The sequence below is a fragment of the Bidens hawaiensis genome, unplaced genomic scaffold, assembly GCF_021521415.1.
Source record: "Bidens hawaiensis isolate Kalapana, Puna unplaced genomic scaffold, B.hawaiensis_p1.1 tig00029286_1, whole genome shotgun sequence".
Taxonomy (NCBI): domain Eukaryota; kingdom Viridiplantae; phylum Streptophyta; class Magnoliopsida; order Asterales; family Asteraceae; genus Bidens; species Bidens hawaiensis.
In genome coordinates this window covers 42,965-115,053 of record NW_027494825.1, presented here as the reverse complement: position 1 = coordinate 115,053, position 72,089 = coordinate 42,965, and the positions used below count along the sequence as shown (strand labels likewise).

General features: G+C 35.1%; 3 protein-coding genes and 6 non-coding genes across 9 annotated transcripts; 7 read left to right on the top strand and 2 right to left on the bottom strand.

Annotated features, from left to right (window-relative positions):
• Window positions 1–16,330: 16,330 nt before the first annotated feature.
• LOC143578529 (U1 spliceosomal RNA) lies at window positions 16,331–16,487 on the top strand. The gene has a single exon (XR_013143288.1). It is a non-coding gene; the product is annotated as a U1 spliceosomal RNA (small nuclear RNA).
• Window positions 16,488–18,332: 1,845 nt separating this feature from the next.
• LOC143578533 (U1 spliceosomal RNA) lies at window positions 18,333–18,493 on the top strand. The gene has a single exon (XR_013143292.1). It is a non-coding gene; the product is annotated as a U1 spliceosomal RNA (small nuclear RNA).
• Window positions 18,494–23,337: 4,844 nt separating this feature from the next.
• Window positions 23,338–25,183, top strand: LOC143578521 (small RNA-binding protein 11, chloroplastic-like). Its single transcript, XM_077062083.1, has 4 exons — window positions 23,338–23,483; window positions 24,085–24,153; window positions 24,230–24,336; window positions 24,459–25,183. Exons 1-4 carry the CDS (start codon window positions 23,345–23,347, stop codon window positions 24,570–24,572), a joined length of 429 nt encoding a protein of 142 aa, XP_076918198.1. The 5' UTR covers window positions 23,338–23,344; the 3' UTR covers window positions 24,573–25,183.
• Window positions 25,184–26,149: 966 nt separating this feature from the next.
• Window positions 26,150–26,309, top strand: LOC143578530 (U1 spliceosomal RNA). The gene has a single exon (XR_013143289.1). It is a non-coding gene; the product is annotated as a U1 spliceosomal RNA (small nuclear RNA).
• A 1,370-nt stretch (window positions 26,310–27,679) lies between these two features.
• On the top strand, window positions 27,680–27,840 carry LOC143578532 (U1 spliceosomal RNA). The gene has a single exon (XR_013143291.1). It is a non-coding gene; the product is annotated as a U1 spliceosomal RNA (small nuclear RNA).
• A 1,473-nt stretch (window positions 27,841–29,313) lies between these two features.
• LOC143578531 (U1 spliceosomal RNA) lies at window positions 29,314–29,474 on the top strand. The gene has a single exon (XR_013143290.1). It is a non-coding gene; the product is annotated as a U1 spliceosomal RNA (small nuclear RNA).
• Window positions 29,475–31,050: 1,576 nt separating this feature from the next.
• Window positions 31,051–31,210, top strand: LOC143578527 (U1 spliceosomal RNA). Its single transcript, XR_013143287.1, has one exon. It is a non-coding gene; the product is annotated as a U1 spliceosomal RNA (small nuclear RNA).
• Window positions 31,211–31,900: 690 nt separating this feature from the next.
• LOC143578520 (protein trichome birefringence-like 8) lies at window positions 31,901–35,454 on the bottom strand. The gene is made up of 4 exons (XM_077062082.1): window positions 35,052–35,454; window positions 33,634–34,023; window positions 33,099–33,257; window positions 31,901–32,322 (listed from the first exon to the last, which is right to left on the bottom strand). Exons 1-4 carry the CDS (start codon window positions 35,414–35,416, stop codon window positions 31,995–31,997), a joined length of 1,242 nt encoding a protein of 413 aa, XP_076918197.1. The 5' UTR covers window positions 35,417–35,454; the 3' UTR covers window positions 31,901–31,994.
• A 21,282-nt stretch (window positions 35,455–56,736) lies between these two features.
• On the bottom strand, window positions 56,737–59,907 carry LOC143578525 (uncharacterized). The gene is made up of 7 exons (XM_077062087.1): window positions 59,751–59,907; window positions 59,511–59,657; window positions 59,274–59,404; window positions 58,598–58,824; window positions 58,194–58,405; window positions 57,652–58,127; window positions 56,737–57,552 (listed from the first exon to the last, which is right to left on the bottom strand). The coding sequence occupies exons 1-7, from the start codon at window positions 59,905–59,907 to the stop codon at window positions 56,737–56,739; spliced, it is 2,166 nt and encodes a 721-aa protein (XP_076918202.1).
• Between the last annotated feature and the right edge of the window lie 12,182 nt (window positions 59,908–72,089).

Genomic DNA, 72,089 nt, shown 5'->3' with positions numbered 1-72,089 from the left:
GTCGGGACGTAACGTATTGATTGGACAGTAGCTCAAAAGACACTAATTAAAACGACAATAATTATTTAATTTCATTAACATTAAACAAGTACACAAATTCAATAATAAACAACAATTACATCATAGTTTTGTATAATATCCTAAGGTCAAACTATTGTCTTCAATCTTGAATAATATCAACTACTTGTACCTGTAACATGTATGAAAATAGAGTTTGTCAACACGAATGTTGGTGAGAGTACATAAGTTTTAGTTGAGTTATATATATATAGATAAAAACCATAATTCGTATGTAAATTATGAGTATTACAATTCTTATGAAAATGTAAACAACTAAATAGATGTGGACCCGCTCTTATTGATACGAAATCAAAGTATTTGGGTAAATGTATGATCATGCTAGATGAGGATGATGTACCAACCACCAAACATAAAATAAACATTTAAGCACATAGAGCATAATCATAGAGCATGCAATAATCACACATAAACATATATTGAATTGTGCTTTGAATAGATGTAGAAATAAAATATAGTAAAATTGAATAAGGTATACATGCTACCCCAAAAATATAAAAGATAAAAAAAAGGGTATGTAAACTCACCTGAATAAAGGAAAGCGGTAACTAGAAGATGATAGTGATTAACGTGAACTAGCTAGTTCCACGAGGAGTCTTGACGGTAAGTCCTAATTTTTAAGGGTACGGCTACAAATGAACATCTAAAATGGAATAAACGGGAAAATAAAATAAAATAACATGGTGGGTTTATAGCGGATTTGGGATCGATTAAGCATTAAATGCATTTTATATTAACTTCATAAAGTTGAATTAAAACATAATCATTTTTATGTACTTTTACGAGTTTCTTTTTAAAGAAAAAAATGCTATTTAGGTATAATAAATAATTGTTTTGAAAGGTTGGCGGCAAACACTTCGTCAGTCTTTTAAATTAATATAAATTTATAAATATATAAAATTGTATATTTATTATATATACATGTAAGGAAAATTTAATTGATATTTTATTTTGGAAGTTTAAAAGGGTTGATTCATTAAATAGGTGAAAACTGGTATTAAATTTCGATATAGTGAAGGATTGTTAAAGGAATAATTTAAAAATAAGAAATACAAAATATTACAAAACCGGGCCTGGGGAGACTCGAACCCGCACACCAGGCCGGTTCAGACCCTTAGATCAAACACGCTTGCCACTAGAGCAGTCGACTAAACTTGTTAATAACACGAAAAACCCAAATAATTATACTATTACTAGAATTGATCCCCAAATTATATAAACCCTAAAAAATATGGTTCCTAAATTGCATGATTTAGCCTCTGTCAATTTAAATTGACAGAGGGCTAATGATCTGCATGCATAAACGATCAAGAACCCTAACATAATTACCTTGATTTGGTTCGTAGCGGGTGAGTACGAGAGATTAGGGTTTGCGGCTTTGAACACAGGTCTAACTCTACATTTAACGATGTTAACAGCGCAATTGAGCGAGGGTTAAGGCTCGGAATTGTGAGGGGATTGTGTGTGTCCATTTAATTGCGTTCTGGTGGTGAATTTATAGGGGAACAAGGCTTATTTCAACCCCGGTTTGTTAAGCTTTAAAAACGAGTCATTAGCTGTCAGTTGTTCATAGTTTACCAAGTTTAGGGTGTCGGTAGGATCGGATTAAGGTAAGGGATTGATTGGGCAAGATCAATTGCGCGTAAATCATTCCGAAATTGGAGGGGGGGGGGGATGTTGTCGGCGACGTGAGAGGGAGAAGAGGAGGGAAAGAAGGTTGAATAATATTTGCTATTTGGTCCTTGTTCTATGGTTGTGGGTTCAAAAGTATATTAAAGTTAGTTAAGGGGTATTATAGTATATTGGTCATAGTTTAATAAATAAATAAACGAAGTATATGTCCTTAAACGAGGGCGGGAATTAATTTAGTAACGACCGTTCGAATAATAAATGAGGCAAAAGAAAATAAACGGGTCGGGTTTCGGATTTGAAAAGTAACGAATATTACAGGTTTCACAACTTTTGGAAATTTCGTCCCGAAATTAAAGAAAAACATAACATAAAGAAAGAAGGTAATTGCTAAGAGATTTTTTTTAAATATAACACAGATCTTCAAGTGACCCAAATAATGCTACAAACGGAGGACATGATAAGGACACTTATATATAGGATGTACCAGCGGCGTATCCACCATGCCCTTATCACATCAATATTTTTACAGTTACCCAAAATCACCCTAGGTTCCTAGTTATGACACACAACCGTATTCACCATGAGTTCCATGCGAGGATTTCGATAATTATGCGTGCACTCATAATTATTTAGATCGTCGCATGATGCACATGGTTTGTCCCGTTGTGTGGGTTTGAAAACATAGGTAAAAGAAAACTTTTTGTTTTTTTATAATCGATATCATTTGATCAAGAGCAATGAATTAAAAATTGAATGAAAATTGATGAACATAATTAACTAGTAAAATAATTCAAAATAAATGACGAAATTGTTGAAGTTAACCATCGAGAGTAATAACCACAAAATGAAATAAATAGACAGGGGAAAATTTTGAAATTATATAAGTAACTTACACATATGATGTAGAGAAAATACTTGAAATGACGACAAAATTCACGTAATAATAAATAGGTTCACACAACAAACAAATCACATGACTTATAAGTATAATAATAGATAAGGTTTGAAACAAGATTATAAAATCGATGAGATGAGGTAAGAGTACCACGAGGATGAGGTGAGTTTGGAGAGTTTGGGTAGTCATGTATTAAAATATCGAAATAAAATTTGTACATGTGACTCCTATTAGATAACTATGTACAACACATGTTCATAGTCCCAATTTCCAAAACGTTTATAGGAAATCAGTCATAGGTAGTTTATGATACAAATATAGTACTATTAGATAACTATGCACATCGCCATGCACATAGTCCCGGTAAATAACCAGTCATAGACCACTTAAATCATTGTGTAACAATAAATAGTGCAATAAACGACAAGATAGGAATAATTTAGAGATTAAATGTCATTATAAATAATCAAAATTCCCATTCATAACAAAACTAGGGCTTTAATGAAGTCAATACATTAGATTTAAATGAAAAGAACTAATTAAAATAAACGTCTTTCGCGTAACATGTCTTCATAAAGGGTAGTCTTAGACTTAAAGTATTGATGAAATCGATAATTTTAGAAAATATTCATTCTTTAAAAAAATTTAAACAAAAATCTCATCGTTGATTTAAGAGTGTGATCGTCACATGACCACGTTTGATACAATGAGGGTAGCAGATTTGGGTATGTTTGGTGTGATATGCTTTGGCTTAATAAGTTCCACACTCTTACCGAACACTCCAGGAAGGCAACCAGGTCTCGCAGTTGGTTGAGATTTATGCGCATTGCACTTCCTTAGGCTCGCAAGCCTTGGTGTCAAGGGTTCGGTAAACAAGTGTGTCCCTCTTACAGTTACTAGATATCCGTCCCACGAATCATCCTCAAGGAGAGGGGAGCAAAAAGGTGAGATTTCTTAAGGAATTTCCCGATTAAAATCGTCCTAGAGTTTTGAAAACAATTTTGAGAGTGAGGCATAGCCTCGGATTAAGTATGTGCTTTTGTGTACAAGAATAATATTAAATCATTAAATAGTATTTAAGCTACTGCAATCAATAATATAATTCATGGTGCAAACACGTAAAGGCATAACACGTACAGGGACCCTAAGCATGCTACTAGGCCGTTAAATCTAACCACCTATCTTATAGCCTTCGGCTCTGATACCAATCTGTCACACCCCGACCAAAGGCGGAACATGTTGGGGCGTAACGTATTGATGGAACAGTAGCTCAAAAGACACTAATTAAAGCGACGATAATTATTTAATTTCATTAACATTAAACAAGTACACAAATTCAATAATAAACAACAATTACATCATAGTTTTGTATAATATCCTAAGGTCAAACTATTGTCTTCAATCTTGAATAATATCAACTACTTGTACCTGTAACATGTATGAAAATAGAGTTTGTCAACACGAATGCTGGTGAGAGTACATAAGTTTTAGTTGAGTTATATATATAGATAAAAACCATAATTCGTATGTAAATTATGAGTATTACAATTCTTATGAAAATGTAAACAACTAAATAGATGTGGACCCGCTCTTGTTGATACGAAATCAAAGTATTTGGGTAAATGTATGATCATGCTAGATGAGGATGATGTACCAACCACCAAACATAAAATAAACATTTAAGCACATAGAGCATAATCATAGAGCATGCAATAATCACACATAAACATATATTGAATTGTGCTTTGAATAGATGTAGAAATAAAATATAGTAAAATTGAATAAGGTATACATGCTACCCCAAAAATATAAAAGATAAAAAAAGGGTATGCAAACTCACCTGAATAAAGGAAATCGGTAACTAGAAGATGGTAGTGATTAACGTGAACTAGCAAGTTCCACGAGGAGTCTTGACGGTAAGTCCTAATTTTTAAGGGTACGGCTACAAATGAACATCTAAAATGGAATAAATGGGAAAATAAAATAAAATAACATGGTGGGTTTATAACGGATTTGGGATCTATTAAGCGTTAAATGCATTTTATATTAACTTCATAAAGTTGAATTAAAACATAATCATTTTTATGTACTTTTACGAGTTTCTTTTTAAAGAAAAAAATGCAATTTAGGTATAATAAATAATTGTTTTGAAAGGTCGGCGGCAAAAATTTCGTCAGTCTTTTAAATTAATATAAATTTATAAATATATAAAATTGTATATTTATTATATATACATGTATGGAAAAGCTAATTGATATTTTATTTTGGAAGTTTAAAAGGGTTTGGTTCGTTAAATAGGTGAAAACTGGTATGAAATTTCAATATAGTGAAAGATTGTTAAATGAATAATTTAAAAATAAGAAATAAACAATATTACAAAACCGGGCCTGGGGAGACTCGAACCCGCGCCCCAGGCCGGTTCAGTCCCTTAGATCAAACACGCTTGCCACTAGAGAAGTCGATTAAACTTGTTAATAACACGAAAAACCTAAATAATTATACTATTACTAGAATTGATCCCCAAATTATATAAACCCTAAAAAATATGGTTCCTAAATTGCATGATTTAGCCTCTGTCAATTTAAATTGACAGAGGGCTATGGTCTGCATGCATAAACGATCAACAACCCTAACATAATTACCTTGATTTGGTTCGTAGCGGGTGAGTACGAGAGATTAGGGTTTGCGGCTTTGAACACAGGACTTACTCTACATTTAACGATGTTAACAGCGCAATTGAGCGAGGGTTAAGGCTCAGAATTGTGAGGGGATTGTGTGTGTCCATTTAATTGCGTTCTGGTGGTGAATTTATAGGAGAACAAGGCTTGTTTCAACCGCGGTTTGTTAAGCTTTAAAAACGAGTCATTAGCTGTCAGTTGTTCATAGTTTACCAAGTTTAGGGTGTCGGTAGGATCGGATTAAGGTAAGGGATTGACTGGGCAAGATCCAGTGCACGTAAATCACTCCGAAATTGGAGGGGGGGGGATGTTGTCGGCGACGTGAGAGGGAGAAGATGAGGGAAAGAAGGTTGAATAATATTTGCTATTTGGTCCTTGTTCTATGGTTGTGGGTTCAAAAGTATATTAAAGTTAGTTAAGGGGTATTATAGTATATTGATCATAGTTTAATAAATAAATAACGAAGTATATATCCTTAAACGAGGGCGGGAATTTATTTAGTAACGACCGTTCGAATAATAAATGAGGCAAAAGAAAATAAACGGGTCGGGTTTCGGATTTGAAAAGTAACGAATGTTACAGGTTTTGTAACACCCTGGCAAACACAACATCGTCCCACTCTTAGGCTATCCTACATCGGCCGTGGACAAGAGAGATCCTTGGTTCATAAGTAATGTCCTGCCTCTTAACATCATCTACGCGTTTTGGGCTTAGTTGGCTGTGAAGCACATGAAAACTCCGCGGTTAAGCGCGCTTAGGTTGAAATAGTACTGGGATGGGTGACCACCTGGGAAATATCTACCTAGGCAACCAAAAACAAAGCCGTGAGTTCCCGGATGGGCAACCCATCGGGGGCAAATCGGACAATATTGGTGGTACAAGAGGCGGGGGTGTTACAGGTGGCACCAAAGCCACTCTTGTGCCGCTCGGGATGATGGGACATGCCTCATCGAGGACGATGAGCCAAAGAGGGGTTGCTTGTAACACCCTTGGCAAACACAACATCGTCCCACTCTTAGGATATCCCACATCGTCCGTGGACAAGTGAGATCCTTGGTACATAAGTAATGTCATGCCTCTTAACATCACCAACGCGTTTTGGGCTTAGTTAGCTGTGGAGCACATGAAAACTCCACTGTTAAGCGCGCTTAGGTGGAAGTAGTACTGGGATGGGTGACCACCTGGGAAGTCTCTACCTGGGCAACCAAAAACAAAGCCGTGAGTTCCCGGATGGGCAACCCATTGGGGGCAAAGCGGACAATATTGGTGGTACGAGAGGCCGGGGTGTTACAACCATAGCCAGTTGCTCCTCAATTAAACGCAAAGTTTCTTCTCCATGTTTCGTTTTCATTTTCATGGCCTTCTTGTGTTGTTCGCTCCTCGTTGATGTGTAGGAATCAAGTGTGCCAACATTACTTTGTTTGCTTGACGCCTCAGTTTTTCTCTTGAAGGAGCAGGATCATCATTTAGGTCCAGCGTATGAGCATTGAAATCTTCGTCGGGTGCGGAGCTCGGGGTCCAGTTGTCGGCTTCCGATGCTCGTCTTCTTTTGTCTGAGTGAATTTCGGACGATTCACCAACCGATGGGATTTGAAGCCATTTAGGATATTTTTTTTAACCTCCCATGCTTCTACATGTTTAAACCCGCCCTTATATTTTTTTCTTGAATTCCTTCATCACGTTTTGCATCACTTTAAGATCATTACACCCGCTCTTTCTCACACATTCCTTTATAGTTAAAAAAATTAAGAATTGATACAATAGTGATAAACATTTAACTAGTATACTAAAATAAAAAAAAAGTTCACTGATTGTTGCCATAACCCGTTAAACTGTTTAACCTTTGTAAGCATTGTAATCCACTTTGATTTGAGTTGATGAACGGTTTAATCACTTTCGCCTACGAGTTAGTTGAATGTTCACGAATTCTTCCCCAAAAACTATCGATTTTTTTGTTGGTTTTTGACCTTTTTGTCCTTGGAAATATGAACCCATCCTTTCGCTAATGCCACCTCTTCATCGGATGTCCATGATACACTCGCCATCCGACCTTGGAATTTTTGTTGGTCGGTTTGTTCCTCTTGCACTTTTGTTTCATCATCATCCTCCTCCTCTTCATCATGTTAAACATAATCACCTAAATTATATTTTTGAAATTAAGGTTGATTGTATATATGCGTTTCTGGGACTTCTTCATTATCCTCATTATCGTCATACAATGAGAGTGGTCGGCCTTTGGTGTCTTGAGGGACCTATAATCCAGGTTTCTAATTAAATTCGGATCAGACACCATTTGATCCTCCATAGAGTAGTGGTATTGCCCATGAGAAATTAGAATAGGGGGTCTCATGAATGTTACTGGTTGGCTAAAAAACATAGGGTGGTAGCCTTGTGATTGTTGACTAGACCCGACTCCTACCGAACTAAAACTGACACCTCTACGGCTCTACCTGCTCGTCTACCTCTAGAATTCTTCAGATCCATTGGCTAAAAATAGGGTAGAAAGGAAGTGGATAAAAATGGAGTGGAAAGTATTTTGTGTATGACAATTGGAAGAGATGGAGATTTAAACATGAAAGTAGGAAATAGAGGATAGATGGTATTTATTTAATGAAATTTATTGGAAAGAGAGGGGAGGGGGTTCAATACTCCTCAAACCTACCCGATGACTAGTTTTTGGATGGTGGCAGCGGCGTTTCCCATGGGGGTTAGTCCCCTTGGGGTATCCGTTGCCCCACACCGTCAACCCTCATGGCAATTAGGTAGCGTTTGGTTTGTATGAACGACAGGCGGAATGAAATGATGCGTTATGTGAGAATGAAAAAATGGTGTTTGGTTGATCAATGGAATGGAATCATCCATTACACATGGAATCCCACTCCATCAAAACCGTTCCTTTCCACTCCTCATTTTTTCTATCATTCTATTCATCCATCACCCTACTTTCTCAACACCACCACCACCACTACCATCGCCGCCACCATCACCTGACCAGCACTGTCTATGTCGCCACCACCTCCGCAACCATCACCACCGCCTAACCACCACCACCACCACCACCATTGTCGCTGCTTGATCGCCACCACTGTCGCTGCCATCCTACCATCGCCATCACTACCAATGCTACCACCGCCACCCTCACCGCGTGATCATACCACCACCATTTTCGTTGTTGGGGCTACCACCATGTCGCCATTCAATTTTTTTTAAGTATATATTGAGATAGGAACGCTTTTATTATCTCTATTACATTCTTAAAATGTTTTTGATACCAAACGACATTAAGTTATTATTCATTTCATTCCTACAAATTAACCAAACAATATAAAAGAATGATAATGATCTATTTCATTCCCTTGTCTCCTTTTCCATGCCCCCTTCATTTCATTACTTTCAAGCAAACATATCCTTGTTATTTAATAATCGAAAATTAAGCTTTTGTTAAATGTTGGTTAATGAGAGATGCCTATCTAATTTAATGTAGGGGTGTTCAAAACTATATCCGAATCCGTATCTGAATAATCCGACTATCCGTATCCGAACTATCCGAAAATTCGGATATCCGAATCCCGGATATCAGAAAATTCGGATTCGGATTCGGACAGTAGTTTTATTATTTTTCAGATATCCGAATTATCTGGTATTTTAATTTTAATATTTTTAATTTTATTTTATATTATATACAAACCCTAAATCACAATATCTTATCTCACATAACATTAACAAGCGCCTCTCTCACTTAAAAAGATATGCAGCACGCCCTCTCTCACTAAAACAAGATCTGCCGGCCACCGTCTCCGGCCATCAGTATCACGGCATCAAAGAACCACCGTCTCCCGTCGCCAACTCTCCATCCCGTCTCACAGCATGACAACACCACCGTCTCCGGCCATCAGTATCCATCCAGTCGCCATCCAACATCCATTCAGCCACCCTTCGTCGTCCGTCATCTTCCACTCAGCCATCATCTTCCACTCACAGCATCACAAACAAGTTTTTTTTATTTCTTTTTCGGATATTCGGATATCCGAAGTTTCGGATTCGGATTCGGATAGTGATTTTGACTATCCGAAAGGTTCGGGTATCCGGTTTTGAACAGCCCTAATTTAATGTACATCTACAAAAGTCAAATGCTATTAGTTTATAACTTTTAAATCACAAGAAATCATAAATTCGTTTCAACAATCCTTTTAAAACTCTAGGATAAGGTTAAAATACAAAGGGCTACAAAAATGAGAAGTGTGAGAAGTAATATAGTCTACTGATCTTATATTTGAATGATTGATGTACGTCTATTTATACATCTCGAATCCCATGTAAAGTTGTGTTTCCGTAATGTTTTAAGTTCGTTTAAGTTTGAGTTTTGTTTATCTTTTATTAATTTAGGTTTTGAGTCAAGTTTTATATATTTATCGTGTTTTAACTCTTTTGGTGTCTTGCATGTTTTACTTAATTCTTTCTATCTTTTCATGTGAAGTTTAAGTACGTTTTGCTCATTAATGATTACATGATTGTTCCACTTAGCGTTTCGATTTGTTTTCATGTAGATTGTGATTTGTAAGAAAAGAAGGTCTAGAAGGTTCTATACGTTACTTGGATTTCAAGAAAGGGATCTAACATGGTTAAATAATAAAGAAAAAGCAAAAAACGAAAATTCCCAAAAGAGGGTGCCGCGCCGCGCCTAGGCAAATGCCCAGGATGCCTTCGCGGGGCGCCTAGGGACTCCTGACCAGCCAAACTTTGTTAAACCAAGGCCCAGCTTGTTTATTATATAATGGATGCAAACCTAAACGAATTGAGAGCTTTTGGCAGGCGATTTTGAGAAGGATAACCAAGTGTTGAAGGTGATTCGAAGCTAGGAACCAAGGAGGATCGAGAGAGCTTTCATTCGGGTGTTCGAGGATCAATCGCAAAGGGTTTTATCGCTCTAACTTTCGTTCCTTGTTCATTATTCTTGATGTCTTTCCTATTTGTTTTTAAGACTTATTTAGGATTATTTTTAATAATGATGCTAGGCTAGACTTCATGTCTACCTAGGTTTGATGAACATGTTTAAGACTTGATTCTTGTTTTGGACTTATGCTTTGATTATGGTTTTGTTAATTTAATAGTAAAAGACTTGATTTTTCTTTCATAATGCATATGAGTGTTTATTATCTTGATTGATTGTTAATTATAGCTTCACATAGATCTTTAATCTTTTGATTGTGTTCTTTAGATTTAGGGTTTATTTTTAATCATTACCTGGTGTTTTGATTTTTGTGATTAAATGGGCCCATTAGATCATAGAAGTCTGTTGATTCTTGGTTAGGGTTTTGAATGTTTTGCTAAATTCTAATAGCTGTAAGGTGAGGAGTTGTTCATGTGTCTTGGTCAATTGCATGCTAGGATAGTTAGTGACAATAGTCTTGCTTATTGTGTTGATCCATGTTCATGATGTCATGTTAGCTTATCAAGTTATCTAGAGTTTAGTGTTTCATAAGATTGCTTGCTTTAGATACTATTAATTAACCCTAATTGATGACTTTGCGGAAATCAATAATACTGATTGCTTAATAATCTAATAATTGTTCTTTGGGATTTCATTTGATTCAGTCAAGGGTCCTTTAGGGTTTGTTAGATGAATACGTTTAGAAATTAGTTTCCATAATCATGTTATTTGTCCATTGCTTGATGATTGTTGATGCATGAGATTCTTACCTAGGTAGATTCTTTCTCTGATTGGTTTCGATCTTGTGTTTAGTTGCTTATTTCTCGTTTGCTTGCTTATTTATTTTCCTAGTTTAATATTAGTTTAAAAACCCCCCCTTAAAACATTAATAATAAATAGTTGTGTCGTAAGTCGAGTCTAATTAGTTAATTTACGTAATTTATAGAGTCTTGTGGGTTCGATATTCCAGACTTACTTAGCTTTAGTACAATTGATCGGTACACTTGCCGGTGTTTTGCTTAGTTGAGTCTTAAGTCTAGTTTTTTATTAATTGTTTAATTTAGTTAATATTTATTGACTGTTTTTAGCACATCAAGTTTTTTTGGCGTCGTTGCCGGGGACTCTTGGCGATTGCGTTATTAGTTTTGATTGGACTTATCTGCTACATCCGTGCTATTTGTTTTATTTTTGTTTGAGTCATAGGAGTCTAATTTAAGTTTTAGTTTATTTTTAGGTATTCGAGTCTACTTATTTGGTCTTTTGCGTTTTCAGGTTTATGTCACATCTTCGTTCGCACGGACCACCGCTGGATAATCTTGGATCTTCTCCGTTGAAGACCGAGGCTAGTTCGTCAGTAGAGAAACCGCCATCAGAACCCGCATCTACACCAAAGTCGTCACCGCACAGTTCACCACCAGAAAGTCCTAGAGTCCAACCACAAGTTCAAATGGCCAACAATAGGACAATTGCTGCTCAAGCCTTCGATGGCTTAACCGGAAACCAGTCATGCATCGTCGTTCCCGCGATCGAAAATCCCAACTCGTGGCAGATTCCGTCATACGTCATGAACAACATCGTCCAAACTAATCAATTTCATGGGAACGATGACGAGGATGCACCAGCTCACATTAACCGACTTTACCGCGTTTTGTAAACATTTAAATTACAAGGTGCTACTGAAGATGCTATTTTCTTACATCTGTTTCCGTTTTCACTTGCAGGTAAAGCAGCTACTTGGCTTGACACGTAGCCACCTGGCATGTTAGCTTATCAAGTTATCTAGAGTTTAGTGTTTCATAAGATTGCTTGCTTTAGATACTATTAATTAACCCTAATTGATGACTTTGCGGAAATCAATAATACTTATTGCTTAATAATCTAATAATTGTTCTTTGGGATTTCATTTGATTCAGTCAAAGGTCCTTAGGGTTTGTTAGATGAATACGTTTAGAAATCAGTTTCCATAATCATGTTATTTGTCTATTGCTTGATGATTGTTGATGCATGGGATTCTTACCTAGGTAGATTCCTTCTCTGATTGGTTTCGATCTTGTGTTTAGTTGCTTGTTTCTCGTTAACTTGTTTATTTACTTTCTTAGTTTAATCTTAGTTTAAAAATCCCCCTTAAAACATTAATAATAAATAGTCGTGTTGTAAGTCGAGTCTAATTAGTTAATTAACGTAATTTATAGAGTCCTGTGGGTTCGATATTCCGGACTTACTTAGCTTAGTACAATTGACTGGTTCACTTGCCGGTGTTTTGTTTAGTTGAGTTTTAGGTCTTGTTTTTATTACTTGTTTAATTTAGTTAATATTTATTGACTGTTTTTAGCACATCAATGATTGTGATTAATTTAAAAGGAAAAAATAATGAAAATGACATAAAAGTAATAACCTACATTTGTTGACCTTCTATCTTCACATGTAAAGCACATGTCAATTCTCCCATAACTTTTTCATACGACAACTTTTTTTAAAAAATTTCACCAATCTGTGGTATTAACAAGCGTTTTTTATCTTTAATGCGAATATCATATTGTTATATAATAATAAAAAAAATTAGTAGGTTTTATACATTGTGTTATTGGTTGATCATCGTGTTTTTTAATTGAGTTTTCTATGCATTGTGTTATAGGTTTTGGTCATTGTGTTTTTTCAGTTGGTACTCATATTAAAGATAAAAAATTAAAACAAAAATTACGTCATTGTGTCTTTTTGTTCTTCATTGTGTTTTTTTGCACACTAGTTTTTTGTTTGTCATTGTGTTTTTTTGTTCTTCATTGTGTTTTAGTCATTGTATATTACGTTCATTGCCTTTTGTTAAAGATTGACATGTGGATTCAATTAATTTGAGAAAGGAGTATTGCATTCATTGTGTATTGTGTAATATGTATTTTCCAATGTGTTTTACGTTTAAGGTAATTGTGTAATATATAATCACCATTGTGTTTTATGTTTCAAGTTATTGCGTAACATGTATTCATCATTGTGTTATATGTATTTGATAACTTCTTGTTATTTTAACATTATATTTACATATTAAGATTGCACAACGGTGTTATTAATATTAAAAAAAGACACAATGACATACAAAACAACACAATGACGGAAAAAGACACAATGACACGCAGAAAGACACAATAACGTAATTTTTGTTTTAATATTTATATAACAAAGTTATACTCATGTTAAAGATAAAAAAAGCTTGTTCTATGGTGAAACATTTTTAAAAAAAAATTATCATATGAAAGGTTATAGATGTATTAAAATAATTGATGAATTGACATAGCTTGCATGTGTAGAGATAAATATGTGTGATTACTTTTATGCCTTTATCAATTTGGTCCACACTTGACAGATGTTAATTAATTATGACTTTTCATATTTCTCAATTTTGTGAGCCTTTGTAGAATAAGGTTCTGCTTGTTTTTACTAAAAAATCTTGAATGAGCTAATGCCTGCGGGCGCACAAACTTAACCTTCTGAAGACAGTTTGTTTTTTTAAAGACATGAAAACTGCTTTTATGGTCTTAAAAAATAAGCTAATATCAAACTTCTTCAAATCCTACCAACACCCACTATCCAACGCCACCGCCGTTCACCACCACCACCACCCACCGTCCATTACCACCGCCCACTGTCTTCCACCACCACCCACCACCGCCGTCCATCACCACCACCCACCGTCCCCCACCACCACCGTTCACCGCCTACCACTAATCGTCCACCACCACCCACTTCCACAACACCACCACTAATTATTTTAGCAGTCTACAGACGTTAAAAAACAAACAGTCTTCTTCTTGCAGACTATAGAGGTTTTGGTCAACATCTTCTTCTACAGATATCTACAGATGTAATCCGCAGATTACCTACATTTTACATCTTCAAAAACAAGCAACACCTAACTCAACCCTAAAAATAAGGGTTTTTTGGTTCACAAAATGTTTTTAATGGAATTATAATCTATTAAAGGAATTGGAATTTGAAGGAATTGGAAATGACTCTTTTCATGCGTTTGGTTTGCCATTATACAATGGAATCCTTTGACATATCAAATTCCAATACTTTATTGATTGAAAAATACATTCTAATTCTATTATATCGAAAAACAAAACGGATCGGGTGTTCAAATATGGATTTTTTACGGATGTCACATTCATCAAAGTTGCTACCACTGACAAGCATCAAATATGGGAGCCATATCACTATGCACTCGTTTTGCTCCTACCTCATCCAAAAGAGTGCCTTGTTATCGTTTACAGAATAACTAAAAAGTTAACATAGGCCTAATATGTTCGATCATGACACCGTCAAACATGATACATTTGGGTAAAATTGGTCATATTAGATCAAACTTTGTCAGATTTAGCAAAACTTACTCGAAGAATGTACTTGTTATTGCTTAACTAGTCACTTGCCATGCATAGATTCAGTCATTCAACATTAACAAAGTAAAGAGAATCAGACCAACATATTGTTGCTAAAACCTTATTTGGTGCAAGTATAAGTGGTCTTCTTGCGAAAAAGGTGAAACCTTCGTGTGTGATCACTATCTATTAACGCAACTATCATGATCCCACATATTTCTTAAGTTTGTCGCTACAGGGCATTGGAAAATTAACATACATTAATATTTGTATTTGGTTGCATGTTGTATTCCATCAAGTATGATACATTTCATTAGGGTGTTTTATTATGTATCTTTTTTCTTCTGTCATAATAATGTGTTTTATATTATTTACAATATTTTCATTCCTTTCGTCATAATGCAGAGAAGATTTTAATGAATAAAACAAATTGCGAATAATGAATATGGATTACATCCTAATATCTCATATCTCATACTCCCTCTCCAATCTTCTCATTCTCAGAAGATACACATCACTACCATAAGGTCGGCCCTGCATATGGGTGAGCCTACATCATAATCTGTGGTAGTAGCAGGGATTGCTATGTGCAACCCAACATAATACCACCACTTCAGTTAATTGAATCATATTTTGTTTAAATCTTGTCTAAGACCCCTTGAACAAGTTAGCTTGGATCTACCGCTAACAGTTGGCTAAATTATTGGTTGGCTTAAAGAGCAAACGTTTTGAACATTAATTTCTTTACTAACAATACATATATGATCCCATTACTGGAAATAAATCTTATCTTACGCCCGCATCAGTTATGTTAGCATAAACTATGGCCCTAGCTCATAACGTTGTTGTCTGTAATATGATTCTTGGAAACTACTATCTAACTTGTTATTTTTTTCATTCACCGAATGGACAAAAAGAACATGAATCCTCTTCAAACCCGGGGATTCACAAGGACATCAATATCTTGTTGAGTATGAACTAATTTCACGAAACTGTAAAAAGTCCGAATTTTACAAAATGTCGCTTAATATCACAAATCAATTTGGGAATATTAACATTTGATATGGATAGAGAAATATTCAAAGAGCTACAGAAAGGATATCTGAAGTTTGGATGGTGGAATGAGCATTTTGAAGTCATCCCACATCGGTAGGCAAAGAAAAAAGAATTGGAGGAGAGCCTGAATAAAAGATGGAAGATGGAATAGGATTAATCACTTACTTGAATGGAGTCAATAGGCGATCAAGAAGGTAGATGGCCTAGGTTAGTGACCTCCATTGCACATAGGAGGGGTCCTACCCTAAGATCGGTCCAAGTGATTGCGTCTACATTTGTAAAAACAAATTTTTTGGTCCAGTTTTGGTTACATAATTCAATATGTCATTTTAAAGCCATCCCACATTGATAAATACTTAAATAGAAAAAAGGTAAAGGAGGGGAGGCTAAAGAAAGATGAAAAATGGAACCGGGAGACTCACTTATCCAGATAGGGTCAATGGGCTACCAAAAATGTACGTGCCTAGGTTGCACTTAGACCACACGGTGTGGGCTTTAAAGGGGTAGTAAATGGGGCTGTATGGAGGTGGAACACAGCACTGGGGCGGTAAGGGATTGGGACTTTATCCAGACGAAGAGATAAAGCTAAAAGTGATACGTGAAATCTATGTAGTGGAACTGTGCATTTTGAAGTCATCCCACATCGGTAGACAAAGAAAAAAGAATTGGAGTAGAGGCATAATAAAAGATGAAACCTGGATGGGGTCAATAGATGATCAAGAAGGTCCATGACCTAGGTTAGTGACCTCCATTGCACTTAGGAGGGGTGATACCCTAAGCTCGGTCCATGTGATCGAGTCTACATCATAATTTGTGGTAGTGGGTGCTTGTGTTCGCCCAGCCCCTGCACAATGCTAAAGTCTAAAGTTTTAGCTTACCCTCTACAAGTTGCACAACTGCACAAGACTTGAAGAGAACTGCCATTGTTTACTAGAAGTTCACAATCTCTGTGTTGACTCGTTAGTTAAAATTGTTCTTATACTGTTTTTTCAATACAAATATAAACACAAAAATAAAAAATAATCTAATTATTTTGCTGATTTTTGGAAACTCTTATTTAAACTTCTGTTTATTTAGCATATATTTAGTTAAATGATGTTTTATTATGTATGTCTTCATTTTTGAAGCAAACTTTAACTACTATTAGATCCATGGCTAGGTTGTTGACCTCCATTGCACTATGGAGGTGTGCTACCCTAAAGTTGGTGAAAGTGGTCGAGCCTACATCATAATATGTTCTAGCACACAACCCCGTTCATATAGTGAGAGTTCTGATTTTCTATTTTTGTGTTGGGTTAATACAATGTTTTCATGGTGGTTTATAATTTCCATTGTGTTAACTGTTGGTTACTTGAACTAGATTAAAGTTGTGCTATGGGTTGGCTTAGAAATATCAACCGTAACAAGCTTAGATAGGGTATGCTAGAACTTTGATAAAAAGGAAACAATTAGGGGCATTCACAAAAACTTTAGGTTAGTACAACCCTCAATTTGTTATTGTCACGAGTTGACCCGATTTTGAAAATTAGTCAGCTGAAGTAACTAATGGTTATCACTTGATCTTGATCAAAATGGCAGCCCCAAAACAAAGAAATTAATATAACTCAAGTGCACAAGACAATAAAGGATAAAAGCGAAAGTTGTTGCTAGCCTTTTGGAACAAACAAGGTGTTGGGAAACTAAGTTACACAAGAAAACACAATTTGAACTAACTAAAAGAAGTAGAACATGACTTTAAATCTAAAACTAGAACCTAACCAACTCATTAAACTCAAATTCCTACTAACTAGGATTATTTTTTGCATTAAAAATGTACTTTGCTAATCTATGCTAGATCCGCCCATGATTAGAAGATTAACATATATAGCAAGCCTATGTATCCCTTAACCCACAAGCTAGGTAAACCACATAAAAATAAACTAATTAACTAAATTAACTAACTTACTTAAGTAAACAAAATGACCCAAATACCCATCACTTAATCGATCAAGTCTTTAACCCGCCGCATCCATTGACATCAACCGATTAATTCTAGCAGTCACCTGCTATAATTGTCACCTCTATATTTTACGAGTAGAAGATATATACTGATTGACATGGTGAAGACATTATACAAATATGTTTGGGCTGATGATATAAACCCGGTTATGGGTGATCTTCGCACTAAGGATATGGGTCAGACCTGAAACAATTAGTGATCAAATTCAAGCTAACTCAATTCCCGCCTCACCCCTTAGTTGAAGCAAATTTGTAGGCAATAGAGTAGTGGAGCAGTTGTTATCTGTTTTTCGCTAAGTAACAGTAGTATAAGGATTAGTATTAATACCTTAATATCCATCTATTCGATCTCTGGATACTAACATCGGATGCTTGTCATTAGTCATTAATCATTATTAGTGATTCGATCCTGCATAAACATCTTTAAAATCTTCTCAAATAGTCACTTTGGAACAAATATATATGTTTTTATTATTTCTTCTTTTTAATTAAGGCATATGCCTTTTAACATTCTAGATAGTCTGTTTATGTAGTCGGAGTTGAGAGGTGGATGCGCAAGGAAGTTCGCATACTTTCCACAAATGTCTACAAGAGTTAAAAAGAAAGTATCGTTTAATGTGATCCCACATCGGTCGATAAAGAGAAAAGAAAAGGAGTAGAAGCAGCATAAAAGATGAAAGATGGAACAGGATGACTCACTTACCTGGATGGGGTCAATGGGCGATCAAGATGGTCCATGGCCTAGGTTAGTGGCCTCCATTGCACACAGGAGGGGTGCTACCCTAAGATCGGTCCAAGTGATCGAGTCTACATCATAATTTGTGGCAGTGGAGGCTTGCGTTCGCGCAGCCTCTGCACAATATTTTAGTCAATGTTGAGAGTTAGGAACAACCCATAATAAGACTACTTGTTTTATTGAAATTGGCTTCTCATCTTTTTTTTTTCAACTTTGTATGTTAATGATGCTTGCTACAGCATAACTTTGTATGTTAAGTTGTTAACAATACTACCACATCTGGTGAACCGTTAATTGTTAACTATACTATCAAAATTGGTTTGACTATGGACTTTTCCGACATTGATGCTTAATCTCGTTTTCCCTCAATCAAAGGTTATTAGAGCTTTTTTTTAATCTCCTTTTTTACTCAAAGTACCAGCCTCTTACGTTAGTGGTCATCAAAGACAACACATGAAGGGGTTAACCTCGTCTCCACTCTAATCAAAAGTTAGGGGCTCGGACGTTGTTTTAAGCACTTTTTGGTTTCTCTGTTTATTTCTTTTAAGAACAAACTTCTTAACTTACTCGAAATTTTACATAACCTGGACCCGATTCAATTTGGAAAAACATTGGTAACACTATTGTAACACAACAAAAATTACAAAGAAGATTAATACAGACCAATTGAACAGCCTAGATAAATTCCACATTGGCCATGAACAACAGAGATCCTTGGTTCAGAAGTCATGCCCCCACATCTTAAATCACCAACGCATTTTGGGCTTAATGTTAGTGGACGAGAAGAGAGCTCAACACTTACGCTTGCTAAGTTGGAAGTAGTACTATGATGGATGAACTCTTGGGATGTCCTTACTAGGGCAACCATGGGTGACCTCCTGAAAAGTCTCTACCTGGGCAGCTAAAACAAAGCCATGAGTTCTTAGATGGGCCATCTATTGGGAGCAAATATTGAAGGTACGAGAGACGTGATTCTCATAAACAACATCATCCCACCTTACCAATGAGATCAAAGCTGGTAACTCACCAAAATCCAATGGGAAAACACCAACATCCATCGACGCTTTGTCCCCTGAAATCTCCATCACCGTTGCCACTTGAAAAAGTGTATGTGGTGCTGGGGAACAGTTATACTTGAGAAGCGTATGCGATGGTAGACTTCGATGGTGTCGTGCCCTGGCCGAGCTGGTGAAAATACGCCTTAACGAACTAAATAATGTAAACTGTTTTTTTAAACGACGATTAATGTTATAGAAATATAAATACAATTAGCAAAATCATGGTATTAGAATGAGTTTATCACGACAGTGGGCTTATATGTGTTCTGATATCTATCTATCTATATATATATATAATAGATGAAATTTTTAAAAAACTTTTGTGCCCCCAAAAAATAAAAGGTGCCCCGGCTGAGTGTCCACATTGCCCCTCCCCAAGATCTCCCTTTGTGATCAGTCGTGGGGTGATGAAGAGATGAGATGATTAAGTTTATAATAGTATGTGTGGTGGTGCAGTAACAACATTGGAATTAGTGGGCAACATGAGTAGCAATAATAAGGCTAAGGAGTATAAACCACTCACCCTCATTCTCTTCATTCGTCACATCAGCGCCACGACAACTCCCCCCCCCCCCCCATCATTCTCTATCACCATTCAACACCCTTCAACCAAGAAAATATATCACTCTCCCTTATTCTTCACCATTATCCATTTTTTATATTTTTAAAATATATAATATTCAAACATTAATAATTAAATTTAAACTTAAAACATTACACATAACATTATCAAATAAACTTAAACTAAAAAAAATAATTAAAAAAATATCTAGTCTTCATCGTCCGGAAGAGACCATATATGTTCGACTAAGTCTGAACGTAACGCATGTGTATCTTGATTTTCCAAAGCCAATCGATTATATTCTCTTTGTGTTTCGTCAACCGGTTGATATTAGACGTTTCCTTCATCCTCGTTGTACTCGCAAATCGCACGTCACTCGTCTTCAATAATCATTTTATGTAGAATACATATTGCATACATCATCCGTCTAAAATTTTTTTAGCGTCCATGCTCGTGTCGGGTTGGCCACTACGTGCCACTTTCTTTTTATGACACCGAAACATCTTTTCTTGCCGCCTCTTGAGCTCCCTTAATTTTCTTTCGTTTTTCATCTTGTGGGCACATGAAGGATTTCACAAACATGGACCACGGCGGATATATCGCGTCACCAAGAAAATAGCCGTGCTTGTATTCGATTCCTGAAACACAAAAACTTGAATCCGGCATCGTGCATTCTAGTATGTTATTGTAAAACCCTGAGTGATGGAGGACCGTTAAATCATTATTTGTACCGGCAACACCAAAGAAGGCATGCTGAATCCATAAATCTTGTCGGGTGTGCATGATCACCTCGCATGTATTGACCGTGCCAAGCATTTGGACAACTTTCCCATTCCCAATGCATACAATCAATACTTGTAACATCCCAATTTTTCGTTCGGATAATAATAATAATAATAATAAATATGATAGGATAAGTAGGCTTTTAGATGGACTTAATTATGGACCAAAAGGGAAAGATGGGCCTTAGGTCCATGGGCTTAAGGGAGTATAAATACCCCTTAAACCTTAATCCTTTCCATTATTATCAATCTCTACACCATAGCCTACACCTTAGAAAACACACACAACACCGTCTTACAATCCGAACCAAGATCCAAAGGCGAGAACTCGAGCTTGTTGGTGCTAGATCGTCGTGACGAACCAAAGCAACATCAAAGACCAGCTCGTGTTCGTAGTTCGACTCGTTTACGGTACGTTTATATTGAGAACTTGTTCGTTTAGGTTTGGATTAGTCTAGAAATGATAGATCTGTGTTTGTATGGTAAAAACGAATCCAACAAAGCTAAACTTACTGAAAATGGATAAGATTTGATGGGTTAATCGATTGATAAACGAACCCGTAACCCTTATGCCTAAATCGCACCCTTAAAACACGAAAGTTTGGCTGATTTGATGGTTAGGGTTTGTAGGCGCTGGTCAGACGATTCCATTGATACCAAAATCGTGAGATTTGGTTAAGAAACGAATGTTTAATTGCAGATCTAAGATCTGTTGACTAATCTGTGTTCTTGACGATTTTGACTTTGACCCTTGAGTCAAAGTCTGGATAAGAACTATTGGTGATTCGTTATGGGTGATTCTTTAGCTAGTTCGTTATGGGAGCTTAGCGAATCAGAGGGTGATTCTTTAGCTAGTTCGTTATGGGAGCTTAGCGAATCAGAGGGTGATTCTTTAGCTGATTCGCATAAGGAAGCCTAACGAACTAGCTTGATTCTTTATCCGATTCGTTAAGGAAAAGGGTAATGAATTACCCTTGATTCGTTAAAACCATCCGTTAACAGAGATAACGAATTAGAAGGTCCAATTCGCTAAAACCAAAGTAACGAATTAGAAGCTTAATAGAATGACAGAATGGTCCCTGGACTTAGAAAAGAATGATTTAATTACATATTAGCCCTTGGACTTTGATAAATTATGAAAGATACCTTTAAAAGGTTAACGAGTAACGATTAACTAACCAGTAATGATTCAATGAAGTAAAACCGGCTTAGACGCATAAGACTGATTAAGTAGCAATGAGAGTGGCTAGAGTAGTATTTGATATTCAATTATTAAACAGTTAGACGCGCACATCTCGAGAAGGAGTAACCGTTAACAGAAGAAGTAGCTGAGATCAGATGAGTTTCTAGCCCCATTTCCTTGTTATGTTTTCGGGGCTGTGTGCATACTCGATGTGATCAGTTAATACACTTATCCTAAGTGATAAGTGTATGCCCTATGTGATATATGTGTACGGTATGAATGATTGCTTGTCGGTACGTGAACGATCTTCGGATACTACATGTACCGTTAGGTTATAAATAAAGATATGGATATTTTATGAAATGCAGGGATGATTACTTGTCGATACGTGAACGATCTTCGGATATTTCATGTATTGCCAAGGATAGCTATGATTGTCTCCTTATATGGATATTAAGTGATAACTTATATACAGAGTTCCCTATACGGATAATATACAGAGTGTTCCTTTAATGGAAAGCATAGTGTTCCTTTAATGGAAAGCCCCGTGTTCCTTTGATGGGAAACATAGTGTTCCTTTAATGGAAAGCATAATGTTCATTTAATGGAAAGCCCCGTGTTCCTTTGATGGAAAGCATAGTGTTCCTTTAATGGAAAGCATAGTGTTCCTTCTATGGAAGTATATAGGATGTTCTTTCTATGGAGAATATACATATAGAGTGTCCTTCTATGGAGAATATAAATAGTAGGGAAATAGTAATAGTTCTTTTAATAGATATTATGTGACGTCCTCTTATGGATAATTATACAAGGTTAAGATTGTATGTATGTAATTTATGTGTACGTATTGTATGTCGCCTGATTAACTAGAACTCACTCAACGTAGCTGACTTTTAGTATGCACGCAGGTGAATATGATTAAAGAGCTAGCATGAGGTTAGCACATGGCATGGATCGAACGGCTGGCATTTGAAGATGGAAGAAATGATGTTTTAATGTGATGATTTATGTTATGGTTTTAAAGAAAAGATTAAATGTTTTGTAATAAACAGTTACATTTTTATATTCCGCGAAAGTTTTAATAAACTCTGATTTGTAGAACTGTGTTTATGAGTAAGTCCGACGCTAAAGTAGGGCTACCGGTAACAGGGCCTTACAATACTCCCAAGCATATCAGAAAATAATTTTGAACGAAATTTACAAAAACATCCGAATGTAAAACAAAAGGTTTCGGGACTAATGGTCAAAACACAAAGACGAAAATAAATGTTAACACTAATGAGTCTAAAGTTTGGAGCAAGAATATAAGTTAGAGAAAAGGACTTTACTTGTATTCTCTCCTTGTTCCCCTGTTGTTTGTTTCTTAAGCCCTAAACACACACAGCTATGGCGGCATGTAAAAGGCTGATATCAAAGTCTATTTTCACCAGTAGTTTTTCACGATCAAACACAGGATATCAATCCTTTGGACCTCCGTCTTCTCTTATTTCACGTAGAGGCGTTGCTTCTAGGCTTTATGTTGCTGGTTTGTCTCTTTCATCATTTTATTTAGCTTTAACATCATTATCTTACTAATTAACTCTTCTGTAACTTCATCTAAGAGTTTACTTGATTATTACTGGTTAAATATCGAGAATAGTCATGAGTAGATAATAATTAGAGACTCTGCCATTGTGTTTGCAGCATAATGAATTTGGGCCTAACTCATTTTTTTATAACTATTTGATTTTTATAACATTCTGGGTAAAATATTTGAGTTACATATTCATTTAGTCTTATAAATTACTTAAAATAAGAAATAAAAAGTTTACAATAAATATCTATATATATATGGTTCGGTTTTTTGGTTTTTATTACATGCAAGACCAAAACTGAACCTACGGTCCGGCTTTTACTAAGCATAAAAGCAAATCGTTGTTTTGCTTCGGTTTGGTTTTATCGGTTTTGGGTTGGTTTATTCGGTTTGTTTTTGAAGTTATAAATTGGTATATGATATTATATCTGATATGTTAGAAGACTTTTGTGCGTATTTGTTCACTTGCTTATTAGAAGTATTGCAGCATATTCTAGTTGCATTTGACTAAACTCATCAGGAATATTATTCCTCATCGTGTATTTACTTGCAGGATTATCCTTCTATACCACAGAAAAAGCATTACAAGATGCATTTGCTCAATATGGTCAAGTTGTTGAAGGTACGTACCCTAAGTGTATTCTTTCACAACCTTTATTAATCAAACCGGTAGAATAACAGTAAACAATATTTTGCAGCCAATGTTATGATGGATAAAGTTTCAAGCAGATCAAAAGGGTTCGGGTTTATTACTTATGCATCTGCAGATGAAGCTGAGAAAGCTATCACTGAAATGGATGGAAAGGTTCTAATTCTAAATTCTTTATATTTTTTAATTAAATAACTATTACGCGTTTTTCATTTTATAGCTTATATTAACATAATCACTGCCTATTCTGATTTTGAAATGCATACGGTTTCTTGCAGACACTGCACGGTCGCATTATTACTGTTGAACTGGCAAAACCGCGTCGGGCACAATACAATACTGGTATGCCAATAGCTAGAGGACCCCCTGAACCACCTATAGAGAAGCAGTAAGCACTTGTACGTTTATTGGCAGATAGGGTCAATATCACAAGAACTCACAGCATGGATTTACAAGTGCTTTAAGATTACGATACTACCCTTGTTGCTGAGGTGATCTGATCTTATGTGTGTTTGCTACTTGTTGCGACAAACGGGGCTACAATATTAGTTTGCAACATATTATTGATAGCGGAATATGCTTCTTGCTTCTTTGTTTTGATTATTAAACATTCAAAATTTGAATTTAAACGTTTGTGTAATGTGGATATTAGTTTAAGAAACATTAATAGTCGCGAATACATGCATAATATTAGCTGTGAATACATGCATCAGTGCATCATATAAAGTGGGTATTCGATATTGAAGTTAAGCTAACCCAGTTAATTGATGTATCGTGCACATTCAATAACCGAAAAAGCGAAGAACACGGATAAAGGATGACTCGGTTTAAAACTTTTTGACAACTGTCTTTTGGTTCGGTTTTAGTTACAAACTTCCGCATATCTGAATTAACCGAGCCGAACTGGTATACTTCTTTGAAGTAAAGAATTGAACCTGGTATAGTTTCTTCAGAAAGATTTTTTTTTTCCAAAGTCTTAAGTTCATGCAAAAATGTATTTCGGTTTGATGAGTTGTTTATCCAAACATCAAACATTCAAATCAGTATTATATGTCTGTTCATAATCAAAAACTCATGCATCTGTTGCCTCTAAAATGAAATTCGGTGGTCAATGAGTTAATACTTGACTGATAATCCAAAGCCGAAATTGACCCAACTGATAGTTTTCTGACAAGGTGATAACCAAAAGTTTTGATTATGGTTCAGTTATAAACAGTAGGGCTGACAATTTATACACGAGACACGAATACACGACACGTACCTACACGATTTTGACAGGTAACAGGTAATGCCTTAACAGGTTTCGTGTACTAAACAGGTAGACATGAAATTACCTGTTAATTTTCGTGTCTAAACAGGTATAATACCTGTTTACCTTTTAGATACATGTTAGTACCTGTTTATTAAACAGAACTGAACTGAAACGAACTAAACCGTTCACAAACTTACATTGATTTATTGTCATGTGGATAAGTGAATGGAACATTTTCTAGTTTCCACAACTTTCAATTTAATAATACCACAAGAAGCACACAGTAAAGAAGTCCTAGTTTCACAACTGATGGAAGATTATAGTTTTAACAAAATCGATGTTACCAAATATGAACGCACTTTTAGTAATGGATGCATTCCTATTCTGAAAAAAATCATCGAAGGCGAAATATCATACTTGAAGCATTTACTTAACAAATGTCATCCTATTCCCGACAAAGTCTTACACGAAACGTTTAAATATCTGAATTCTTACAAAATGTTTCTCTAATCCAGAAAACGATTTGATTTGGATGTAGAATGGCTTTTCAAATAGAAAATAAACTCTTATTACTAGGTAGGAAAGCAAAGAGCTAAAGCTAAAAAGGACATGTGAAATGTGTTTAGGGGAATGAGCATTTTGAAGTCATCCCACATCGGTAGACAAAGAAAAAAGAAGTAGAGGCTGAATAAAAGATGAAAGATGGAACTGGATTAATCACTTACCTAGATGGTGCCAATGGGCGATCAAGAAGGTCCATGGCCTAGGTTAGTGACATCCATTGCATTTTTGAGGGGTGCTACCCTAAGATCGGTCCAAGTGATCGTGTCTACATCATAATTTGTGGCAGTGGCCTTAAAAAGCTAGTTTAATACCGGTTTTGGTCAATTTAGTTTCAAATATATATTAAGAAAAACTGATAGCACATTCATTCGTTGTTTTGGTCCTTTTGCCCTGTTTTATTGCTCGCCCCTAGTTTCTATTTCCTCAGTTTGGGCTTGATGGAATAATAGTTAGTTAGGGAGTCTGACCTGTTCTTGACAGAATAAGTTATTATTTTGATTATGATATGCAACGGTAAACTCATACCCAATGAACTTAAAGCCGGAGTCAAACATAGGATAAAAAATATATCGAATATCCATTTTTAAGCCGTAACACATAGAGGAAGGGAGGGGGGGGGGGATTTTAAATTAAGAGGCGAGAGAAATTAAGATTTAAGAGCATACAATATTACAATGTGTAACAAGGAAGACCCATGCCCATTTTTAGTGACTTCCATTGCACTTGGGACTTGGGCTGCTACTTTAAGGTCGGTTCAAGTGGTCGTCCCAACATTAAAAATTGTGGTAGTGGAAGCCTCGTTAACTAGCGCAACTCATATATAGCCTGCTGATGTGTTCAACCAACAATATTTTGATGTGTTCATCTGTTGCCATGATCTGAAGAGACAAGTTTTGAGTTTTTAAACCACTTAAAAAGAAATTTACACTCTGCGTAGGTGTGAGATTAAAACCCGACGATTGATTTTTCATTGCTTTTATTTTAAGCATCTCTTGTTCTACTAATCTACAAGAACACAAACCCATAAACTATGATACTTAACTACTGGCCCTCATAGTAGAAAATTCTAACCAATATCTCTTGATCGCTTCGCTCATAAATTTTGGACGGAAGTTGAGAGTAGAGAAGTTCATTTATATTGTTATTGGCATCGGACAAGTGCATACAACCTTGTGGTGCCGACAGTAGACAACCTGGCGTCTTGAAGACTCGACGTATGCTTTTATCTATTTTAGACACGTCATGTTTGAAATTTTAACATTTCATTTTAACATGAATAGAGTGGTGCTTCTTATTTCATCAATGCACATTATAACATTAATAACACAACTGTCTTAGAGAACTCCATGGTCAAATTCTCTTCCTAATTCTATTTACCACCATTGGCCACTATACGCTCATATTCGAATGAAGAGACTAATAAGCATTCTACGACCAACTCAATTTTGCTTTTATCTAGTGCACCATTTATCTTTGTTATGAGTCACATCTGATTTGGATAAAGAAATAGTTCTTCAACTAGAAAATGGTAAACTTAATGAGATTATAAAAGAAAAGAAGTAGGAAAAAAGTTGGTGAAATCTGTCGGGTAAAATGAGCAATTTAAACGATCCCACATCGGTAGATAGATAACATGAAAACATGAGGAGAACGAATAAAAGGTGAAACAGGGAAATGTGCAAATCACTTACCTGGATGGGGTCAATGGGCGATCAAGAAGGTCCATAGCCTAGGTTAGTGACCTCCATTGCACTTTGGAGGAGCGCTACCCTAAGATCGGTCCAAGTGATCGAGTCTACATCATAATTTGTGGCAGTGGGGGCTTGCGTTCGCGCAGCCTCCGCACAATACTTGAGTGTAAACTTTTATGCTTCAGTTTTGAAGCTCAACTATGCTAATCTAGAATCAGTAGTTTACTTATTTTTCATGCCATTTTTAGCTTTACTCGACTATTTAGTTTGTGGGACTCTTACAGACTCACCCTTATTGCTATGGTCATCTGTTCTATTGTTTGGCTGCTACTCATATTAGGCGAAAGTGGTGACCACTGGTTTATGATCTATTTGCTATATATACAACAAAGGACTGCTTGTACATACTGGTTTTGATGTTGAATTTATTTCACCCAATTAATTGATGTCATTGCCCATTCAATAACTGACCAAAGAAAGAACATGATAACTGATTATTCGGTTTGAAACTTTTTGATAACTATCTTTTTGGTTCGGGTTTGGTTATAAAGATCCATTAAACTGAGTTTATCGAACCGATCTGGTTTACTATCTTGAAGTGATGAGTTGCACCTGATATTTTAAAGCAGGGAATCTGTCAAAAACCAAGAATATCATGCCAAAATATATATTAATTTGCTGAAAATGTTATTTACCCAAATCTATTTTCAATCAAGGCAATCCCTCAAAATGAAACTCAGTGGTCAATGACTTAGGTGAACAAGTTTGTATATTTAACCGATGATCATTTTCGAAATTAATCAAACTGAGTTCTTCAATACCCAAAACTTTTGAATATGATTCGGTTATTCTATGAACCTGAACTGATAAGACTGAACCATTCCCAAACTTATGTTCCTTATTAAAACCACACGTGCAAGATCATAGTGAACTGAATGACCTTATCAAATATGCCTATGCACCATACGTTTAGTAACGGGTGCATTTTTGTTTTGGAAAAGTCACCAAAATCTCATATTTTGAAGCGTTAAATTAAAAAAATGTCACCATATTCTCGACAATCCTTTCATGCACACTCCTTAGAGCATTCTCATCCTATCCCCTAATATTATGTGAGGGGGGTTCGCAAATTATAGGGTGAGATTGTGAGTGTAAATTATAGGGTTTAAATTCTCAGAGGTGGCCCTGGTGTTTAAATGGTTAGATTGCCTAATTCATGTCTTTGTATAGGATAGCTAGTCATAACCCTACACCTCTATTTGTCGATTAACTAGCACTAAGGGGGGTGGGGTGGTCCAAAACCCATCACTTGCAAACACCCAATGGCGGTGTGCCACCTCACCCCACCACTTTCCATCACTAGTGATGAAATTTTAGTGGGGCGTGGCGGTACTGTGATGGTTTGTTTTTTCTTTTTTTTTTTTTTAATTTTTATAAAAAAAACAGTTATTCAATTAAACCTTGTAAACTTAATGCGTGACCGACAGTACAAAGAGCCGGAACTAGAAGGATACGTAAGATTGTGTAGTGAAAAGAGCGTTTAATAGCCATCCCACATCAGCAAATAGAAGAAAGATAAAGGGATGAAAGAGTGAATAAAAAAGGTGGAAGAGGAAACATTGAAACTCACTTACCTGGATGGGGTCAATGGGCGATCAAGAAGGTCCATGGCCTAGGTTAGTGACCTCCATTGCACTTTGGAGGGGTGCTACCCTAAGATCGGTCCAAGTGGTCGAGTCTACATCATAATTTGTGGCAGTGGGGGCTTGCGTTCGCGCAGCCTCCGCACAATAGTTAGTAAAAAGTGATCTTGTGTTTAGACTTTAGAGTACCCTTGATATAACTGTATAGCTTCTATGTCTATTGATTCTCTAACAAGCCTCCTAGACATCACTATATCTCTTTAGGATGTGGGCACTTACTATACATGTGTTTTTAAATGGCGAGATTGCCAGCCTCAAGTATTTGAAGCAAAATTCAAGGTTTTGTGGCTACCGAAATTATTAGTGGTCATAATGGACGATATCAAGTGACAATTGCGTAGTTCATAAATATATGTGAGCTAACTAGCACTGATGAGATGGTTTCTAATACTAAAAAGTCAAAAGGGTGATCCACGGAGTTTTGATTCAGTAGAGTAGAAGAAACTTCAAACCACACTTCTCATTGATCAGTTGCCGAACAAAAGTTGAGAATAGAGGATCTCATGCCAATGATAACAACCTTGTAGAGTCGTTAAAATACCCGGTTCATCATGTGTGTTGAAGGCTTGACATCTTTTCTCATTGATTATGTTAAAAAACTTAACTTAGTATTTTGCAAGTTTCATCTCTTGACTACAATATTCATCTCATTGTTTAAGGTTTGTTTTTGGCAATTGGCCTTGGGGGTAGGGGCACCTTTAGGCTTAAGAAGGATTTATTTATTTATTTATTTTTGTATACACAATTTAGCCCAACTTCAAGGCTTATTTTGTGTCTTGTATCTTGATGTTAAGTCAAAAACTTCTAGCTCTAATAACCCTAAATTTGCACACCTTAAAAATGGTTGTACATTGTAGCTCAATACTAGTTACTGTTCAGCTAAGACACCTTCATTGCAGATAAATTGACTGTATTCATGTATGTAACTGAAGTATCATATTAAGTTTGAAAACTTATAGAATTTGCTTGTTGGAAATGATTCACAGAAATCAAACTGGACTGATCGACAATATACATGCTTGTCTCGTTTGATAACTAAACAAGAAGAAATCCTGGCAATTGGAAACATATCTCGTGAATAAAGCCTTAACTCGAAAATTACACAAGTATTATAATTCGTGCTTCTTGATTACACGTTTGACTAGTAATCAGATACTCAAAATGTCTTGATAAGACGTATTTGAAAAAAAACCCGCAAATGAACTAAATCTGGCGTGTTTACTAATGGGTACATTTGTATGTGAATCAAGATGCAACATCAATATCACCAGTATTTGTAGACAACTTTTGATGTAATTAATTAGTCTCGGCATTACCAGTCTTGTTTTAATTCCTCGACAAACTGACTTAACATACTCCTTTCTCGAACACAATTGGATAGTCATGATGTAATTACAGCAGTTGTTCAGGTGGATTCAAGTTGTTTGTGTTTATCAATCCATTATATTGCTATCCAATATGAACATATTTCGTTGTCTCAAGTTGGATTCATTAAGAATTTACCAACTTAAAATTTAAACTCAAATGTACATCAGAAAGTGTATATACTAGAACTCCCAGAAAAGCATATGAGAACTCTTAAGTCATCCCACATCGACATGGAGAAGAAAACTAAAGGGATAGTTTGGTGGATAAAAGATAAAAGATTGAACTGGATTAATCACTTACCTGGATGGGGTCTATGGGGGATCAAGAAGGTCCATGGCCTAGGTTAGTGACCTCCATTGCACTTAGGAGGGGTGCTACCTAAGATCGGTCCAAGTGATCGAGTCTACATCATAATTTGTGGCAGTAGGGGCTTGTGTTCGCGCAGCCCCTGCACAATACTTGTGTGTAAATTTTTGATATCTGTTCGGCTCATCGATGACCTGCATGATACTTGAGAGTAATCTGTTCGGCTCATCAATGCCTGGTAAATGCTACTTTTTTAGATTGTATTTTAATTTAAAGGGGGGTTATAAGCACATTCACTTGGTTTTTAAAAAATAGCAAGCCAATCTGGTTTGACTAGATTGGTACGTAAGAGACCGGCTATGACCTATGCATTGGCTTTTTTAGGGTTTATAACCAAATCGTATAATCTAAAAGAGTTCGAGACGGTTTATGAAACACACCTAACCAACTCTTAAAGTGAGCTAACTTAGCTCTTAACTGCTGTGGCTAGACACCATCTCAATAACGAAAGTCAACTTTAAGGGTTCAGTTGGCTAGTACTATGAAGTATGAACTAAACAGTTTGTAAGAGATCAAAAAGTCTTGTGTTACATTCATTGGAAATCAAGATACAACAGTTAGAACCAAAACCATTTATATAAAAAAAGTACTACATAAATTAATCATGCGATAACATGTAAATAAATCAGCGAGTTTCTGTTTCCTATAATTTTGAAGTTCCTCATGGCTAAACTATGCAGGAACAATAAACATTTGGTTTGATGTCTGTCATCTATGGTTTGAACCCATTTCTTTCGACAAAAGAACCAACATGAACCGTCATGGGTGCATACTCGATCCATCTAAGTCAACCTCAGTTCATGTGCCGATTAAATACTAGCCCAATTATGAGCCAACATAGTACAAACTTCTAATCGGTGCACCACTTGATCACTTGACTCTAAATCCTGTGGACAAAAGTTGTGCATAAAGAAGTTCATTCCAAGTGTCGGGGACACCCGGTAGGCACCAGTGGCTACAATCTTGTGGACACGGTTGTCGAGTACCTGGCTCACGATATCTTGAAGGATGACCATCTTTCCTCATTGTTGTTAAATACGAAATGTTCAAGAATTTGACTTTTCGTTTTGTGGCTTCCATCTCTTTGACTACATTCATTATTATCTTATTGTTCAAGGGTTCGCTTCCTGGATTAATGTAGCTTGTTTCTGGTTCCTTACTCCGATCACATTGACCGCCCGTGTTCCATTCTCCGCCCCTGCACACGTAACATGTTTCATTCATTATTTCTATGTTATTTGAACGAATTTAGGCTGAAAGTTCCAGAAATTAGGTTAGAGGTCACACACAGAGATGGGTTGTATGATTGGTCAAAACAATCAAGGTTGGATTAGACCGATCGATAAACTAGGGTGAGAATAAAACCAATTAACCGATCTGAAACTGAAAAATCCAACAAAATTGAACCTAAATACCAGACTCAAACTAATAATCAGCGGTTCGATTTTGTTTTCATATTTGTTAAACTGAAAACTAAGGTTCAGTTTTAGTAATACCTTGTCCCCGAATGACCCGCATAAAAACTGAACAGAAACGCATCAAAACAGCACCAAACTTGTTTGAATGTTTGTTATTGGATTTATGGCAAAACTCACTATTTCGGGGCAAGTTTTTGACCCAAACCTATTAATATATAATCAACAAATACTTTTATTCAAAAGTTTGGAGCCCAAGTTTACTATTTTTTAACAATTTTTTCGGAGCCAAACTATTCAAGCCTAACTGTAAAACTGACCAATATCCGAGCCAAATCCATATGTAAAACCAAAAAACCAAAATTTAAGCTTTGGTTCGGTTTGAGTCCGACCACCCCTCTATGGCATCAACACCTATGTCAATCTTTTGAATTTCATAAGTTCAGATTAGCTAGTTAGTTTAACTTCTAACTACTTTTATGTACTTAAACTACAAACAAAACACACATGTACCTGTATCATATAAGTGAGTTGAAAGCTTGTAAAAACGTTTACTTGCCTGTAATGTACGGGCGAAAAGCTTCGAAAAAAGATATGGGTCTTTTGGGGATCACAACTGTTGTAAGCCCATGACTTTAGTGTTTGAAGAGACTTCCCAAATGCCTCCATGACATCCATTTTCATGTTCAATGTACCTTCTTCCTGGAAATACCATCCCCTAAAGAACAAAAACAAACACCAACATCCTATAAAAAACAAATATAATTAATCAACATGAAATTATATAAACTTTTGGGCTTAAGAAATTTTATGAATTATATCTCATAACTCGATGCCCAAATTTTCGATTTGGGTCACATAAATAACAATAAGTTGCAATGTTCAATAACCATTTAAACGAATAGCTGAATTACTTAACCGATAATCAATTTTTTTTGTTTTTCACTAATTTGTTTTACAAATGTAACATGTATAGATTGATATGGTAGTTAAAAAATCTCGGGGGGTCTATCAGAAAACCGTAATATACATTACATAAAAAAATAGTTGTGGGTCAGTTGACCCGCACCCTATTACAGTTATAGAACACTTACATCTTTATGGTTTTGTCTTGGTTCCACCAATGACCGGCACTAAAGACAAGAACATCGGCTCCAGCCCATTTCAAAGAGAACCGGTGGAGTTTATCAACCCTAACGGCTCGTTGGACTTCTTTAGGAGAATTTTCCGGTGGGTCATCGATGACCACGAGAAAAGGCACTCGGTAGTACTGGATGGTCAGATTGTAGTCATGAAACATGATTGAAAGGAAACCTTTGTGTTTGGTTATGGGGTTTCCATGTTCTTCATATATTGTTGATGTATTTGAGACTCCTTGTGAAAGCATGCATAGTAGGGATTCCCATTGGTTTCTTCCTATGGAATCCCCCGCGAATACTATACGTCCGTTTCTGCTTCTTTCGAGAAAATCTCGCGCATTGAATCTGTTATTACATATTGCATTTGGTTACAATTTTGGGTTTTTGTATATTGCTTATCAAATTGATTTATTCAAATTCAAAATGCAAGATTTGAATACTATATAGCATTACTTGTAGACATGACTTTTGTATGAAAGCATTAAGCTAGCTTCAATTATTTTGTTGAAAAGGGCCTATATGGTTGTCTCATGTTTAGAGTACAATTATGTTACAGTCTTATTATTTTATACATGTGATTAACACTCAAAATAGAATGTTAAATGGCACAAATTAGAGATGCAAATTATGCAAAAGTCTTTAAAAAGAAATGAACAATTAGAATTGGAAAATATATTACAGAGAAAACAAATTGATAGGCACTAAAACAGTTCTTTTAACTGATAAGATTAATTTACTTTCACTTCACTGCTAGAAAAAATGACTTATATAGTTATATCACAATGATTAACTAGTATTTCCTCTGATCCTGTCGGTATTCCGTAGGTAAAAACCGTCATGAAAGTTTTTAGATTTATAGAGAATCAGGGTTTACATAATTGTTAAAATACATAAAATTCGATAAATTTATTTTTAACTAGTTTTTCAACATTCATGAGTTTAGTTTATTGGCTTAATGGTTAAAGAAATTTAAACTGATATGCTTATGAACAGTTAAATAAAGTCCAGTTTAGTTTATTCAAACCATTTGATGAAGGTGACACTCACTGGTTTGATTAACTCGAGATTCACAAAGCTAAAATTAAGGATGCTACACTGCTACTAATTATAATAATATATAATATAGTATAATACACTATATAAAAAGGTACAAACAAAAAAAATCATGTGAACAACAAGCAATGCACTCATCTTACTTATTATGAGCACTAAATCTTCAACCCTAGAATTTATCAATAGCTACCTCGAAATTCATATTTTAAACCAATAAAATTCCAAAAAACAATAAAAGAAAACCCATGCATGCAGTTTAATAATGCACACAAAATTATTTAACAATATCCACCAATAGAAAACTAGAACTGAACCCATACCTTGGTAAATCACACCCATGAGGCTGCCACCGCCACTTAACATACCCCGAATCCGGTCGCCCGTTACGGCGGCACCGGAAACCCGGATCAAGAAACGGGCAATCTTCATCGTACTTTCGGGTCGTGTAAGTTTCGTCCCAAACCCATTTCCCATATGAATAATCACAGCTGGTGTTTGATAGGGTTTTGGAGAAGTTGAAGGGAAGAATGTGAGGGTAGAATGGGGATACAAAGTTGCATACAACAATGGAGGTTATTAGAATAGAGATGAAGAAGATGAGTGCATAGGTGAAATCGTTTTTGTTTAATGGTAGGATGAAAGAGTGGTGTGGTTTGTGGGGTTGAGTCTCATGATGAAGATCCATTAGATGAGGAGGATTGGTTGAATGAGGAAAATTTAGGTTTTTTTTTATATGTAGGAAAGCTGGCAATTATAGTAGAGAAAACTAAAAGTCAAAGATTTGGATTTTGATTTTGTATTGTTTAATATTTTTAAATTTATATTTAAATTCTTTATGAATTTTTAAAAGCTCAAATCTTTTAATATTTGACTCCTATGAGTTATATCACAACCGTAAATTACTCAAGAATATGAAATTTTGTTCATAGTTAAAAAGTTTTTCTTTGATTACAATTCCTTTTAAGAGATGTTCATATAAATGGAATTAGAGTGCTTTAATAATTTTGTTACTTATGTATCAAAGATATCTTAAAAGGGAAAGATATATTACGCCTAACATATCAAAACCAATATAGGTAAACTATTTAATACAATAATGTCTTATTATACATTACATACAAGATTTTTAAAAATGGTCAATGAAATCACATCACATGATACTGAATCGTCAATCTATATCCAACTAACCACCAGTTAATCCAAACAAACATATATGGATCTTCAATCGTTCAATTTTTTTACATGTTCTTAATGAAAAACGAATTATTTGAGCGTCATATTTGATTTGAGCGTAATTGGATTTAACCTTGAGCGTAATTGGATTTAACCTTGAGCGTAATTCGTGTATGTAATGTAGGATAAGCGATTATTATACATTAAGTCACTCCAACCAATATAATAGATACCAAAATATATAGTTTATGAAATTATAATACAGCAGTGAAAATTTCTTCCCCAAGATTCATCGTAAAACATGTATTTATAAATAAAAAAAGTTTATTTATAATGGTACATTTGGTTTAATTATACAAATGTTGTCACATTCACCTAAAGAATAAAGTTATATGCCTAATAGATTATTGTAGGTCCTATGGACAGATGAAACAACAAACAACTAGTATCTTTGGATCAATCTCAACACTAGCTAGCGAAAATCACTAGTCGAGGAATTGACATCTTAGATCTTGTTTGGGTTTTTTATTACTCGAAATGGAGAGTTAGAGAGGGAGAGGAGAGGAGAGTTGATGAATGGATAAGATTTTCAAAAAGTTGGTTTGTGCATGAGTACACTCCACCTTATATAGGTGAGAGCATATCATGCACAATTTTATTGATCGGTCAAAATGGGCTTTTGTTTACATTGTCTTGCCCCAAACATACAATAGCAAACTGACAAGCTAACTAAAATACAACGTTAACCGTACGAATAAATACAAAAGACTAATATACATAATGGAGCCCTAAAATTATCAACACGTGTTTAATTTACCTCGACTGTAGCTACCACATTAATTGACCGCAAAATGTATTATGAGCTTTTATTAGTGGAATGGTGATGATGTTTTAGAAATAATAATAAATAAATAATAATAATGAGGACAACGATGAAGAATGACGAAGATGATAGCGTGTGGGGGGTGCACTATTCAAAATACTTGTATCTTGATCTGGTACGATGACCATATAACGACGACATGTCGTCCCAGGATGTTAGGCGGGAGTGGCGAAATTTCAGCGCCATATTAGAACCATATAACGACGACATGTCGTCTCCATAGGTTCATTTATTTTTATTTTTCATTTCTTTTAATCACTAAAGGGAATAACAATGTTTTTACCCGGTAGTTGCTAGAGTACGTCGGTTATCATATACACAACAAGCATATAGTAAATATTACATCTACTTAATTATTATATCTAACTTAAGGTAAAATGCTTTCTTAAGCAACAACCATTGATTAGTGTTTAAAACAACTATAAGAAATCAGAGATTTAGATTCAACAAGCAAACATAGATCTAGTCCACCTAATTAGAAAATCTCAGAGACATGGCTTTGTAAATCATTAGTACTTCAAGTGATAATTATAGACTTGTTCTTCACAAATTACCAATTCATAATTGCAAAAAACAAAAAATACAATATCAAATTGTTCATGATGTAAATAAACAAAAACTACTGATATTGTACTTATACTTAAAACAAAGGTAAAACCTTGTAAAAAACCAAAAACACAATTCAATTCATTTAACTATAGAGGTTAACCAAGAACTCAATCCAAAACCAACGTAAATTTGGAATCAGATGTTTAATTCACATGAACCATTCACCTGGAGAAGATCACGAGTGATTTAGCCTTTCACTTTCATGATCGGAACTTTAAAACTTGATTTGGAACGCGAAAGCATGACTGGCGGGAGCCTTGGGATCAATTCAATTTGTCCCAATCACTAGTTAGCTCCGACGTGTGGCTTCTAGAATTTCCATCCGTCCCGATGCTTTCTGTAACACCTCGACCGTGGGCAGAATACGTCAGGGTGGTACTTAGATTGCTCACAACCTCGTAACAATATTAAGTGCCAATATATATATTTATTTTATTCACAATGAAACAAGTACACAATAGTTTAATAGCGAAAGGCAAATAACAATACATCAAGATTCAAATAAAGTTTTAAATTAAATAATCCTAAGGTCGACTAATTGTTTTCATCTATAGCACGTCATCAAATCAACCTGTAGCATGCTGAAAATAATATATTTTGTTAACATTTAAGTAGGTGAGGTTTCATAAGTTTTATACGGATAATGTGTAAACTGTACACGATTCACATGTCATAATGTAATATATCCGACCATAAAGTACATGAATATAAGTAAATCGCCCCATTCTCTCGACCGGAGTCAAAGTACTAGGGAATGATAGCCACCATTCATTCCAATCGAAATTGAAGAATATGTGGCGCAAGTACGTCCTGTCGGACCCTCACACCTCGATGTTTGATGTTCGATCTTTGATGTTTGAGTACCAATCCATAAAATGGTAAACACATTGCACGTAGTACATGAATAATCATCATATACAATATGAAAGAATATTAACATACATGACATAAACGCGAATCGGTTTGAAAACATTAACACAAAACTAACAAGGAAAAGTTGTAAGATATGCTACACCCCAAAATGTATTAATTAAAGTGTTAAAAGGGTCATAAAACTAATTAACATGATGAAGTTGAGCCAGTATTAGAGAAAACAATCGTCAAGTGAGTGAACCAATTAGGTTCGGTTTGATACGTAATCCTAGAAATCATAAAATATTTCTAGGTTCAATATAAGATTCAAGAAGATAACTAAAACGTATGACTTGGATATATCTGTTCATAGTTTAGTGTTTTAAACATTTGAATATATATATATAGGGTGGAGTTAGAATAAGAAGTGAGTTATTTGTAAGAAGTGTGAGAAGTAATATCGGGCGTTGGATGTGATCATCTGATGGTGGATATTGTTAGTGTGTTTTTTGTTCGGTGTGTTTTATTTTGTTAGTTTGGTGTGTTTTTTGCTCGGTGTGTTTTATTTTTTTAAGGGTAAAAAACACTTCTTACACTTCTTAGGATAGTAAAAAACAATAGTTTCGTGAGAAGCATAAGAATAGATGTACACCCTTGGATCTAGGATCTAGTGGTTGAGATTGATAGTTTTTAAAAGTTGTATAGTTTTCTATATACGTGTTATAGTGTCCTATTAGGTGGTGTACTTTATTTTAAAGCATTCTCACATTTCTCACAAAACAATTGTATTTTATTTGAACCCTTTTCTATATCTAACAATCTATATAATTGTCTACCATAAAATCTTAGGTGGCGCTCTAAGGTTGTTCCTGTCACACCCTCAAAATCCACTAACGGAGTTTTACCGTCAGAGGGTGTGAACTAACAGGATCGGAATCATTAGTTATAATCAAACCATAAATAAAGTTTTTCAAGCCACGAAAACGTTTAAGTGTAAATAAATGCGGAAGCGTAAAACCATAAGCCAAGCGTTGCGTCACGCAGGACGACTTAAAACCCAATAACAATAGTTTAAAACAAGTTTGCATAAACAGTAACGTTCAAATTAATGCATGATCCTATACCGCGCGCCCGCCTCGGCTACCTGAGAATAACATACTAAAAGTGTCAACACGGGGTTGGTGAGTTCACAAGTGTATATAAAATAAAGCGTTTGCGTTTAGCGTTTAGCGTTTTGCGTTACCAGATAGTGTTACATCAATTATATATCGATAGGTAGCTAGCCTATACAACAAGTATTACTAAGTGTTCGATACCGAAGCTGACTGTTTATCATGTGCCTTGCCACCAGGTCTATCCCGACCATGGTAATGTGTTTAGCCAAGATTACACCCACTCGACCTCCAGTCGAGCTTAGCGTTGGGTGGGGTTTGTCAAACCCAGTAGTACTACTCAACAATGACTCGCTATTTTACAATACTAAACGGTTCGATGTGTGAAGGACTCAATTATTTCGTTTGCCACTTAGCCTCTACAAGTGATATATAATCTACTAACAAAATCTAAAAGCGTTTCGGAGTATGTATTCTCCCTTAAGTGAAAAGCGCTTAAAAGAGTTAAAAAGGGGAACGTGAAACTCACTGTTTGCGAAGAATTCCAAAAACAAGTCACCCAAGTGATGCGCGTCACCGAAAAACTCTCGCTAGCGTTCTAAAACAACAAGGAGATTTTCTAAGTGTCGGAACTATTATCGAGTCTCTAGACTCGGCACATAATACCTATGTACAAGATACGTTTCGTGTTTCGTTTGTGAATCGTGTGTGTCTCAACAAGCACATTAGTGATACGTTACGTGTGTGAACAACTATTTACGTGTCAAGTATTAATAGTGTACATTTCTAGCAATTATTCCCCGCAAGGGTAATTTGGTCAAAACGTAACAATTATCTAGAAATTAGCACGTTTCATGTATTTTCACAAAGTTCAGCAGCTAGTTTTATCCAGACAGAATTCTACTTGAAAGATTACTCTATTCAACAGACCATAGCATCTCAATTAATTTACCAAAAATCGTCACAAAAACATACATGAGTTAGGTTTCCAGAACATATTTTATTGTATTTTTATTCTACATAGTTTACTCATAATGATCAAAACATTACAACAAACTCACAGCAGTCAAAATCATGCGCAACAGAATGTTATTTGTTATTCCTGTTAAATGGAAAATCCAATTAATGCAAGACCAATTGGGTTAGGTTCTTAACTCAACAAGTTAACTTCCAGAAGTGGAACCAACCCATTTGGTCATGTAGTTCATGAGATATGCTAATTACAAAACAACTTAACAGAAGGTCTCACAACTCAGATTTGCACTTCAGTTTTGTAAAATCATAAAGATTAACTTTTACTCGTCAAAAAATTACAAACTTGGACTTTATAGAAACTATACTCAACATAGCACCCTGTAGTGTTAACAACCTCAACCAATTTTCACATTAACAATTCGTTACATTTGTCTAAACATAACTTACAATCTGTCAGTACCAGTTTTGACCTTTAATAACATTTAAATCATTTGACTAACCAAAACAACTCAAAATTAGGCGTGGTTGGACTTTCTGAAAACTAGACTCAGATTATTACCTTGTAGACTCATAATTAGCTCAGTTTGCTTTTATGTTCGACAAGTTACACATCGTTCAAGTTTAACAATCACTGCTGTCAAAACTCAGCAAGCATAAACAATCATCTAACATGCATCCTAAGCATACGACATAACACAAAACATGTAATACACATAATTAATCATAGAAATCAGTAGTAACCCTCTAGGGTTTACAAACAATCAATGATTCAATAATCTTTCACCGTTCAAAATCACATATGATCATCAACATCAATAGCTAACACATAATCAATCATCCTCTAGCAACAATCAATCATATAAACACTTAATACATAATTTGCAAAGTTAGGGTTTCATATTTATACCTTAAAAACGCAGAAACAACCAAGGGAAACGTGAGAGATGCCTAGAAACGAGTGTAGGATGCTCCGATTATGAAGAACAAGATCAAAACTAGGTGATATGTGTGTGTGTGTTGGCTGCCGATCGCAAGAGAGGGGAGGGGGGGGGGGGGCTGCCATCGGGTAGAGAGAGAGAGAGAGAGAGAGAGAAGAGATTAGGGTTTAATATTATTAATAATAATATAATAATATGTTACATCAAGGTCCCTCAACTCTTTAGTATTACTTTTCTAGCTTAAATTAACTCGTTTGCATCTTGAGTTAGCGTTTTATACCATGTTATCACATAACACATAAGTCTAACACATAATTATCACATAATTATTGTTTTGATGTTTTTCGTTTATTCACCAATGGTTTGCGTCAACTCGTTTGCGTTTTGGTGCAATCCCGAAAGACTACACATGTAGTAATTGTCAAGCGTCATTTAAAGCCTTAGTTTAAATGTAATGAGATGTGCTTTATAGATCCAGTGATATTAAGTTTGAATTGACGGAGTTTGAGTTAACGGAGTTAACCTGAAATTGACGAGTGTCACATCATTCCCATGTTAAAGAATTTTCGTCCCGAAAATTTGAGTCAAGTCGCGATGAGTGTCTGAAAAGTAAGAAAAATTTCAGTTTGTCATATCATCCCCTAGTAGAAAGAAATTTCGTCCCGAAATTTAATTCATACCTCCGGTGATTTCTGATTGTTTGTCGGGTTTCGCGGTTTTCTGTGTTTGGTCAGCCCTTCAAAAAGGTGAGGATACTTTTTCATCATTTGATCCTCGCGTTCCCACGTGAACTCCGGTCCACGTCTCGAGTTCCAACGAACCTTAACGATTGGAATCTTGCTGTGCTTGAGTGTTTTGGTTTCCCAATCCAAAACTTCGACTGGTTCTTCAATGAAGCGTAACTGTTCATCAACTTGCAATTCGTCCAAAGGAACTGCTTGGGTTTCATCGGAAAGGCATTTCTTCAAATTGGATACATGGAATACATTGTGTACGCCACTGAGTTCTGTTGGTAAGTCCAGTCGGTACGCCACCGGACCAATGCGCTCAGTAATTCGGTAAGGACCAACGTATCGTGGATTGAGTTTGTTTCGCTTTCCAAAGCGAACCACACTTTTCCAAGGTGAGACTTTGAGTAAAACTTGGTCGCTCACTTGAAATTCAAGAGGATTTCGGCGCTTTCGGCGTAACTCTTTTGGCGATCTCGTGCTGCTGCCATGCGGTTGCGGATTTGAACAATCTTTTCAGAGGTTTCGAGTACTAGTTCTGGACCAGTGATTTGGCTATCACCCACCTCTGCCCAGCAGAGAGGTGATCGGCACTTCCGTCCGTACAACGCTTCAAACGGCGTTGCCTTAATACTTGCGTGGTAGCTGTTATTATACGAAAACTCTACCAAGGGTAAGTGAGGTTCCCAACTTTTTCCGAAATCCAACACGCATGCACGCAACATGTCCTCCAAGGTCTGAATAGTGCGCTCACTTTGCCCATCCGTCTGAGGATGGTATGCTGTACTCATATCAAGGCGGGTGCCTAGTGCGCTTTGTAGTGACTTCCAAAAGTGCGAAGTGAAACGGGAATCTCGATCAGAAATGATTGAGACAGGCACTCCGTGTCTAGACACTACTTCCTTCATGTAGATGCGAGTCAGTCTTTCCATTTTGTCCGATTCTTTGATTGCTAAGAAGTGTGCAGACTTAGTCAATCGGTCAACGATCACCCAGATGGTATCGCATCCCGTCGGCGTTTTAGGTAATCCCGTGATGAAATCCATTGAAATGTGTTCCCATTTCCACATTGGAAGTTCCGGTTGCTGTAGCAGGCCAGATGATTTCTGATATTCTATTTTGACTCTTGCACAAGTCAAGCATTTGCTCACGTAGGTGGCAATGTCGGCTTTCATGTTTGGCTACCAGTAAAGTGCCTTTAAGTCATGGTACATTTTATTTGAACCAGGGTGGATAGAATATCGGGACTTGTGTGCTTCGTCCATCACTAGCGTTCTCAACTCTCCATATCGTGGAACCCAAATCCGGTTCTCAAAATATCGGACCCCGTCCGATTTGGTTTCGAATTGCTTGTTCATGCCCCGCATGAGTTCTGATGGAAGATTATCATCTTTCAAGGCTTCGAGTTGCGTATCGCGATTCTGATCGGGTAAGTGGGCATAAATTGTGAGTTGCAATTCTCGCACTCGCCTGGGTTTATTGTTTTCTTTTCTGCTGAGAGCGTCAGCCACTACATTGGCCTTTCCAGGGTGGTACTTGATGGCACAATCATAATCCTTAAGCAGCTCGACCCAACGACGCTGTCGCATGTTCAGCTCCTTCTGATCGTAGATATGTTGGAGACTCTTGTGGTCGGTGTAAATGGTAAACTTGGTACCGTACAAGTAATGCCTCCATATCTTAAGAGCAAATACCACAGCTCCGAGTTCCAAGTCATGGGTCGTGTAGTTATTCTCGTGAATCCTTAGTTGTCGAGAGGCATAGGCTATAACTTTCTCGAGTTGCATCAGCACGCAACCGAGACCTTGTATCGATGCGTCACAATGCACCTCAAAGTTCTCCGTTCCCTCGGGAAGGGCTAGAATAGGGGCGCTACAGAGTTTGGTTTTCAACAATTGAAAAGCGGATTCTTGCGCGTCACCCCAATTGTACTTAGTACCCTTGTGAGTCAAAGCGGTGAGGGGTTGAGCAATCTTTGAAAATCCCTCGATAAAACGCCGGTAGTAGCCGGCCAGTCCTAAGAATTGCCGCACCTCAGTCGGAGTCTTAGGTGCTTCCCAGTTTTTGATGGCCTCTACCTTACCGGGATCGACATGGATACCACTCTCATTGATCACATGTCCTAAGAAGTGAACCTCGCGAAGCCAAAATTCGCATTTCGAGAGTTTAGCGTACAGTTGTTCCTTCTTCAGCAATTCCAGAATTAATCTCAAGTGTTCTTCGTGGTCAGCCTTGTCCTTGGAGTAGACGAGAATATCATCAATAAAAACAATCACAAACTTGTCGAGGTACGCCTTGCATACTCGATTCATGAGATCCATAAATACGGCTGGTGCGTTGGTTAAGCCAAAAGGCATAACCGAAAACTCGTAGTGACCGTACCGAGTTCTGAAAGCCGTCTTTGAAATATCTTCTTCGCGCACTCTTAATTGATGGTTACCAGACCTCAGATCGATCTTCGAGTAGTAACTCGATCCTTGAAGTTGGTCAAACAGATCATCAATTCGGGGTAAGGGATAACGGTTCTTGATCGTCACCTTGTTCAGTTCTCTGTAGTCGATGCACATGCGGAAAGTCCCGTCCTTCTTTTGAACAAATAATACAGGGGCTCCCCATGGTGATGAACTAGGTCGGATAAAACCTTTATCCAAAAAATATTGCAATTGAGTGGACAACTCCTGAAGCTCTGCCGGTGCGAGTCGATACGGGGCTCGGGCTATGGGTGCTGCACCGGGGGTCAATTCGATTTGGAACTCGACTAGTCGAATAGGAGGGAGTCCAGGAAAATCCTCCGGGAAGACTTCCAGAAAATCTCACACAATCGGTATATCTTCGATTCGCTTCTCCTCCGCGGGTTTCTCGACAATATGGGCTAAAATTGCCGGATGACTCATTCGTAAATATTTCTGCGCCTTCATGAGGGTGATGACGCTGGTGGTCATGCCGCGCTTCTCGCCCTGAACCGAAATGTTCTCGCCGGAAGGGGTAGTGATGTGGACTATCTTGTCGTGATATATAATCTCCGCTCGGTTCTCAGATAACCAGTCCATGCCGACAACGACATCAAAACTACCAAGCGTAAAAGGTATAAGGTCGATATCAAAAATATGACCTGACAGTTTCAACTTACATCCCGCAAGAACATGAGTTGTTTCTATAGACTTACCATCAGCTAATTCAACAGGAAACTTAGCATCTAACGGGGTTGGAGTTAAGTCTAAGAGTTTACTAAAGGCTTTCGATACAAAACTCTTATCAGCTCCAGTGTCAAACAAAACAGAAGCAAAACAGTCGTTCACAGGAAACTTACCGATCACCACATACGGATCGTTGCGGGCTTGACCCGACCCGATGACGAAAGCTCTTCCTTTACCATTGCTTCCGCCGCCGCTGCTGCCTCCATTATTCTCGTTCTGCTTTAGTTTGGGGAAATCCTTCCTGAAATGACCCTATTGGCCGCACTCGAAACACCCTTTAGTCGTCATAGGTGGTTTAGGAGCACCCTTTGCCGCTAGGTCTCCCCTACATTCCTTGGCCTGATGACCCATTTTTCCGCATCTCAAACACTTGACGCGATCACACGGGCCAGCATGGTGATAGTTGCACCTGTTGCATTTCGGGTGTTTCCCAGCATAGCCGCTCGAACCCTGCCCGCTACCGTTTTTGTTATTGTTGTGACCCTGATTATTGAAGCTCCGAGTGAGTTCGGGCTTACGGTAGTGTTGTTGCTGTGGGGGGTTCGAGGATGAGGACCTGGCGTTGTCGAACTTTCTCTTTCCATTACTCGGGTTGTTGTTGCTGTTGCTGTCAGTGCTCGGGTTGTCATGGGCTTTAGTGGTTGAACCTCTAGGTGGTAACGCACCTTGGGTCACTGCTTGATCCGTCAGTTTGTGAGCTAACCGGATCGCTTGTTGAATCGTAGCCGGTCTGGAAGACGTCACCATGCCCTGAATTTGCGGTGCTAACCCATCAATATACATCTCGATCTTCTTGCTCGGCGGATCTACCATCCGTGGACACATCACAGCTAACTCTTGAGAACGGGTGGTTTAGGCTTCAATTTCGGAACCCACCATCTTCAACGACCATAACTCGGATTCCAACTTTGCAATCTCCTCTCTAGGACAATACTCTTCCCGCATCATGTTCTTGAACTCCTCCCAGTTCATAGAGTTCGCCAATTCTAATCCAAGAATCTGCACATTCGAATTCCATCATGTGAGAGCAGAATCTTCCAGTGTTCCAGCAGCAAATTTGACCCTACCGGCAGGTGGACAGTTACACATCCCAAAAGCTGATTCGGCCTTCTCAGCCCAACGCAGGAAGCCTATAGCTCCCTCAGTGCCCTTAAACGAAATGGGCTTGCAATCCAGGTAGTTCTTGAAAGTACACGTTCCAGTTGGACCTCCAGCTTGATTCTGGACATGTGCGGCTAGAGCTGCCGCCGCATGGTCGTTCAGCAGAGTTTGGAGTTCTGCTGCAGTCAAGTTGATATTACCGCGACCGTGTCCAGCGTTTCTTCCTGCCATTTCCTAGAATCACAGCTTAAAATGTCAGACATGAATTCTCGGTTTCATATGCTACACACCATACATGTAATAAAAAGATAGGTAAGAAAGAAATAAAAGGAACAAACATCACATCACAACCATATATTAATCCAAATAATAATTCATGATTAAAACCATTGTATTCGCTACAAAGTATTTAAAACCAATCCTTAAAATCATAGAAAATAATAGTTTGTATGGAGACAACCCCTCCATCTAGGTGTTATCATCCTTAGATGTCATCGTCTGAGGACACCTCTGAGTGTTCCTCTGGCTCAGCCGGTTCTTCCTCCGGTTCCTCTTCGGGTTCCTCCTCGGGTTCCTCCTCAGGTTCATCTTCAGGTTCCTCTTCGGAATCCTCCTCAGGTTCCTCCTCAGGTTCCGCTGCGTTTTGAGCAATTTGCATTTGTAAGACATCGCAACGCTCTAGAGCTATCTCTGTCCGGGTCCTTGCCACTTGGAGTTGCTCTTGCAAGTCTAATATCTCGGCTTGCATTTTTCTCATAATCTTCATCTGTTGATAACTAGCCTCTTGCATTTCCTTCATAGCCGCTGTCAGGCGGGAAATTTCCGCCTTAGTTTCGGTTCCATCTTTTAACAGTCCGGAAACGTTCGCTCTCGTATAGCGCATAAAACCAACGTCACGCTCCAAACAAGAAACAACAGCTGCGAGAACACGCTCTACAGGTTCGGTTATGGGTGGTAGGGTGTTGGGGTAAGCAGGACGACTCGGGTGGGGTAGCGGGGGAACTTGTTCGCGATAGACCATACGCCTGATCATATTCGGGTACCAATCCCAGCTAACTTCGTCTTCGTACATGCCTCCGGATAAGCGATACCTCTTCAGTGCAGGAGTTTCTAGCTCCGGGACTACTCGGGGTGGCGACGAGGTAGGTAACCGCGGTTCCTTTCCATGCGCATGAGTCATCTGTTCGGATGATGATGATGGTGGCGTCGACATCCCTACAGGTAAGCCGTGTATGCGCACGTATGAGTGAATGTGTTAAAGAAATAAGATGACAAAGAATACACAAAACATATGCAGTGCGTATCATTATAACTAATGGGTCGTTGCGGTTATAGTCTAGTATGCATGCAGTTTCTAGTTCGCTATAACCAATGGCTCTGATACCAATCTGTCACACCCTCAAAATCCACTAACGGAGTTTTACCGTCAGAGGGTGTGAACTAACCGGATCGGAATCATTAGTTATAATCAAACCATAAATAAAGTTTTCACACCACGAAAAACATTTAAGTGTAAATAAATGCGGAAGCGTAAAACCATAAGCCAAGCGTTGCGTCACGCAGGACGACTTAAAACCCAATAACAATAGTTTAAAACAAGTTTGCATAAACAGTAACGGTCAAATTAATGCATGATCCTATACCGCGCGCCCGCCTCGGCTACCTGAGAATAACATACTAAAAGTGTCAACACGGGGTTGGTGAGTTCACAAGTGTATATAAAATAAAGCGTTTGCGTTTAGCGTTTTGCGTTTAACGTTTTGCGTTACCAGATAGTGTTACATCAATTATATATCGATAGGTAGCTAGCCTATACAACAAGTATTACTAAGTGTTCGACACCGAAGCTGACTGTTTATCATGTGCCTTGCCACCAGGTCTATCCCGACCATGGTAATGTGTTTAGCCAAGATTACACCCACTCGACCTCCAGTCGAGCTTAGCGTTGGGTGGGGTTTGTCAAACCCAGTAGTACTACTCAACAATGACTCGCTATTTTACAATACTAAACGGTTTGATGTGTGAAGGACTTCAATTATTTCGTTTGCCACTTAGCCTCTACAAGTGATATATAATCTACTAACAAAATCTAAAAGCGTTTCGGAGTATGTATTCTCCCTCAAGTGAAAAGCGCTTAAAAGAGTTAAAAAGGGGAACGTGAAACTCACTGTTTGCGAAGAATTCCAAAAACAAGTCACCCAAGTGATGCGCGTCACCGAAAAACTCTCGCTAGCGTTCTAAAACAACAAGGAGATTTTCTAAGTGTCGGAACTATTATCGAGTCTCTAGACTCGGCACATAATACCTATGTACAAGATACGTTTCGTGTTTCGTTTGTGAATCGTGTGTGTCTCAACAAGCACATTAGTGATACGTTACGTGTGTGAACAACTATTTACGTGTCAAGTATTAATAGTGTACATTTCTAGCAATTATTCCCCGCAAGGGTAATTTGGTCAAAACGTAACAATTATCTAGAAATTAGCACGTTTCATGTATTTTCACAAAGTTCAGCAGCTAGTTTTATCCAGACAGAATTCTACTTGAAAGATTACTCTATTCAACAGACCATAGCATCTCAATTAATTTACCAAAAATCGTCACAAAAACATACATGAGTTAGGTTTCCAGAACATATTTTATTGTATTTTTATTCTACATAGTTTACTCATAATGATCAAAACATTACAACAAACTCACAGCAGTCAAAATCATGCGCAACAGAATGTTATTTGTTATTCCTGTTAAATGGAAAATCCAATTAATGCAAGACCAATTGGGTTAGGTTCTTAACTCAACAAGTTAACTTCCAGAAGTGGAACCAACCCATTTGGTCATGTAGTTCATGAGATATGCTAATTACAAAACAACTTAACAGAAGGTCTCACAACTCAGATTTGCACTTCAGTTTTGTAAAATCATAAAGATTAACTTTTAATCGTCAAAAAATTACAAACTTGGACTTTATAGAAACTATACTCAACATAGCACCCTGTAGTGTTAACAACCTCAACCAATTTTCACATTAACAATTCGTTACAGTTGTCTAAACATAACTTACAATCTGTCCAGTACCAGTTTTGACCTTTAATAACATTTAAATCATTTGACTAACCAAAACAACTCAAAATTAGGCGTGGTTGGACTTTCTGAAAACTAGACTCAGAGTATTACCTTTTAGACTCATAATTAGCTCAGTTTGCTTTTATGTTCGACAAGTTACACATCGTTCAAGTTTAACAATCACCGCTGTCAAAACTCAGCAAGCATAAACAATCATCTAACATGCATCCTAAGCATACGACATAACACAAAACATGTAATACACATAATTAATCATAGAAATCAGTAGTAACCCTCTAGGGTTTACAAACAATCAATGATTCAATAATCTTTCACCGTTCAAAATCACATATGATCATCAACATCAATAGCTAACACATAATCAATCATCCTCTAGCAACAATCAATCATATAAACACTTAATACATAATTTGCAAAGTTAGGGTTTCATATTTATACCTTAAAAACGCAGAAACAACCAAGGGAAACGTGAGAGATGCCTAGAAACGAGTGTAGGATGCTCCGATTATGAAGAACAAGATCAAAACTAGGTGATATGTGTGTGTGTGTTGGCTGCCGATCGCAAGAGAGGGGAGGGGGGGGGGGGGCTGCCGTCGGGTAGAGAGAGAGAGAGAAGAGATTAGGGTTTAATATTAATAATAATAATATAATAATATGTTACATCAAGGTCCCTCAACTCTTTAGTATTACTTTTCTAGCTTAAATTAACTCGTTTGCATCTTGAGTTAGCGTTTTATACCATGTTATCACATAACACATAAGTCTAACACATAATTATCACATAATTATTGTTTTGATGTTTTTCGTTTATTCACCAATGGTTTGCGTCAACTCGTTTGCGTTTCGGTGCAATCCCGAAAGACTACACATGTAGTAATTGTCAAGCGTCATTTAAAGCCTTAGTTTAAATGTAATGAGATGTGCGTTATAGATCCAGTGATCTTAAGTTTGAATTGACGGAGTTTGAGTTAACGGAGCCACCAGATTGCTTGATTTATAAATGGAGGCTTTTCATGCATTTGACCTGAATTTGCGGGTATGGGTCTCACCAAACCCGGATAGTCTTTAAATGGGTTATAACATCTCATTTAATTGTAAAACTATTTCATAAACAAACAATAATTTTCACGGGTCATGGGTCTCACCAAACCCGAATAACTCTTAAACGGGTTATAGCATCTCATTTTTTTGTGAAATAACACCTTAATTATCAAAAAATAATTTTCACGAATTATGTGTCTTACCAAACAATAATAGCCCTCAAATGGGTTAAAGATATCATTTATTGATAAACACATTCATTATCAAACCCTAATTTAATTTATTTGCTTTACATGCTTCGTTGCTGGTCTATCATTTCCCTCATCGGTTAACTTTCAATACTACCCACCATCGTCAACTAAATCAACACCTCTTTTTGCATTAGATAATTATTTGTGTTCATGTTTGTACATTTAAAAAAATCAACATGCTCGTGTTCCTTTTTATTTGTTCGTTACAAATCTAAAAAACCTAAATATCTCAACTGATAAATCCCAAACGTTAAAAAATATAATAACAAACTATATGTATTAAATTAAAACAAAACTACGTTAAAAAAATAAAATAATCATCATAAAATAGCAAAACGATTAAAAACAAAACTTTAAATAAACTCCCGTAACACGGGAGGATCAAACTAGCATATATATATATATATATATATATATATATATATATATATATATATATATATATATATATTACACTACAAATGTATTTTAGCATTTGGTGGTAAAACTTAAAAGTATGTTAATTTTAATTGTTTACAAAGAGTTGGGTTATAATATTTTTTTTATAGTCACGTTAATAGGCCGGACTTGTTTCGAGAAAAATCCGGAACGGGCCTAAAAGGTATAAAAACGAGTTTAAGCGAGTGATTAGTTTCTGATCGGGCTCGAACTCGACTTTAGATCGGGTTAGCTTCCTTTTCTTTGAACGGCCAACTAAGTAACGCCGGGTACTCCGTACGCGGCCCCCATTGGCTAAAGGTAGCCCGAGCCGGCCACTAGTCCGGATAGACGGAGCCCCTAGTATTGAGAGATTCACCAGATAAAACCCGACCCCCACGCCCGTCAAACGACACAACAACGAGGAGCCGCTAAAACCGGGTGAGATCATGACTCGAACCCTGACAAGTCAAGGTCATCCCTCATATCTCCCATATAAATTGGTAGTAGTGAGGTTTAAACCCCCTACCTCTCACTAGTAAAGTGAGTGCTCTATCATTGAGCCACAACCAATTTATGGTTCGCTTCCTACATGGTAAAAATATTATATTTCAATATGTAAGATGAAAAGAATTAATTTTAGGTGTTGGATAAAGAGAATAACCAAATTGAACCGAATAAATGTATAATCGAATCGAGTTCGTTTTTGATGAACTAACACCGGTGTCAAATTATTTTGACATGGCATCAAGTCCCAAACGATGATACGAAAACATAATGATTCATACCCGAGGAGTGAACTAGAATAAGGAAAAGAAGACTTGATTTTTGAACGGTTTAACCTTGAAAGTCAAATTAAACATAAAACACCAATTGGATAGCATAGAGAAATTTAAGAGTGAATTTAGTTGTGACAAAACATGGGCAGAGGTAAAATACCCTATTTATAATCACAATTTCTTCAATAACAAGGTTTAGAGGAGTAATTACAAAGGTTAGTCAAATGACTAGTCTTTAGACATAAATTATGAAATTTGACCAATTGAAAGACTTGACAAATTGACTACGGAGAATCATGCATAGAAGTTTGGTAATAGTCTAGATACATTACAACATCCAAATCGAGTCAATAAGCGAGACCGACAATGCTTATGTTTATAATCGCCTAGGTTTTACCGTCTTGCTCGACGTAACATGCCAGGTAAAAACACTACGTTTATTAATAAATGAAGATCTTAAAAATATCGAAATTATAAAATGGGTCATATTTTTTTTTTCGGGTTTGAAAATTGAGAATGTCACACTTTCGAAGGTGGGATAAAGGTTTTTACGCGTCTAGGCCGATGTACAACTCGTTCATAATAAGTTTTGCACTAGCCGTGCACATGACTCATCATGCACATTTATTGCTCAGTTTTTCCTATTGGCTTCGGGCTTTCGTTCAAACTCTTCACCTCCTTATTCATGTTTTCCACTTCTCATGTATTAGACCACTAGGATAGTACCCATGTTACACACGGGTTGACATTAGATATGTAACAAAATGCATCTAAAACTACCATACAATATCATAATATATATATATATATATATATATATATATATATATATATATATATATATATAAACAACCATAATATATCATCAAATTTATAACCCAAAAGATATAATATTTATCTATATTGGAGATATAGATAATAAGATAGTCTACATAAACAGTTAATAATTACACAAACTTAAGTTTATAATATATAAAAGTCATTACAACTAATTAGATGTTAACGTTGCTGCACAAACATGATAGTCAAAATTTGAAACTTCAAACAAAATCATCAGTACCTAAAACCTGAAAAAGAAAAACAAAATATGGAAGTCAATTAACTATTTAACTCAAATGTGACTAACATATATCATAAAGACTTCATGTAAACATAAATATGTAAATACTTTTGTTGTAACACACACAAAATGTTTATATGTAACACAAGTTTATATAAATAACAAAATAAATAAAACTGGTTATAAAAAATTAAAGACTTTTGAAACTTTCATATTATTGAAAGAATCATACTAACCATAAACTCTAAAACAAAAGAAGATATAAACATGTGAGGTAAACTTACCAACCATCAGCTTCATCAACAATCCAACAAAAAACCATACTGCCATCACAACCTATGACACCAAAAAAGCGATTTTAACAGTTTATTGTACGTTTTTATATATTAATGTAATAACATAAACAAACAAACATTGCAATCAATAAACTAAAGAATTAAACTAATTAAGTAAATAAACACATTATTGAATAATTGTCACCTTAAACTTCAACATCAAATTCAAAGGAACTATGAAGATCATCAAAATCGGATTCGTAGTTTTGACACTCTAAAAGCCATTTAACCTTCTCACCGACCTCCTCTTCCAAATCAAAATGTGCCCTGTGTTTTCTCTCATTCGAAAGCTTCAACTGATCCAAATCTCTTAAAAGATAAAGATCATTTGATTGCAATATTGATCTTGGCTTCACAATCTTCTGTTGCCCATTCACATACTTTATAACAACCAAATTCTGAAAAGGATAAAAAAACCATTGACTCACATTGACAACCGGAAGAACCTCTTGATCATGTTGTACAATATCCTCTCAAATAGCATTCATCAGTGAGTTCTCTTCATCAGATAGAACAACTTTTTGATTCCCGGCTGCGTATATTTGATACTTCTTGAGAATATCAAAAGACAAAACAGAGTAGATGTTATGCTTGCGAATTACCGAGCGATCACTGATAATGAACTCATATCTATTGTTATCGGAGCAAAACTTCCAGTTAACAATTGTCGACATTGTGGACGAAAATGAAAAACTGATTGTGTTTGGTTGTCTGATTGAAGAAATTAGGGTGTGATTGTTCATCTTCAAAAACCGTATAAATTAATCAAAAATAATAGGCGGTTATTAAATCCATAAAACTAATTATTAACCCTATACTTTTAGACTGTTTATAAACATTATACCTATGTTTTGTTTATTTTTTAAATCTGGGAAATAGATAAGATATACAATATATATCAAATAAATTATAATTAAAAACATACATGTTTAATAATTTATACTATAAATACAAGATAAAAAAGATACATAAAAAATGTATATAAACTACCATACAATATCATATATATATATATATATATATATATATATATATATAAACAAAAATAATATATCATTAAATTTAGAACCCAAAAAGATATCATATTTATCTATATTGGAGATATAGTTAATAAGATAGTCTACATAAACTGTTAATAATTACACAAACTTAAGTTTATAATAAAAGTCATTAAAACTAATTAGATGTTAACGTTGCTATACCAACATGATAGGCAAAATTTGCAACCTAAAACAAAATCATCAGTACCTAAAACCGGTTTGATATTAGATATATAACACAATGTATATAAACTAACATACAATATAATAATATATAACGAAATATAAACATTCAAAATATAATAACATATAATGCTATATAAACACCAAACCATTGTCTAAATAATCACCTAATAGAAACAAACGATTCATTTTCTTATCAACCACATTAAACCATTAGATATTAACATTAATTGAACATGATAACCTTGAAAACTTCCGTCCGAAACAAAACCATGCACCTTAACCACCTGAAAAATATAAAAAAACCATGGAACGTTATTAAGAATTAAACCAAAAAGTTAATGTATATATAATGAATGGATGATATCTACAATATGTAGCTACTATGTTGAGGTCAAAAGAAAATAAAACAATTTTATAACCTAAGTTTATAACCAGAAACAAAAAAAAATTATTCAAATTGGTAATTACAAATCAAAGTATATTGAAAATATAATATTAGAGAGACAGACATATTAAAAGTAATCACTAATACCAAATAATTAAAAATCTAATACTGTTAATACAATCTTCATGCTAACACAAAATAAATATAAACATAAAAGGTATAATCTAAAAGAAAATATAAACATGTGGATTTTAAGTTTACCAAAAATGAACTTACATCACAACCCACCAAAAACCGCAAACTGTCATAACAACCTGACTAAACAAAAAACAAACTATTATAGGTGTGTATTGTACTTTTTTAGAAGCCTATGTATATGAAGTAAACTACTAACATAAAGTAAAAAAAGCAAAGTCAAAAATAAAGTCAAAAATTATATTTATAAAAAATCTAACTACATATGTGATCTGATTTACCTTAAACATCTGAAGAAGAACCAAAATAGATTTGAAGATCATTAGAATCGGTTCATAATTTTGACAACCTAACAACCATTTAACCTTCTCAGCCACCTCATTCTCCAAATCCAAATGTGCTCTTGCTTTAAAAACGTTTGAAAGCTTCAATAAATCTAAATCTCTTAAAAGAAAAATGTCATTCGATTGCAATATGGACTTCGGATTAACAGTCTTTTGCTGACCATTCACATATTTGATAAGAACATTATTTTGCATAGGATAATAAAACCACTCCATAACATTGACAAAAGGAAGTAGATATTGTTCATGTTGAAAAATCTCTTCATTTAGAACATTCAATAGTTCTCTCTCTTCGCTGTTAATAACTTGTTTGCGGTTTCCGTATCCTATTATTTGGTACTTAAACGGAATGCTAAAAGACATAACCGATTCGATAGAGGGCTTATGGATTGTAGACAGATCACTAAGAATAAACTGATAATTATTGGTTTCGGATGAAAATTTCCAAGAAACAATTGTTGTCATTGTTGAAGATAATGGAAGAGATGATGGAAGAGATGAAGTTTTCTAAGAAACTGATTATTGAATAAGTTATGGTTATTGTTTATCTTCCAAAGAGTCTTTATTTAATTAATAATAAAAATGACGGTTTATTGAATCCATAAAACTCATGATTATCCCTATATTCAAGAATATTGATGAACATTTAACCTATTCTCCTATTTATTAAATGTAGTAAATTGATAAGATATAAATGTATGTAACATATATTTCGGATATATATAAATCAGTATAATATTAAGCTATAAATAAAAGTCTATAAAATTAAATTTCAAAAACATAAAATATATACTACAAAAACCATAAACAACTAAACATAATTGAACATACAAACATGTACCTATAGTTAAACAAAACATTATAATAATACAATCCTTTTTATTAAAAAACCTTAAACATATTTAAAAAGATACAAACGTAAACAAAATAGTATTGTCAAAAAATTCATACAAGGTTTCCAAATATTTCCTTATACACAACATTTTTGGTTTCACTAATCAATTCGGATTCCTTATCTATTAAAACAATCTTAATACCTTCGCGAGTCTTCACTCTAGACAAAGCAACATAAATCTGGCCATGGGTAAAAACCGGGTCTTTTAAATACAATCCAACACGCGATAAAGATTGTCCTTGGCTTTTATTAATAGTCATTGCAAAACAAACCGATATAGGAAACTGCCTCCTTTTTAACTTGAAGGGAAGTTTCTTATCAGATGGTGTATGACTTATTCTGCTGAGTAAAGTACGAAATCCAATATTAGTACCAGAAACAACCTTAGCTTCAATGACGCGTTTACCCAAACTAACAACTTGTAGTCAAGTTCCATTGCACAACCCTTTTTTCTTATTAATATTCCGTAGTAACATAATAGGAACTCCAACCTTAAGTAACAAACGATGGTTTGGCATTCCTGACATCTTTATACCATTAAGAAAATCAGGAGAGTACAACGCGGGATCAAAATCCTCAGATACACTTTCAACCTTGTCGATGCTATCTGAACTTAAGTACTCCATTTCTTGACCAGGAAAATACGCTAAAATACGATCATTAATCTCTTGAACAACATCATTTAATGGAGCAAGCAAAGCCCGTTCTTGAAAGTAGGTAAGATCATTAAACCTATCTAACATAGAAGGATAAACAAAGTCTATCAAATCAGACATAGGATCAAGGGAATCTTTTATTAAAAGATCCTCTGGAATTGTTATAGTGGCTTCACCATCATTAGGACCACCAAGATTACCTTGACCAATATCCAACAACCAATCAGCAAATTGTTTAATCTCTAAAGTATTTGACATTTGAGAACCAACGGTCAACCTCATGTTCTTGGTTAGTTTCAAAACCTTACAATTTGACCATATGTAAGAAGAACTAATTGTGGTGTTCACACAATCGTTTCTTGTTCCATTCTGTACAACAGGTAAAATCTGTCTGAAATCACCACCAAGAACAACTACCTTACCTCCAAACAATGATCCAGAAGTGTTGCCCAAATCAACGTTCATAACATCTTTTAGGGTTCTGTCCAATGCTTCGAATGCATGTTTATGAATCATGGGAGCTTCATCCCAAATTATTAATGATGTTTTTTTCAATAACTCAGAAACATCTGTGTTACCCTTAACCTGAAAATGTTGAACATGTTTAAATTATATTCATTAAAATAATTTAAAAACATACATTTAAATGTGAAATAATCTAGACTTAATGAAATTTATAGTTACCTGACATTGGGAGTCCTCGGTAAGATTGATTGGAATAAGGAATCTGGAATGAGCCGTTCTACCGCCTTCTAATAACAAAGATGCTATTCCACTTGAAGCAACATTAAGAACAATTTCTCCCTTTGACCGAATTGAGGCAGATAAGGTTTTCCATAAGTATGTTTTGCCGGTACCGCCGTAACCATACACGAAAAAAACACCACCTTTTTTACGTTTCACGGAGTTGAATATTTCCTTGTAAATGCTTTTTTGTTCATCAGTTAGAGATGTGTACAAAAGCTTAAAATCATTTGACAAATAATCCTTATCATAAGATAATTCTTCCATCATAAGAGGATTCATTGACGTAGAAACAGATTCCTGATCCAGAAAAGACATGTGTGAAAACCTACGTAGAGATGAATTGTTGGATACCAAAAAATCCTCAATCTGAAGTAATGCCAAGTTCTTCAATTGATCGTCACTAAGAGACAAACCTGAAAAAAAAATCTACCTTAAACCAAACTAAAAAATGACAAGTTCACACATATAACAAAACGAACCTGGATTCTTGTGTTTCTTTTGTTGATGATAAAGAATCCCGTCGACTAAAAATTGCCATGTATTATCCCATACGTAATCAGGTCTTGATAAGGACGATGTTATAAGCATTGTTGCAAACAGATTCTTAAATAATATCCGTTTGCGGTATGGCTTGCTTGCTTCTATGTACTCCTTATCATCGTCTAAAAGCCCTCTTTTGTAACAAGCATCTCTAAAAGAATCACAAACAAAACCATCTACTGTTCGAATATCTTCAAAACATTTCGGTCCTTAAACCTTGTTTAAAAGAATTCTTAAGTAGTATGCCTCGTCAAATGATGCGGGAACGGGATGAATTCTACCAATAGAAAACCCACTTTGTCTTTCTACCCATTTTGTTGGTGATGTTTTTTTCCATACAAACTGTGTTGGAAACTCAGCATATGATAGCCTCCTTGCATGCTCGTAGTTCCTATTAGCTTCCATCCAACCAGTAAACATTGAAACTGAATTGGAAGTCTTGGTAAGAACATCGTCAATATCTTCCTCAGGGCCATAAATTATCTGTTGTTGACCAGGTAAATGAAAAGGAAGTCTCGTAACAGCCGGGACCCTGTAATGAACATCAAAAGCAAATATCCTCCAAGCAGCCTCACATGCAGAAAGATATCTACAATCGTAAAAAGCTTTAATCTCATCTACTTGAGGATCTTCATTGTCGTCGGTGTTATTTTGGACAAGGGAAATTGTAGCTCAATCTGGACCCTTATTTATATATTTAAACAGATACTTGATTGATCCTTCTTGATTGCACCACTCGACGTTTATATGTGCTTGATACTTTCGTAAAAAAATTTTGTTGTAAGGCACAACACTTCTATTATCTAGATTTATACCTTTCTTAACGACGTTACGCCCATTGTCTCTTCTTTTATAAAGCAAAAACCGTCGGAATCTATACTTGTCTCATTTTGAAATCGTTTTGGGAAATTTTTTGAACATTCTCTATCAATCATGCAGCTACAGCTCGGATTAGCCTTACCACAAGGACCATGACGCATATGATCTGACACGAGTTGGTATAGGTCTGGTTCAGTGACCTTGTCAGGAATTTCACTTGAAATAAAACTATCTATATGGGATGGATTGTGAATTTTATTCTCTAGAGCAATGAATAGGCAAATATGGGCATGAGGCAGACCACGTTTCTGAAACTCAATTGTGTAAACAGCTGCATTTGGAATCAAACAAATAAATTAGCATGAATTAAATAAAATAAATATCTTTAACGAACAGTAAAGAAAATATTGAAAAAAAAATTAGATAGGCAACCGAACCTGCTTTAATTTTTCCAAACAAAACCTTATCCTTCATCAACTTAATCATTGAATCAAGCTTCATTCTGAATATCCGACATAGTATATCTGGCATGTCTTCAGAATTTAAATTGGTATCCTTTAAAAAACGTTTTACTTCTGGCCAACCTGGATTGCACTTAATGGTTAAGAAAAAATCCGGTTAACCGTACCATCTACAAAGATACATAGCGTCCAAGTAATTTTGCATCATATATCTACTTTCACCGGTAAAATATGACGGAAGGATTACACGCTGCCCAGATGTTGAAGCATCTGAATTTCCTGCCGTCTTAAGGTTTCGAAGGCTTTCATAGTTGTCAGACCTAAGTTCACTTTGTTTTCCACGTATAAAATGCAACCTTTGACTCTCAACCATGGTATATTCGTCAACCAAAAGCTGCTAAAAAAGCCTTCATCCATTTAAGGATAGTGAGAATTGGTTAGGCCTGTCTTGTAACCTATATGCAAAGAACTCTCGCATAGTGCACTTCTTACGGGTAGCCGTAGACGAAGGATCGACATTCCTGTGAGGAATGTCTACTTTATAACCATCCTCACCAAAAGGAAAAAGCAAAGGAAATTGTAGAGGACTATAAGAAGGATGAAGTTCACTAATTCGTCGAAGACCACCAGACCTGGAGTTAACTATAATATCTCTCTTGTCCATTGTGTCACCAAAATCTCCAACAATAAGAGCGGCAACCTCAGAGGCAGTTGGTAAGTTATAAGTCCTACCATCGTATTTCCTTGTTCCAACAATGCGGAGCTTCAAATCAGTCTGAGGATTTTCTTTAAAAGTATCACGCACCATACGATATGCCTGAACCAATGGATTTTGTGAGTCTAACATTTCCTTGAGATAATTAATAATATAACTTTCGTAATTGTTGGCATCTGAAGATGATTCACTGTAAGACAAACAAATAAAAATTAACATTAATATAAATGATATATATGATAAAACAGTAATTGTTTGAAAAATGAGAAACATATAATGTTTAAAAGTAAGCCTTACCCAAATACTCGTTGTCGGTTTGATATTTCGTTCTCCGTATCATAAATGTATAGTTGAGCAAACTGAGGTTTGTTATTTAATGGAAGAAGACTTCCTACAGAATGGTAGTTTTCTCCGCCACGTCTAAACGTGTAAGGAGCGTTTCCTCTATTAATGGAATTGTCAATTTTTCCACCCATTGATGTAAAGGAGAACATCGAATTGAATCGTCTAATATTTTTCAAAAAATACTTGCTTATAGGATCTTCGCCACGAAACAACTTTACATAACTTTCATGAGGTTGCTTTAAATCAGGAAGTTTAACATTTCCATTGCGACAACATAAAGAGAACATTGTATCGGCAGTTCTTTTTCCTCTCCTAGATTCAACTTCCCACAAGCACGCGTTGCAAGACTCACATTTGAAATTTTGAACACCATGATCAACGTAATCTATAAAATAAATGAGACATATAAGTTTAAGACCAATATTTGTAATATTTAATGTAAAATTATATAATGTATTAAATAATAACCTGTTGATATGCCTTTAAAAACATCAACAACAAACTCAAAATCATTTAACTTCTGCATAGGTATAGGAGTAGTATTGGTTGTTTTCCTTGGTCTTCCAACACGCCTTTTTGATGACGTACTTCCAGAGTTTATGTAGTTAGAAACAGAACCGCTCAAATTTGATGATGTATTAGGGATAATGTTAGATGAAATAACACAACCTGTTAAAAACAATATTTTATAACTAATAAAACAAAAATAGATTAATATTACAAATGTATGACTAAAAGGAAAAACATTTTACTTGAAGAAGACGGCATTGTTTGAGAAGCTTGGTTTAAGGAGTGCTTTAATTTATCACGTTTAGCATTTACAATTTGCTTTCTTTGTTTTCGATTTGAAGAATAAAAAGTACCAAGTTGCGTCGAGTTATCATCTGGAAATATATTTATAATATAAATATAATGAAAAATGAATAATGAAAATAGCAGTAGCTAGAGAATTAGAATACTTATGAATGACCAAAAGAGAAACGAATGTTGGTAGTTTGGGGAATTATTGTTTACGCTAAGTAGATTTGACGGAGATAAGTTTTCCTTCCCTTTGTGAATTGTAGTAACACAACTCATTTGAGCTTCATACTGTGTACGGGTTCTAGTGTTTGAATCTGCGTTTATAATAAGTCCAATAATGTCGTATAGATAAATTTACAAATATATTGTAAATATAATATATATAAAACTTACTTGAACCGTGTTTTGATGAATAGTTATTTGATGTGTAATTTTTAGACATACTAACAGGTGTATTGCTTAAAACTTTACCTAAATGGCCGATTTGAGGTTGACCTTTATTTCAACAAACATAGGATACGAAAATATATTAATTCAAAGTAAATGAAAATATTAATATTACAAAACAACCAAATTAAAGATTGTTAAAATTAATATTAAAATGTTGACGCCTCAAGATTTCACCGTATTGATTGGAATGATATACTGGATATGAGTGTCCGTTAAAAAAACCCGTGATAGGTGGATTCGAATGAACATATTGAACATTATTTGACTGGGTTGAGTTGGAAACATCAGACAATGGGTCTCTTGAAATATTACCTACATAAAACATAAAGAATACCGTATAATTGAAGAAGTAATAGACTGAGTTGAAAGAAATATGAACAAAGAGTGAAATACCAGTTGGATCGTTGTTCTTGCTCTTTGAACTGGAGAGAACAGTTTTAGTTTCTTAGAAGATGAAGACATGATTATACCAGTAATGGAAAAAAATGGTGGAAAATATGTTGACAAATCGTGGAAAATGGTTAATATAGGAAAAAATTATGAAACATTATTTAAATAATGTATAATATTAATTAAAACTGAATTAAAATGCCATTAATGTAATAAAATGGAAAGAATCTTAAATTACGGAATATTATATATATTTCAATAATGAATATCTTTAGGAAATCTTAATAAAGCTTAATGTAAGTCAATGGTTTAATATTAATATATTTTGACCAGATTTTAAAAAAATATATGAATAACATAAATTTTGTATAACCATAGGTTACGGTTATACAAAGATTTGGTTTATCATAATTATGGTAATGTTAAAAAATATTTGTTATAAACATGAATGAATGAAATAAAAAACAATACATAAACATATTATCTCTAAGGCAAACAAAATAAATAAAGATAATGGTTCTTACGTTATAATTTTAATAAAGTCCAAATTAATAAAAATAAATACGAAAAAAAAACATCACAACTAAATAACTTTAAGAACAACCAAAGCAACATCATTCTTATAATAACGAATAACTAAAGTCTTGCCAAAACATAATTGATTGTTGATCACGTAACCCTTCTCTTTTTGTCCTCTGTTTTTAACTTTAAAGATGGTTTCATTGCCTAACAAACTCCTGAACTTAATTAAGCAGGTTGTTTTCAGATTCGCCAGTCTACCAACTTCAGCAGGTAGTCGCTAAAATATTAAAAACAAAATGCATTAGAAAGTTAATATGGTTAATTTAAATTTAAATGAACAGACTTATAACAAAAATATATTACAAACGTATAAAATTTATTACCATACGATATTCAATATTTTTATGGAACTCTAAATAACAATTAGAGTTTTCAGCCTCATTATTATCACCATGATGTATAACGGGATTGTGAGAATAACCAACTACTAATTCACAATATGGAGACTCCACGATATGTTCACCATTTGTATTGGAATTTGATAATCGATGAAAAATAATTGGTGGTAAATGTGGAAACAATAAAGGAATACCGTTCTTGTCATACACAATTAAATCAACAGTAGACGTGTTGACATACTTTAACCAAAGAACGTCACCATCTCTCAAAGCCAAATCTTGAACCAACTGTTTCCAACCGTCACCAAATAAATAGTGTTTTTTTATAAAATTTAAAATTTATCTCCCAAGAATGGCTATGATCAAATATGAACTTAATTACTCTGATTTGAAGAGCGTCTTGAAACTGGGATTCAATATTCTTCTTTGAAACAACTTGTTAGGAAAATAGGAAAAAAATACTATATGTTAAAACCATTCTAATATACATGTTTCTAACACTGACTATTAATTAAAAAAAATTAAGAGAATTTTACCAATTTAGCATTCATTCTATTATGATCGTATAAAACAAATGCCTGTCGATGCAAAGTAGAATTTGCTTTCTTTGAAGGAGTTCTAACCAACCATTTAGTTTCACCTTCAATTAAAACAAAAATAACTCTCTCATAAGGACGAATCTTTAAAGAACACATTAGTTGGGTAACTCCATCACCCAAACATACTGTTTTTTCATGCTTTTTTAACTCCACTATCGATGATCCTTTGTAAGGAACAATCTCAACTGCTTTAGGCAACAGGTTAAACATCAAAGAATTTTGCAAGATATATTCTTTTGGAATTTCCTAAAAACAAAATTTAGATTTACAAAATTAGATATTGAACGTTTAGACAAAAATATTATCATACAATTTTAAGAATACCTGAACATGAAATTTCGGATCTTCGACAAGCATAAGAAAAGAAGTTGTCATTACAAAAATAATCTTTCTACATAAAACAAAATAATATAAATTTAAAATATTAGTTATTAACGTATTAATCTAAGAAAAACAACTTATATAAAAATAGTTAAAAGAAATTAAGGGACTGATACATATTTCAATGACGGATGGGAGAATGATAAAGAAGATGTTAAACCTAAAAGATGATTAGGGATTTATAACACTTTTTTAAATTATATTCTAACTTAGGTAACACCCGGCAATTTTGTTAGAATGCATTAACATATTAACATAAATAAAAGGAATATAATAGTGGTGGCTATTGAATTTGAAAAGTACATTCTAGAAGAATCATAACAAAATAAGAATTCAAACACATTTATTTGTTAGTTATAATCAAATATGGTAAACATAAATTATGAATATGTAAAACATCTGGTAAATAGGTAAATTTAATATAGAATGAAAATATCATACTAAACATGAGATACTATAACATTTATGATACGTATTCAACTACATCAACATGTATCACGAGTCTAAAAATATGATAAACATAGATTTTATAAAATCTGTTAAGTTTATAGCAAAACATAATAATTAACAAAAGATATTAAACAAAAAAAAGATAAAGTGTTAATTGTAGCATAACTTAAACAACCAAAACATAATATTCAAGAACCCAAACATGGATACCACAAAAGCTTGTTTAAAACCTATTCAAATACTTGTGACAGGATCATAGAATGAGTTGGACGGTTGTACTCGAGTAGACATTTCTTCCCAAAATCGAGCGAATTAAGACGAACAAATTCTGGCCAGTCATGAACTCTAAACTTGTAATTACCATGATTGTATTCAATGTGGATTCTAGTCATCACATCCTCACCATTTGGGTTTATCAACACCAACCTAGTCTCTTTATCTAATCCATTGTCACGTGCAAATTGAACAGGTAAACGCTGTAAAATATATAAACAAAAGTATTTAGTGTTTATAGTAATACATGCTTGAATACAAAAAAAGTAAGTATACCTTAATAAACTTATGACATGAAAAAACACTTACCAATCGATCCCTGATAACAACTTCAACAAAATTGTCACTGACATCCTCATCTCGAATCCAAACACGCTCACCTTCTATATCAACAACACCAAAGCTATCATCATCTAATAATAAAAACATATAAAAAAAGTTAAGAAGTAGATAAACAAATTATGTGAATATTGGGAAATTAACCTGAAACAGTAACAATGTCAACATTGTCCAAACCACCAACAATATTAATTCGTTGAAAACACTGTGTCCGTTCAACACCACGACTATCAAACACATATAACCTGAGAGTATTGGGATCAACCGGTAAAAACACAAGATAATCATTAACTTGTAAGTTAACATGCCTCGCTAAACTTGGCCATTCACCAACAAATGCATATCCAGGAATACTGTTTTTGACACTTTTAAACACAAGAGTCCATCTACTTCCATCAGCTGCAGAAACATTCCAGTTGGCAGATAACCTTCCACGATTCAGATATGAAAGATAAAGTACAAGCTGATCGTCTCTTAATTGCTGACATACAAATTTATAAAACATTGTTAAGAATACTGTAAAAGACAAATTTTAAGAAATAAACATATAAATATTTAAAAATTTAATTCTGACATATGAGTAAGAATAACAATACGCTTTAACATACCAACTTATTCATTGATGGATAAGAGACATAGACATCAAAAACCTTATGCTTCCAATCCGAATGTTCTGGAACATATAACAATCTCCACTCGTGTGGCTGATTAGGAAAGAAAAGAAAAGCATCACCAAATCCGAAACCGTTGTCTGTTACAAATGGGAACCATCCATTGCCAAATACATACTTATCATTGCTTAGATCAATATCAGCACTCCACTCTTGATTTAGATGTGTAATCTTAACGGTCTCGTGGAGAGACTCATGAGGGAAAAGAAGCTTAAAATAATCTTTGGGAATTTTCTATAAAATACAACAGAAAGTAAATTAGCATAGATTAACCTAAAAATTTGAAGAATATTATAATAATGACAACTTTTAACTTGTAGATACTGACCATATGTTCAACGAATGGTTGATTAAACACGGCTCATGCAGGATAAATCATCTGATTAATCAGTATTATTGGTAATTAGCTATACAGTAATAAAAACAAATATATGAAATTCAAGTAAATGATGAATAAATATGTGTACTAATCAACAAAAATCTATTAATATAGCATGTTTGGGAATAAAATCAAACAATAATTAGGGTTTAAGTAACCAACTTACCTTCAAAACACGGAAGAAAATCGAAAACTTTTTTTTGATATTAATCGGATAGTTGAAATAGAGTAAAAAGAATTTAAAATTGGTTATAAATCAAACCAAAAGTCTGTTTAACCCGGGTAAAAAAATGGTAAACGGGTTTCTTGAAAATATAAACATTATTTTTTAATCTTGGAATATAATATTATAACCTAGATATCATATCTATGGTATTTATATTGATCTTATCTTAAACTTTTATATTTGTAGAATTTAATTATATTATTTTAAATTTATACTGAATACATTTGTTATAGTCAATATTGAATTATGTAATCCAAAATTTAAATAAATAAATTTTTAAAAACGTAAAATAATAAAATTAAAACTAAAATATATGAGTTGCAATAAACAAAAAAACCAAAATAAGTTACAAATTCAAGAAATCAAAAACCACCATCATAAATAAGAAATGTATGTAAATAAAAGCAAAACCGAAACATAAAATCTTCAAAAACACCACCAAAATGAAGTCTTAAAATATAAATAACACCGAACACACTCAGGTGTATTTATTATTAATTACTAAAATGTAAATAAAATAAAATCTTCAAGTCTTCAAAAACACCACCAAAATGAAGTCTTCAAGTCACTTCTCGACCTTCGGAGTAAGAAATTTAACATCGTCCTTGCTTGATCCAACAACGCTAACCAACTCAGAATCATCTTGAACATCGCTTATCTTAGACTTAGTAGAAGAAAATCCCGATAGTTGATCACCCTCAAAAACATCCACAAGCTTACGCTTCAGTTTGTCATCTGAATCACTACTTGACATTTTGATCACATTCACTTCATCATCAACCAAACGATAAGAAACTGGAGTCTTGTTATCCCCAAACTCAGAAATCTGTCCAAAAAAAAGGTGTAAACAATATAAAAACAAACCAAAAATCTCAAATAATGTAAAGTATATAGAAGTGGAAAACACCTTTAAAGAAGCAGAACTTGTAGACTGAAGATCAGTTAAAGAATTTCCAAAAGTTAGGGATCCAGAATCAGAAGGCTACAAAATATAATAAAAAGAATTAAAACATAACGCAATAATGTAGTTGATACAAGTTAAAGGCATATGAATTTACCACTATAAACTCAGGCATCAGTTTTTTCTCAATAGCAGAAATTATTTCTTGATCGTCTGTTAGCTTTGATATACCGGATACCTTAACATTATTCCTAAAATTGAAATCGGCAATCTCAACTTTAAAAGCAAACTTCTTTTCTAACAAACAGTTCAACTCCGTGGGAAATCCACTATGCCCAACATCATCTTAAAAATTTATAATATAAACATGTGTTACATAAACAGTGTTTTATATAAATAAAACATTAAGCAGTAGAATATGAATACATAAAAACATAACCTCATCTTTAGTAGCAAGCAATTCAGATGCTGTTTTGTTGATAATAAGTTTGGCATCCCGATCAAAAAAGGTCAACGAAACAACACCACTGCCATCTTGAACTCTTAGCTTAATCTTAAACCTGAAATATTTTTTTAATCAACAACATAGCAACATTTATTATTAAAAAATATTTACATATACAATATAAAATATACCTAGGAGTAGGTGTAATACCAAAAGTGTTACATCTCTGATTCTTGCATTCATAAACATCTTCGCCTTCCACCACAATCACGATCACCTTTCGACTACAACTATTGCAAACGACATAGTACCATTCTGAATCCGGACAAACCGCCTTTATGGTCCCGAGTACTATAATACTCTTTGGATGAAATAAATCAATAAAAAAAGATAACATAACGTTATGTTAAAAGATATAAATTATAATTAGATATTATTATAAAAATATACCTGCAATATAGTGCAAATTTCACAAATGTTGAAAAATGATGTAGCCATCAGAAACTCTTCATCAAGAGTAGACATCAACTTTACAGGAATCGGCCTACGAACAACACCATCTACATTGAACTCTAAAAATTCAAACAAACTGCAAAACAAATTTATAAGGATTTAGAAATGCAAAGGAAATAATTATTGAATAAACAAATAAAGAGATATATTAATAATATTACTGTGTTTTATAATCTTCAATCTCAGAAATACTATCATTGAGGAACACACGAGTAACATCAGAACCGTAGGAATTAGACACATACGGTTTCTCTAAAAATTTTAACACAAGATAGTCATTATGATATTAAAATAAGAAAGTCTCCAATAAAAATTAATTAGATATTAAAAATAAAAAGCAAACATTTATGGTATTTAACTCTACCAAATTGCATGAGAATATTCATATGTGATTCATCAAAATGGTCAACAACATACTTAGAGAACTGTGATACGTAATCACCCCAAAGAGTAACGTAAACACTGTCACCACTGTAAAAATCACAAATATTATAACAAAAGTTTTATAGTGTTCCACAATTAAGAAATATTAATACAAACTGACATATAAATTAATGAAATACATCTACCTGATATCAGAAACCTCCATAGTTAATCTTGCATTTCTTTTTACATCTCTCAGATTAGAATTGTTATCTTTAAAAACATGAACAACATGTCCAATTATGTCTGGAAGACATGGGATTAAAGAATTAGAATTACAAAAAATGTTGATACATAAAAATAAATAAACTACTTAAATAATACCTATAGTTGCTTTCAACGGGATCTCTTTATCAATAACTGACTTGAATGAGTAAAACTTAAAACCGAATGTAGGACCATCAAACTGGCTACAAGGATTAACACGGGTACTGGAGTTTAACACTAACTTATTAGGGCAGTCGATAACCTTGTAATTAGACGCATTAGATCCAAGGCTAGAGTTGACTATAGTTAGTGTAGAATTCTCGTTTAAATAACGTTTAAAACGGAATATATCTTGTTTAAATACTGTAGACTGCATTCGGTTACCCTGGATTTTTAAAAAAACAAACAACAAATTATGAAATAATAACAAAAGGGGCAAAAAATAATAAACATAAATGGTAAAACTAAACATTACCGATTCATCCATAAAAACCATCTCGATCAAGAAATCTTCATTAGGTTTAATGTTATCCTTGACACTCCAAACCTTCAACACTTTTACCTTAATGGTAGATGGAGTAGATCTAAGAACATCAATCTCGTGTAACATAGTAAACTTCTGGGACTCCATTGACCTTAAGAAATAAGAACACAATGAATTAGTAACGTATAATGAATGAAAAATGTGAAAGATAAATCAAAAAAGATTAAATGAAAACTGACATTAACTTGTATGAAGAAAAACAATGGAGGTTATAATTGTTCTAGGTGATTAGAAAGCTTAAACAATGAACGAATATATAGTGTAAATTATTGAGTTATTTATGTTAAATTGAATATAAATATAAAGGATTTCGAATAATGGGAAAATATAATTCTTGACATGATATAACAATTCAAGGACATTATTATTTTGACTAATGTGTTTTGGACTAAATTTAAACTTGATTTCACATATATTGTTTAAATCAAATAAAATATATTAAATAATATGTAAAATTTGAATTGCATAGAATAATGTAGGTTCCCAGCCGGATCTACACGGAATATCTCGTTCTACGTAGGTGCGGAATCCCTACGTAAGACGTTACGAGCGTAGAAAATGATACGAGCTAACACTATCGAACACACGTTACAATAAACAAAGACTCGTTATATTGCAACCGAAAACACGTGATATCAATCACCAACACTGGACAACTCGATACAATGATTAACTGATTAACTTCTTAACTTCAGCCGTAACCTAATGCATATATATCACGACAACTTCGCCTGGTATGTTCAGGCGAAGTTGTCACTAACTTCGCTTATCTAACAAGTTCGCCTATATCAAGCGAACTTGTGATAACTTCGCATACATACATAACACAAATCCAACTAACACGATTACAGACACTTGACACTGAACTACTGACATCATGCACCAACAGACTCCCCCTTGGCAGTAGCTTCATATCTTTATCTTCAAACACGTGTCTTGTAATCTTCAACAATCTTGCGTCTTCATCTTTAAGCATGAACTCCTTCTCGTACACATACCGAAACAACTCTTTGATATTTCCTCGCTTCGTCTTTCCAAGCAGGAATATAGAATATCTTCTTCTCATTCAGCACCTGCAGATCAGCTTGAGACAAGTTCACTAGATGCATCGGATCATATACTCTCAGCAGCTCTTGTTCATCTTCGTCCTCCATTACTGCTTCAGCTGTCTCACAATCTATATACCACCACTTCAGATCTTTCAGCACATCCTTGGGCATTTGTTTCATCGGCAATTCTTTTAAACACCGGATCGGCTTATACTTCATAATCATCCAAGGCTTGCCATCTGCTCTCATCCCTCTATCTTTGTCTTCAATAAGTTTTTCCTTTTGTGGTTTCAACAGCTCGAGCTTCTTCTCTTTTATACTTTCCTTCCAAACAATCTTCCCAATGACTCTAGCCATATTATCATCACTCCTGTTTATTAACCCCAATCTGGCTAAGTCTTTCACTTCACACTCAGGCAATGTATTCAACGATCTCAACAGCCTTTTAAAGTACCGAACACCATCATATCTTTTAATCACGAAGAGCCTCAACTGCTCATCATATATCCAGCATATAATCCCCTTTCTCGATTCAGCATAACCACTAATGTTGTAACTCTTCTTAAACATAGTAGGGACCGCCGGTTTCTTCGTTTTTACGAACCACTGAGCGTAGCCTTCTTTCCATCTAGGCTGCTCTTCCCATTCCGTCTCATCATTTCCAATCTCTTGACTCATATCTGCCTTATCGACTTCCGGAATCTCATGCTCCACATTCTCCTCTACTATCTCTCCCTCTTCTATCTCATTATCAATAACAATCTCTGCACCAATCTTCTCTATCTCATCAACTGGTAATACATCATCATCACCTATAAACTCATCATCCATCTCCTCAACATCCACAACCACCACCTCATCACCTGTACCTCCAGCTGCACTTGTTGACTCCCCCTGAGATGTGGAAGTCCCAAGAGCTTGTTCAGTTTTTGGCAACTCTCCACCTGCACCTTTCGATGCATTGGGATCATCGTCTCGATCATTTCGCTTCTTAGTCCTCAGCTCATCGCCCTTACAACTCGTCTCCCCCTGAGATGCCAAGAACTCCTTCAAAGCATCAACGATTTTGCCATGTTCCATCAGCAGGGACGACTGCAATAGTCGAGATATAAGTTCGCTTAGGGTTTCAGAAGATAAGTTCGTCGATTTATGAAAATAATGAACAGTTTGACCTTAAAACTTCTTTATATAGGGTCAGAGTTATACCGGCGAAGTTATGGATAACTTCGCCTATTGCAGGCGAAGTTATGCACAAGTTCGCCGATATATTGAACTTTACAAAACAAACCCCATAATTTGAACAATTTGCAATTAAGTTTTAAAACAACCTTTAAAGCGTTAAATGATACGATCAAGACCAAGTAACCAGGTATAAAATTATACAACTACATAAGTAGAAAAAACTTTTAAAAATTAAAGTACACGGGATCAAATTTCAGTCTCGACAGGGACTACCATGTTTTAGAAAAGATCCGAACAGGAATCATACTAATTAAGTGACTGTCACACAGATCCTTGCTCAGCTGTATTATGA

Bases quoted from the DNA above. Each gene is read 5' to 3' on its own strand.
- LOC143578521 (XM_077062083.1), top strand. From the start codon at position 23,345: ATGGCGGCATGTAAAAGGCTGATATCAAAGTCTATTTTCACCAGTAGT. The intron at 23,484-24,084 runs GTTTGTCTCTTT...ATTTACTTGCAG, and splicing joins TTCTAGGCTTTATGTTGCTG to GATTATCCTTCTATACCACA. The intron at 24,337-24,458 runs GTTCTAATTCTA...GGTTTCTTGCAG, and splicing joins TCACTGAAATGGATGGAAAG to ACACTGCACGGTCGCATTAT.
- LOC143578520 (XM_077062082.1), bottom strand. From the start codon at position 35,416: ATGGATCTTCATCATGAGACTCAACCCCACAAACCACACCACTCTTTC. The intron at 34,024-35,051 runs GTATGGGTTCAG...ATGTAATAACAG, and splicing joins CATGGGTGTGATTTACCAAG to ATTCAATGCGCGAGATTTTC. The intron at 33,258-33,633 runs GTAAGTGTTCTA...TTTGTTCTTTAG, and splicing joins CAAGACAAAACCATAAAGAT to GGGATGGTATTTCCAGGAAG.
- LOC143578525 (XM_077062087.1), bottom strand. From the start codon at position 59,907: ATGGTTGAGAGTCAAAGGTTGCATTTTATACGTGGAAAACAAAGTGAA. The intron at 58,406-58,597 runs GTTTGTATGGAA...TGATTCTTTTAG, and splicing joins TATGCTGAGTTTCCAACACA to AGATGCTTGTTACAAAAGAG. The intron at 58,128-58,193 runs GTTCGTTTTGTT...TTTTTTTTTCAG, and splicing joins AAAGAAACACAAGAATCCAG to GTTTGTCTCTTAGTGACGAT.